This window comes from Erythranthe guttata, chromosome 11 (genome assembly GCF_056151865.1).
Source record: "Erythranthe guttata isolate IM_541 chromosome 11, IM_541, whole genome shotgun sequence".
In the NCBI taxonomy this organism is placed as follows: domain Eukaryota; kingdom Viridiplantae; phylum Streptophyta; class Magnoliopsida; order Lamiales; family Phrymaceae; genus Erythranthe; species Erythranthe guttata.
In genome coordinates this window covers 11,394,155-11,455,102 of record NC_142543.1, presented here as the reverse complement: position 1 = coordinate 11,455,102, position 60,948 = coordinate 11,394,155, and the positions used below count along the sequence as shown (strand labels likewise).

The following is a 60,948-nucleotide window of genomic DNA, read 5'->3' as shown; positions in this document are numbered from 1 at the left end:
ATGCCCTAAGTATGAACTATAGTCTACTACCCTAGAACAGTGTTATGAATCAAGTGCAAACAAGATTTAGAAAAATGATTTATTGATTTATATGATGAGTTACAATACTTGATTGTTTTTGTATATTATTTGTGATGTTATGTGGCACTTTTGAGAGAAAGGTTTTGTATTAAGTGATTAGAGTAAAGTAATGTCTTGCGTGATCATTTTCATAATTCGTGATATGAGTGGTATTGATATGCTATGAATGACATGGTTATATGATTATGTGATTATAATATGGTTAAAGTTGAAGAATTCCCTTCTTGGTGATACTATGTGATATTAAATGTTTGTGTGTACTTATGAAATGAAATGTGAAACAAAAGTGTTATGTTCTATATGATTATGTGTTCAATGGTTTGATTAAAGATGTGAAGTATGATTGTTGTGGTACTTGTTCCTTTTGTGCTTGTTTATGTGAAAGTAAACATAGATTGATCATGTAAGCTTCATGCGATTCATTAGTAAGTCTAAGATTCATAAATCACGCTATTTCAAAGTTAAAAACGTTTGGAAATTGGTTGTGGATCTAGGTTAATAAGTATGGGATACGGGAGGCTGGTATTCCGTTAGTGGTTGATAGGTGGGGGCCACATAGGGACCTGCCCCCATAGGGACTGATTCACATAGGAATCGGGATTATAAACCACTAATTTTGCTATAGTAAAGTTATAGATCACAAGATCCAAAATACATGGTTTATTATCGAACTCCATGATTGTTTTTCCAAACGGGCCCAATGTTTTCTGATAAAAAGTTTAAAAAAGTCTAGAGTCTCATTTTCATGCATATAGCATATTAAAGTAACGAAAAGAAGGGTGTTAAGTACCCGACTTTTGAAAGAATATGAAAGGATGTTAAGTATCCTTAAAAGGTTTAAAGAAAATGTAAAGGTAAGGTATAGTAAGTGTAGGTTTGAATGATCGTAAGTTTATTATGTGTTCGTGTATGCGTGTATATATATATATATATATATATATATATATATATATATATATATATATATATATATATATATATATATATATGGGTATATATATAAAAATTATGTGTAATCAAAACCTTGTTATTACTTCCGGATTCTTACTGGGTCTTTTTAAAGGCTCGTATAGAAGTTATCTTTGTGTAGGTAACTCATGATCCGAATCCGAGGAGCAAAGTAAGTTGAACCAAGTTCGGGGAAAGCCGAGGGATCGAGCCGTATGGAATTTATGTGGATTTTAATAAACTTTCGTTTTACCACATGTGTGGCACCCCTCTCTCGATTACTCTTGATTATTTCGACGATGTGTTGGACTAGCCCGGGTCCTAATAATATTCGATCTCCTACTTCATCCCAATGGATTGGAGAGCGGCATTTTCTTACGTATAATGCTTCTTAAGGTGCCATGTCGATCCAAGATTGGCAGCTATTGTTGTACGAGAATTCGATGAGAGGTAGACGGCTTTCCCAATTTCCACCCAAATCCATTATACATGCTCGAAGCATATATTCGAGGGATTTGATTGTCCTTTCCGATTGTCTGTCGGTTTAGGGATCATATGCCGTGCTAAAGGATAGACGGGTTCCCATCGTTTCGTGCAATCTCTTCCAAAATTTGGAAATGAATTGAGGATCTCGGTCGGAGATGATTGATATCGGAACTCCATGGAGTTGAACGATTTCTCTGATATAGAATTCGGCCAACTTTTCGAGACTAAAAGTGGTCTTGACCACTAAGAAGTGTGCGAACTTAGTTAGGCGATCGCCTATTACCCATATCGAATCGGATCCCTTAAGAGTGTTCGGGAAACCTTGGACAAAGTGCATTGTTACTCTTTCCCATTTCCATTCGGGAATAAGGTTGGATTGTAGAAGTCCACCGGGCCTTTGATGTACCATTTTGATTTGTTGACAAATTAGGCATTCGGATACGTATTTAGCTATATCCTTTTTCATGCCTGGCCACCAATCCAACTTCTTCAAGTCTTGATACATTTTGGTTTCACCCGGATGGCAAGAGTAGGGGGGATTTGTGAGCTTCATCGAGAATTAATTCCTTTATCTCTTTGCTTGCCGGAATGCAAATTCTCCCTTGAAATTTCAAGAGTTTGCCGTCGGTCACCGAGAAGTTTGGATTTTGACCGGTTGCTAAGCCTTATTGGATCTTTATTAGTTAATCATCATGGTCTTGAGCGGACTTGATAGTTGATTCGAGCGGCGGTTTAATGATCAAGGCGGACATGGATTTTCGGCTAAGAGCGTCTGCGACAATGTTGGCTTTACATGGATGGTAAAAAATTTCGCAATCATAGTCCTTGACTAATTCAAGCCATCTTCTTTGCCTCATATTGAGCTCTTTTTGAGTGAAGAAGTACTTGAGACTTTTGTGGTCGGTTAAGATCGAACATTTTTCGCCGTAGAGGTAATGTCTCCAAATTTTGAGGGCGAACACAACTGCCACGAGTTCCAAGTCGTGCGTCAGGTAATTCTTCTTGTAATTTTTTGAATTGTATAGAGACGTAGGAAATTATTACGTTCCCACTTTGCATTAGGACGGCTCCGAGCCCGTGCTTGGAGGCGTCACTATAGACCACGTAGTTTCCGGTTTTATCAGGTAGAGCGAGAATTGGTGCCGAGGTTAATCGTTTCTTGAGTTCTTGGAAACTAGACTCGCATTCAGGAGTCCATCGATACTTGATTTCCTTTCGGGTCAAACAAGAGAGTGGAGCGGCTATCTTGGAAAAGTTCGGAACGAACCGTCGGTAGTAGCCTGCAAGGCCGAGGAAAATTCGGATTTTTCCAACATTCCGAGGGATTGACCAATTACAAACGGCTTCAATTTTGCTTGGATCGATGGCTATGCCTTCCTTGGAAATTACGTGACCAAGAAAGTGGACTTGTCTTAACCAAAACTCACATTTGGAAAACTTCGCATTTAGTTGGTTCACTCGGAGAGTTTGGAACACCATTTCCAAATGATTGCGATGTTCTTCATCATTTCTTGAATACAGTAATATATCGTGGATGAATACGATCACAAATTGATCGAGATATTTGCGGAAGATTCGATTCATGAGATCCATGAAAGCGGCCGGGCGTTGATTAGACCAAATGACATCACTACAAATTCGTAATGGCCATAACGAGTTCGAAACGCGGTCTTCGGAATATCTTCCTTCTTGATCTTCAATTGATGATATCCGGAATGGAGGTCGATTTTGGAATAGACCGTGGAGCCTTGAAATTGGTCGAAAAGGTCGTCAATTCTTGGCAAAGGATATTTGTTTTTTTTACAGTGACCTTGTTGAGTTCTCGGTAATCGATACACATTTGGAGGGTTCCGTCTTTCTTTCTCACGAAGAGTACCGGAGCACCCTATGGGGAAAAACTAGGGCGGACGAATTCTTGTCGATAAGATCTTGAATTTGGTCCTTGAGTTCCTTTAGCTCTAATGTCGCCATGGGATAAGGTGCCTTCGAGATAGGAGCGGAACCGGGGATCAAACTAATTTCAAATTCGATTTCACAATCGGGCGGAAGACCGGGGAGATCTTCGGGAAAGACATCGGGAAATTCACAAACGGTTGGCACTTTGGAAATGTCGGCTTTATCTTCGTTGAGAGTTTCCACTATGTCGACCAAATGGCATAGATGTCCATTTTGAATAAGTTTGCTCGCTTTGATGGCGGAAATGATAGGAATCGACGGATTGTGCAAGCTTCGGAATTTGAGAAAACTTCCATTCGGTAAGGATAAACGGTCTTGTGAGCGCAATTAATTTGGGCGTCGAATTTCGATAACCTATCCATTCCGAGAATTATTTTGAAATGTTTAGTGGGTAGAATGATTAGATCAGATGCTCGGGTTTGGTTATGAATCTGAATAGGGCAATATTTGATGATGAAATTGGATTTAAGTTCATCACCGGAAGGAATGAGTATGACAAACAAGGCATCGGCTTGACTACGGACTAGGCGGAGTTCGGCAACAAGGGTACTTGAGATGAATGAGTGAGGGCATACACAGAATCGATGAGGGCATACACGGAATTATTATAGACATTAACGATACCTGCGATCATTGATGGGTCAGCTTCGGCTTGGTCTCTAGTCATGGCGAATACTCGTCCTGGCACTTGTCTCGGGGCGATTGGGCAGTCTCGGACCATGTGTCCAGGCTTCTTGCATCGAAAACAATGGTTGGTTCTGGCAACACAATCGCCTGAGTGCTCTTGATTGCATTTAGGGCAAAAGGGTTTGTTGCTCGGAGTCGCGGTTACTCGGTTGATCGGTTGCTTTCCTTTGGCGTTGTTGAGGTTCGGTTTCTTTCCATCTCATCTTGTTCGGCTTCTAAGGCTTTATCTACTAGTCCTCGGAAAGTAGAAGCAGAGGTTAGTCGAACGTCGCGCTTGATTATCGGGTTGAGGCCCCTTAGGTAGTGATTCATCTTCTCGGTGTCGTCTTTGGATATGAAAGGTGCGTAGAGGCTTCCTTGCTCGAAACGTCGAGTGAATTCGGCAACGGTTAGGTTTCCTTGTTTGAGTTAGAGCAATTCCGTAAGCTTCTGTGCTCGGACATTCTTGGAAAAGTACTTTTCGAAGAAAAGAACTTTGAAAGCTTCCCAAGTGGTATTTGCTTGATCGATCCCACTCTTTGCGCCTTCCCACCAATTTCGGGCTTCGTTTTTCAACAAGAATAGTGCGCAATGGATTCGGTCGTTGTCGTTCATCACCATGTATTCGAAGATGACCTCAAGGGATTTGATCCAATCTTCGGCAACAGTTGGATTAGGGCCGCCGTGGAATTTGGTAGGATGCATTTTCAAGAATCGCTCATAGGTGGCTTGTGGGGCTGTATTTCTTGGTGGGGGAGGTGGTGAAGGACGTGGAGGAGGGTTTCGGTTTTGAAGGTTAACAAGGCGGTTGATTTGTTCATTTTGTTCTCGGACGAGGGCGCTGAGGTCTTGGATGGTACGAGATTGATTGTGAGGATCGTTAGCGGCATTTTGAGCTCGAGTTCTTGCTCCTGACATTTAATACTTAAACATACACAAACAATTCACATTAGCCCTAAAGAATTCACATAAAACATATACCTGCTCGAGTGCTCAGTTGGAGCCGTGCTTTGAGAATCGTGAAGATCCTTATGTCGTATGGAGATTTTCGGGATCGTTGCTCTGATACCACCCAAGGTGTGACACCCCTCTCTCGATTATTCTTTATAATATTTAATCTCAACGGAAGACTTTTTTAAAATGATTATTGTGGATATATAAATTTACATAAAAAAATTTCTTCTTAAATAAGAGGGAGAGATCTCACCCGATACTAAACCCTAATAGATCAATTAACCTAAATGCATACTACATACAAGACTAGAAGAATACTAGGTATAATGGATCTAATGCAAATTCGGACGGATTCAGTGTAGAAACTTTAAAAATTAATTCCTCTTAAAATACTCATGCAACTAATCCCAACATAATACCATACCATCTACCATGGGTCTAAATCACTCATTTAAAACAGTTTTGAATGATTCTTGACCATTTGAGAGAAATATATAAAATGCCATAGTCACTCAATTTAAAATCCAGAACAGGGGAGGAGTTTTGTAAATTCATAATAAATTCCTCACTGACCCAAAACTACCCAATTTTACCCCATGGCGGAAACATAAGCTTAAAACGTTTTTCAAGTGGAAACAAGGCATTTGAGTGGGTAAAACTCCAGTTGTAACAGAAAACACTCGAATGACCCTGTTTCAGTGCAGTAGTGAGAAATAAATCATAACTAATTGAATACCTACCCAAATCATGCAAAAAATCTATCACAATGATGAGAACAGAGAGATGCAGAGACTCCTAAAATTTTATGATTTTCTAAACAGAGCACCTATATGAAAACAATTTTCAAACATCGAGAGAAAACACGAAGAAGTTACTAGCCGAAAAGCGTGCATGCATATAGATAGTAAAAATTCGCTTTCGGTTACAAGATACTACGGATTACCGATTAAATATCCAAAATGGGGTAATCCTAATTACTATTACACATATTGTCTTTTAATAATTTCCACCGATCGGAGGAAGCAAACGGTAGAAAATACCTAAAACCGTATCAAAAGTTTTTACAAGCATATTATACAAATAAAACCACATAACTAAGTTAAGAGCCAACACAATCCACAACCCCTCCATACGATCTCCTTCCGATTCCCAAGCTCGATTCCCATCTTCACTCTTCGGGCTCCAAATCGGGTATACCTACAAACATACAACACCTATATGAGTCTTTGAGGACTCAATGAAAATCTTGAAGTATTATCGAATACACATAGCACATAGAGCATACATATATATACATACATATATCTTATACATAGACATGCAACATAAATTAAAACAATCATATACTTCCCTTTTTCGTCGGATTTCTTCATCACATAATTGTCACACGCATAGAGTGAGATAAATTCCCACTTTTATAACCCTATGATCCCAAGACCATAGAGTGAGAATATCCCACCTTTATAACCCTATGCCATGACACGTATTGAGGATTATAGAATGAGAATCTCCCACCTTTATAACCCTACGATCCCAAGACCATAGAGTGAGATTTTCCCATCTATATCCTCAACACCATAATAAAACATGCATGATAAGAAAAATCATCGGGAATCCCTTTGGAAGAATCAATCTAAGTTCCCGGTAAATAACCTCATATTTTTACGAATCCGTGTATCTACGTGGAATCAAACCACCCATAGGCCCTACGGTACCGACTCATCGTACCCCGGATATTTACCGTAACCTCGAAAGACCTTCCAACATATTTTTACCTTTTAAAAATTCATGACACTAATGCACCCACACATGCACTCTTCTACTAACCCTTCTCTCATCCTCACACCCAATGATCAACACATAAACAAGCAAGAGCACATAGAAAATTACACATAGAGTTTCACAAAATCATTTAGCCATAAAAACATAATCCATAATCAAATACAAGAAATAACCAAAATTTTAACATGCAAAGACAATCTATAATCAAAATTTCATTAAATCTAACATTTTACAAGAATAAAGTTTAAGACTTTCATCTTTTCATTTTATTCAAGTAAATTCACTAGATCTACACATGCAAGAGTATTTTAAATCAAGTTAGCACAAATTCTTAGTTCCTTCATCATTTTTCATAGAAAACACTAGATCTTAACATGCAAGACTTTAGATCAACCATCAATCACTAGATCTTAACATGCAAGACCTTAGATCAACAATCAATCACTAAATCTTAACATGCAAGGCCTTAAAACAACAACCAACACAAGATCAACACATGCAAGATACCAAATAAATCAAACAAGCAATTTTAAGCAACTTTACCTCAAAAATTCGAAAGTTCCATAGTTTAGCCAAAAATCAATTTCTTTTCACAAATCAACAATCAAACACTAGATTAACACATGCAAGCTACTAATTAAGCCAAATAAGCAATTTAAGCATTTTTCCCCTAAAAATATGAAAGTTTCATAGCTAGGCCAAAAATTCATTTTCTTTTCACAAATCAACAATCAAACACTAGATTAACACATGCAATACACTAATTAAGCCAAATAAGCAATTTAAGCTATTTTCCCCAAATTTTCGAAAAAGCATAAAACTTCAAGAACAAAGTTATCTTTTCAAAATACTAACATTCAATCATCATCTAAGCCATATAATCACATAATATGCAAGAATAAACAATTAAATGACATAAAATCGAAAATACTAGTGGTGTTGCATGTTTGAGCAAGAATTCAAGAATTCTCACCTCTACTCTTTAGGGGAAGGATTTGTTAGCTCTTTTCTCTCTAATACAAGAAGAGATTAAGAGTTAGATTATGTTTTAAGAAAATAAGAACAAGAACAAGAAGAACTTGGATGAAGAAGAGCTTAGCTCTTTCGAAAAAAATGAAGAAAGAAGAGGAAGAAGAAAGCTTACTCCTAAGTTTGGCCGAAAATTCTCCTTTTGTTGAAATAGAAGAAGACCTTAAACTTATAGACAGTGAGATTAGAGCTTGAGAGTGTATTTTGATCTTGGGCATTGGAGGTATTTATAGAGTTTTTGGAGAGTTCAAAGCCAATGGAGAAGAAAGGGAAATACATCTTTTTGCGGGGGTGATTTTGCAATTTTTGAAAATAGTTGTGGTGGTGGTTCTTGGGTGGTTCAAGCTTGAGAAGGTGGTGGCTATGGTTGTGGTGTTGTGGATGCCGAAATGAAGAAGAAAAGCGGAAGAAGAAAGACCTTTGGTCTACTTAAAGTGGAGTGTGGGAGTGAAAAAGTAAGCCTAGTCTAGATAGTAGGGAGACTAGCTTTATGTATTTATTTTAATGCTCAAAGTACAACCACACTAATGCATGTCTATTCCTAATTAATATGCAAATTTTTAAATCATGTGTCTGGGTGTATTGATGTCCAGAAATTTAAAAAAAAAAAAGAGGGGAGGATTTTCTAATTTTCTACACTAATTAAAAATCCTCAAATGCATGAGAAAATTTTATTTTCTAAAATTTTGTGCATGCATAAATATGATGAAATGCTCTTGAAATTCATATGCAAGAATAAAATCCTAGTTCATGAAAAATAATTTATTTCGACATAATATCTCAAAATATTTCCTAAGCACATAATTCACGTAATCACATAATTCACATAATCATATATTTCACATAATCGCATAATTCACATAATCATATATTTAATATAATCACATAATTTACGTAATCACAAATCATGCAAGAATTATTATAAATTCTAATTTCACAAATTTGCACATAGAGGTGGTAAAATAAAATAACATTATTTTACCGAAAATGCAGGGTGTTACATGAGGGGTATAAGTCTAGGGTTTGGGGGCCGAGTTAGATTTGAATTGTGTATTCACAATTCGAGTTGTTGGCTAAAAGTTCAATCAATGGTATTTACGTTTTATTTTATGTTATTGTGTTCTAATAAAAAAAAATTAATAATACGGTATTGTTGTGATTCACGCTCTGATTTCCCAGCCTTTCTGACTCGAGCTTAACCCGTTGGGTGCACTTCGTCGCCTAGTCTCTCGAGCTTTCAATCTTGGGGGTTTCCTGGACTAAAGTTCGATACATGGGTCAGAGAGACAACACAGTGGTATCGAGCCTTGCACAAGTCACGATTATACCCGTTTGAAAAAAATGGAAAAAGAAAAAGTTGTGATGAAAATCACCAAAAAAATTGTTGTTGTCAAGTTTTTCAATTTCAGAATCAGAACTTACTTTTCGTCCACATTTCAGAATCAGAACTTACTTTTCGTCCACATTTCAGAATCAGAACTTACTTCTCGCCAGTTCGTCGCAGGAAGCTTCAACCAGGGTTTCGACTCGGATTTTTCATAAGCTTTTTCTTTACATTTAGTTTATGATTTCTCATGTTCTTCATTTGGATGCTATGTTTGTAATGAACTGAACATTTTCTTTTACGGAAATGAAACCTTGTATATATTGATTTTGATTTTCAAATATGTGATCAATTTGTCGTTCTTTGATTATGTTTATGTTTTCCTGTATTAAATGCCTTCGATTGTTTGGCCAACAGTTGAATTGATTCTAAATGGGAATGAACTCGAGAGAGGATTTCTCGTTTCATTTTAGAAAAACATAGCTGGGGTTGTGGAAACGGAGACGTGAGGCAGCTTGGGTAGCCCTTAAGGACTTCACCTAAATGCTCTCTTAATATCAGGTTCTAAACGGAGACGTCGAACCTGTGGGTAGACTCTAACTACACTGGAGACGGGGGTTAGGGTACTTTAGTGTCTGTGTTAGCGAACATAGAATTGACAATAGATTCGGATTTGTAGATCTTTATCGATAGTACACTGGTGGATTTAACCCTAGAAGCCATCACAGGGCGGAATTCCTCGCTTGTCCTGGCGGACCGTTGTTTTTATTAGTTTCCTTTTAGCTTATTTCATCCTCCATTGTTCGTATGTCTAGATAAAGTTTAGGATAGTATAGTTACGGTACTTGGTAGATTTAGGAACTTAATTCCCTGTGGATCGATATCTGGAATTCACTATTCTACAAAACGCAATATTGTACACTTGCGGTAATTTATACATAGGTTTTACGAGTATCAGTTGGACCGAGCCCAACAGCTTAAGTTCGTTAGTTCTTCGCTCGCTCCTTTCTCTCAATTCAATGATCGGAAAATTGTAACGATTACATTTTCGGAATCATTAAAATTTCCTCGTCATTACGAGTGCCAAACCTCGATTTCCAACTTTCTAAAAGTGGAAACCCTAATTCAGTGCACTTTCTAAATTTGGAAACTTCCCGATTTAGAAAGCTCACTAAGATGTTCGCCTATTCTTTTCCTTTTCTTATTCTCATTCATAATTCAAAATTACGAATGTTGGACTCAATCATATTGACTTCCAATCATGCAAAGATAAAACACTTTTATCTCTGACCGTTTATTTAAAGATCTCGAGTGCACGTGCAGTGTGACCCTCGTTGGTTCACGTGTAAGCTAGCCATGGGTCCACAACCCTTTGTGGTCAAAACTCGTCCCTTAGAGTTACGATTAAGATGAAACTCGTTTCACCTTAACCACCCAACGAATCAAGATTGGCGTCTAGCAACTACGCATCATGATTCCCTAGATACAAATGAAGTGCCTGTAAGAATCTTTTGATATAGTTAACGTACAGTACGATCCCTTTGATTCATATGTCCCGATTGAACTAGAGGCATTGGTTCATCGAGACCTCCTTAGTAGTTCAATGACTGTGCGATTGTTCTAATTGTTGTTATCGGTACGTGCATGAATTAGAGAATCGAATTCTCTAATCATTACTTAGTCAGCTCTGGCCAGAGACTTGGAGATTGCAAACTATGAGAACACACATGACATCCAAGACTATTCTAGCGATCGAATCCTCGACTACAATGCACAGGACTTCCCACTATATTTCGGACTGCACGAACACTGGCCCTTGGTGCGGTCCTCGGTGGAACTCAGGGATAGGTCACTATACATCTGGTCCTCTAGTGAAGTCACGGTGATGTCTAGGTCATAAGGACTAATGGTGTACAACTATACCATAGATATCTCTACTCGATTATTGAGGACCACTTAGAGATTTCTAGGGTGAGGGAGTTCAGTGAACTCGTCAACTTACGAGCACCCACTAATGCATGTTGATATCACCATACCGTTTACTGATGAGATGCAGTACACATTCACTAAGTGCTAGTCTCTTAATGGGAAAGGCCGATATCCTCATTGGTGGCGTAACCCTTCGACTAGGAACACCTGTAACAGTTATAATACTAAAGTAAATATCTCACGATCCTAAAGATCAATTACTAGTACTTGTAATAACTGTAATGATTATGTCTATGTTTGTGACAAAGGGACAAATATATAGAATGCCAAGGTGGTTTTTATCATTAATACGAAAAAGTTTTATTTATTACAAGAATAAATGGAAAGACCACAGCCACATGTTGGCTTGTTGGTCGCCTACTCTAACACTTCTCCCGCTTCGATGGTATTCTTTTTGACTTAGGCCTTCCTCTACGAACGTGGTGGTCTGGGGGCCCAAGAATCGGCATGTTATTGTCAATCGTAGGCTGCACAAACGGCACAACAGGGTGCGAATAAGTCTCCCGGTACGACTCATTGCGGTAATATTTGTCAACATATTTATAGCCCTCGTTAGAATTATTGAACAGCACACAAGCAGCGTGAGCACATGGCAATCCAGTGATGTGCCACATCCTGCACGAACACACTCTTTCTTTTATATCAACAACTACAGTTGGGTCGCATAGAACCTCGAACATATGATCCGACGACTTCCTCGCTACCCATACTCTACCTTCTTGAACCAACTAATCCACCTGCTCATGGACTTTGGAGCTAAGCTCCGTTGTCATCGCCGCCCCTTCCTCAGCCCTTATGATAATATTTATCATGACTTCACCCCTGATATAATCAATAAAATTTGTGATGGTAGATCACGAGCACCCTTGATCTTCGAGCTCCACGACTCAGCAGCATTTGAGGTCATCTCATTATGCCGATCTCCGACAAAATACGAACATGTCCAGTTAGCAAAAGGTAAGTCAGCAATGAAACTATCTACCTTTGCGCCTCCATATTCTTTCAACTCATTCAACTTCTGATGGAACTCAATCTTCGTTGGTGCATATGCACAAGCATTGAATTTAGCAACAATGCCCTTTTGAAAACTAGTCGGGCAGCCTCTACACGTGTGCAGCAGGTTGCTCTGCAAGTGGACAAGGCACAATGTGTGTCCTTCACACCGCGCAAAATTCCATGGTTACGATCCGATAAGAATGTCAGCACACGATCTGTTCCAATAGCAGTTTTTAAATGTCGTAGAAAATACACCCAGTTGTCATCAGTCTCCTCGTTCACTATTCCAAAAGCTACTGGAAACAAACCTGAGGAATTTGAAAATTACAGTTAGTACTATAGTCATATATAGTCATGTTAAAACAAAAAAAATGGGTTGTACCATTTTCACTGTCTTTCCCCAAGGCACTTAGACGGATTCACTTGTGTTTCCCAGACAAAAAGGTCCCATCAAGAGTGAACATAGGGCGACATGCCTTAAACCCCGACAAACTCCCTTCAAAAGAAAAAAAACACCTTTTAAACTTCATTGATACTGGATCGACATCAAAATGGTACATGCTGCCCGGATTGCTACGCCCATGCTCTTCAAAATACAAGGGCAAGTAAGAGTACGACGTCGTAGCATCACCAAACACATGATGCTTCCCCGCAGCAAGTGCCTTCCAAGCAACAAAATAGCTAATGTCAATGTCGTAGTACAATTTGACATTGAGCACGACATCATTCGGGGCCATTTTAGGTTTGATTCTAACTGCATTCATAATCAAACCCGAAATTAAATCAAATGTCAATCTATTTTTGCTCGATGAACCAAATGAAGCTCCGCACGTATGATGTTTTTCAAATGTCCTAATATAAAAGAATCTGTTTGCTTTCTGTACCGAGGCATGAATTCTCCACATACACTTCTTGATCACCATGTATTTGCACTCTGCCGTAATCCTTGTAGGTTCATTCTTCACATAGTTACATTCAAATCCAACTTCAACTGCGTATTTCCGCAATGCATCCGGAAATCAACAGCCCTGTTGCGAAATCCTTGCCCTACTTCCCTTATAAGATTTCTCCAATTGGCACTCAACAACTGTGTGTTATCAAATGCCAGCGCATTCGGACGAACACCCATGTCGTTACTCAGATAATTACCCATCGAATTGAGTGAGGTAGTTTGTGGTACCCTCGCCAACACTAATGCATTAACGTTGTCCTTCCGCTTCACAGTTATCTCAACACGGTAAGGCCTAGTTGTCGAACCAAAGATTTCATATACATTACCTCATCATTGTCACCCACCATGCCCTCGCCATAACCATCAACATTGTATGTCATCGAAACATCCCTCGCATTCAAGTTGCACCACTTCTCTGTCACAAATCCAACAAGGTCCTCATACGCAAAATCAGCTCAGCATATCTTCACCCCAAACGACCCTCCGTACTTCAAGACAACCATCATGTTGGAAGACATAATGTGCACCGCTGAAAAAAAAAATTGGCGAATATGACTACTCTGACCTACAATATTCATTGCAACTGCCTAATATAGTAACAAACAAACAAATATGACTACTCTGTAAGTTAAACCTCATTATAACTGAGAATTTTTAAAATTCAATTGTATAAAATTAAGAACCTCACAAAACAAAAACCACAACAAAACAAAATATGTAATCACATACATCCCAGTGCAATGTAACTACTCTGTAAATTGATATAAAGCTGAAATCAGATACAACACATACAAGACGAACCCATAACAATCGGATCGGAACGAAACAACAATAACAACTGCGAATCAAAAACATTATAATCCATAATCTTAATTACAAAAAAAACACTTCCCATTCATGGCTCACCTTTTTCCATGCAACTTTTCTTCAACACCAAGCACAGAGCGGTATATAGATCACGACTAGGCACTTCAATCTCGCCCAAAAATATACTTGATTGTCTCTGGTGAAATCACGCTGAAATCACACTTGAAGATTATGTACAGAATATCACGTACCTCTACAAAAAAGGAAACGGTTATATAAATTTATTATTATTAAATATTTGATTTATTTTAAAAACTGTTGTTAAGGGTAATTATGTATTATCCTATCTTAATAAGGGGGTCTTACTAATTAAGATTGGGATATGGGTGTTGGAAAAAGTCTAAAAAGTCAAATGAGTTTTTTACATAATATTTTCCATTTTAGGGGATTGCATATTTTCTATTCTAGAGGAGGGGGGGGGGGGGGGGGGGGGGGGGGGGGGTTTGGTGGTTTATTAATGAAAACCTGTTTCTTCTCCAACATCTTCAACTAACCGTTTCTCCCTTTTTCAACTAGAGGTAATATCCTAGAGGTCCCTAGTTGAAAACATAATTAGATGTAGAATACAACCTTAATATTTTTTTATGAACTAAATCCTTTAAAAATAAATATGAGTCACATCCTCAATTTTTCTTTTATCCTTAATTTACCCTTAACCTAAATCCATAAATTCCAAAGTCACGTTTATCTCAGATTTATTTTTCTTTTTTCTTCTCTCGCAATCTCGCCCTCTCTCTCTCTCGCAATTCGCTCTCCCTCTCTCTCTCGCAATTCGCTCTCTTTCTCTGTCTCTCGTTGTGTATTTCTCTCTCTCTCTCTCTCTCTCTCTCTCTCTCTCTCTCTCTCTCTCTCTCTCTCTCTCTCTCTCTCTCTCTCTCTCTCTCTCTCTCTCTCTCTCTCTCTCTCTCTCTCTCTCTCTCTCTCTCTCTCTCTCTCTCTCTCTCTCTCTCTCTCTCTCTCTCTCTCTCTCTCTCTCTCTCTCTCTCTCTCTCAATCTTTATCTCTCTATTTTTCGATATCGCTATATCTCTCTATCTCTTTCGTTCTCCACCACTCTAATCCACTATTGAGGGGGGCGGTGGTTATGGCGGTGGAGACGGCGGCAATAAGCGGATGGTTGTAGAGGTAATGAGACGGCAACTATGGTGGTGTAAAGTCAGATCTATGGTGGAAGGCGCGACGATGGTGTTGGGCATGGGTGATGGCGGCGCTCGATGATGGTGGTGATGGTGGATGATGGTGGTGGAGGAGCGGATCTAGGGTTTGGTGGGGGAATTTAAAAAAATTCGATTGGATGTCTATGGGTGTCTATGGGTCTGGTGGCTAAGGTCTGTAGGAGGAGTTAGGGTTTCTGGTTTCTGTAGATGTCTATGACCGAAAAAATTAAAAAAAATCATAATTTTCAATTTATGTAGAAAAGAAGGGGAAAAAAATAAGTTTTTTATATAATGAAAAAATACGGAAAAAAAAAACGTGTTCCACGTATAAATTAAAAAAAATGCTAGATGCAAACTTAAAAATGTTAAATAATACCATAGTTCATCATAGCATATTTACAATTTGGTGTAATTTCGAATTTGTGAGTGGAGGGGCATTTTTTGGAATGAATTTTAATAAAGAATGTGAAGCAAATTTTAGTTAGACTTGTCATTTATTTCTAATAAAATTTGTTACTAAAGACTTATATCTTAAGACCCCTTTCAACTAACCATATTCTCCCTTTTGGCAGATCATAACATAAAAGCACTAAGGAAATTAATAATACATGAAAGAAAAACAATATTACGACCAGAGAAACAGCATAAGTAAAAACTAAAAACACATGATCAAATCATTTACTCCATGTGCCTGAAACCGCATAAGTAAAAACACATAATCAAATCATTTTTACTCCGTATGCCTTCGCAGATCCAATATATCAATAATTGATATTAAGCATCGGGATTATATAGGATTAATGAATTATGAGACGCACGTCGAAATGTACAAAAGGATTGTATTAAAAAAAGGGGAAATTGGCTAGACACCCATTATTTGAAACTTATATAGGTGGAAGTCCATTTCATAAGATGAATATAGGTGTAGGTCCTTTAGTCAATAAAAATAATGTAAATTAATTTAAATTATTAGTATATAGACCTAAATACCCTTAATTAATATTAATATGCAATAATTATTTATGTAAAATAAGGGAACAAATCCCCCATATCACTCTCATCTTTCTCTCACTTATCTCTCCTCACGATTTCATGTATTTTATCTTTCCTCTCTCTTTCTCTCTCCTCTTATTTTTCTGACCTCTTCTTTCTCTCTCTTCTCTTCAAATCTCACCATGTCATTTCTTTCTTTCTTTTTTCTTTGGATTTTTCGAAAAAAAAATTTTATTGTTTTTTTATTGATTGTGTTGTTATATTATTTTAGTAAATAACAAACCCTACCCCAAATAATGCAAACATTAAAACAACAAATATAAATTTGATATTAGTATTAGTTTGAGAAAAATAATATTACAGAATGCAAATATAAAAAGCAAATATTTTCATTTGCAATTTGAACTTGGAATTTACAAGGTGAGTGTAAACACATGAAATCCTTTTATCAACAAACATAGAGTGAAACTGCAAAGTGCAATACATGGAAAACAAAACGAGGTTCGCACGATGATGTGAAGCGGTGTTTCTTTTCTGTAACGGTTAGTGGTTCTTGGGTTTTGACTGCAGTTGGAGTTGATTTTGTTTCCTTCCTTTTGGATGATGTTGAACGGCCATTTAGAGATATCTCCTTTTTTTTGGCTTGGTTGTCTAAAAAGCAAACAAGGAAAGATAATTCATAACGAAGGAATTAACTAAAGAGTGTTATTGCAAATATCAAACATCAATAATTTATGCAAGTGCATACAAGACTTGCAAAATATAAACTGCAAACAAAAAGCATCATATGTAAGTAACACGAAAATTAGCAAAAAAAAAAAACGGTACTTGAAAATAGCAAAGATCATATGCAACTGCAAACAAAGTAAACTGCAAACAAAACGGTACTTAATAAGAAATGTACGCTTTGAATTCCAAGATGCAAACTCATAACAAAAAACAACAACAATACTAAGTACGAAATCATAACAACAAAACTACTAAGTGCAAACTCATAATAAACAAACATTGATTGAAACTACCACTAACGAAACTCCTCAAATAAGCTATGTGCAACTTTAAAATGCAGCCCATGGTTGGTTATTGTAATTTCAATTTACATTTTTTTTTGTTTTTTTTAGTTTATACAAACACAAGCCTGTCTTATGTTCAAAATAGGCTGCCATATGCAATATTAACCCAACTACGTCCGAATCAAAATTTTCAGTAAATGAGTTTTTTGCAAATGAAAAACGAATAAATGGGTTCTTCAAAGTACCAAAAAATAAAAAATCAAAAATTTTATTATTTGAACAAAACCGGTAAAATTTGGAAATCCAAAACGAACATATTGAAATTCAAATTGCACACTCATAACAGATAAATGTAAATAGCAAAGTCAGAACACATAATTAGGTTCTTCAAACGTATTGTTTTAGAATAAACATAACCATAGTCGTAACATACACAAACCCCTCAATTTACCTGATTTCGGGGATTGGAAATCATCGTCATCCTTTGCTGTTAAGGGGGAAAAAACGGTTTCTCAAATTATTATTGAAATATTTGAAATAAATAGCAAACAAACTAAATACAAAAGGATCATTGATTACCACTTAATCGTGTTTTGGCCATCGTATGAACTCCAAACAACAAACCCTAACACCAGCCGTTGATCCCGAGCAACAAACAATTTGTAAACTGCAAACAAAACGAAGTCAAAGTGGGCAACAATAATTTGTAAACTGCAAACAAAACGAAGTAAAACTGCAAACGACAAACACCCAAAACGACCTGGTACCCAAAATGACTTGGTAAAACGACCAAAACCCAAAAATTGAACAGCAAATTGAACAGCAAATCGAAAACTGCAAACGACCAAACCGAAACTGCAAACGACCAAGAACCCAAAAATCGAAAACTTCAAACTGCAGCAAATCGAAAACTGCAAACAACCAAAACACCCAAAACTGCAAACGACCAAGAACCCAAAAATTGAACAGCAAATTGAACAGCAAATCGAAAACTGCAAACGACCAAATCGAAAACTGCGAACGACCAAGAACCCAAAAATCGAAAACTGCAAACAACCAAGAACCAAGAACTGCAGCAAACCCAAAACTGCAAACGACCGAGAACCCAAAAATTGAACAGCAAATCGAACCAAAGACAAAATGCAAACGACCTGGTAAAACTGCAAACGACCAAACACCCAAAACCTCTTGAAGGATTCAAAATTCGTGGTGAGTTTTTCGATTTGAAGAATAAGGGGAGAAATCGAATTCAAGATTTTTGCAATTGGAATTTCGGATTTGCAGTATAATAGGGAGAGAAATGGGGGATTTGATTTTGAAGATATATTTTACCGTATATTACTAGAGATATTGATAGGGGTACTTTTGACAAATTATAAATACAAAAAATTGCTGGAAATTAGAGTTTATTAGATGGATTTTAACACATATAATCTCTTATAGGAGGACCTATAGCAAATTGCCCCTTAAAAAAAATACTCGTATTGAAAACTAATCAGATTTCGTATGCAAAATTTTGAATTTCAATTGTTACCATTTTAATATGGGGCTCATTACAGATAAGCCTAGGTATTTATTCATAAAGAGATTCAGATAAAAAACTTTTTTACCAATAAGTTCACACATGGTCCAGATTTTTGTAAAGGACTAAAATAATCCCTCATACTTTAATATGCTCCAATTTCATCATTAACTTAATTTAACCTCAATTTGACCCCAAATTTCACAAATTATTCAATTTTAACCCAGAGCTTTTTTTTTCAAAAAAAAAAATTCAAAAAAAAAAACATTTTTCCCGCCGGATTCCGGCGTTGACTTTTCAAAAAAAAATCGTTTATTTATTTCTGTAACTTTTTTTTTGTTTAAACAGCAACATTGTTGTGATTGACAGTAATATTAACTATATTACTGTTAAACACAGTAAAATTAACAAAACTACAGTTTAACACAGTAATATTGCTATATTAATCTCTAGCACAGTAATATTAACACAACAAAACTCATTATTATTGTGTAATAGAATAATATTACTATGTTGACTGTTCAACAAATGTAAACATAATAAAAAGCCAAAAGAATTAATATTACTGTGAGTGACAGTAATATTACTATAACAACAGTAATATTACTATAACAACATTAATATTACCGTCAACCACAGTAATATTACAATAATAGACAGTAATATTATTACTTTACTCCGTGAATAACTCAAACAAACAAAAAAAATCCAAACAAAATAATAATATTGATTTGGTTGACAGCAATATTACTATAACAACAGTAATATTACCGTCAACCACAGTAATATTAATGTGTTTACAGTAATATTACAATAATGGACAGTAATATTATTACGTTACTCCGTGAATAACTCAAACAAAACAAAAAACTCAAAAAAATAATAATATTGATGTTGTTTACAGTAATATTATTGTGTTTACACTTATTTTACTGTCAACGACAGTAATATAATTACGTTGACTTGTCAACAAATCAAACAAATAAAAAAATAACAAAAAATAAAAAATAATAATATTACGTTAATTTACTGTCAACGACAGAACAATTACATAAATGTATTGTCAACAGCAGTACAATTACGTTAATTTACTGTCATAGACAGTATAATTACATTAATTTACTATCAGTGACAGCACAATTACGGTCAACGTTTAGCGGCGGGCGTAAAAAAACAAACAAAACAAAAAAAAACAAAAAAAAACTTAAAAAACAGTAAAAAAAAGTCAACGCCGGAAACAGGCGAAAAAATCCGGAAGAAAAGAAAAGAAAAAAAAAAAAAAAAAAGTCAACGCTGGAGACCGGCAAAAAAATCTGAAAGAACGAAAAAAAATTGGAAAGTTAACGCCGGAATCCGGCGGCAAAAAAATTGTTTTTTTTTTTTGTTGAAAACAAAAATTGGGTCAAAATTGAATATTTTGTGAAATTTGGGGTCAAATTGAGGTTAAATTAAGTTAAGGATGAAATTGGAGCATATTAAAGTATGCTCCAATTTTGAAAAGTCAATGCCGGAGACCGGCGTTGACCGCCGGGTAACGCCGGAATCCGGTGGAAATTTTTTTTTTTTAAAAAGTCAAAACTGCATTTTTGTGGTGACAATTGAATTTTTGTGGACAAAATTGATTAAATTAGGGTTACAATTAAGAATTGGGTATAAAGGGTTGAGGGTAATATTGGCATATACTTTATTTATAATAAATGTTAAATGGATGGGATTATTGGTAAACCTAGAATAATAAAGATATTTGGTGGGAGACTTATGCACAAAAACCCCTAGCAAAAATACAATGTCATAGACACTATAAATAGCAACTTGTTTCTTATTCTTCATCACGACGACGACTGCTGCAAACACCTCTAAATTAGACTTCTGTTCTTGTCATTTTTAGATTTTTTTCTACCAAAACGATATAAATTATATAAATTTCAAAAAATAAAAAAAGCTCTGAAACTACAAATAATTTCAGCCACAAACAATTATTTTCCCCTTCACATCTGGTATTACATTTCATCGGTATAGAACAATACTGCAGTTATAGAAACACCAAATCATACAAACCTCTCAATCAGAAGGCCTGTACTGAAAGTAAACGATTTCAATCAAATAAAAGTAAATGGGAATAGTAAGTTAGAAATTCATAAGCACGAAGAAACTATCGAGTAGCTGTGACAGAGCCAGCAATAAAGTAGCATTTAAAATTAGAACCAAAGTATTTACTTGCGAACACAATACCAAAAGAACCAAAAATACTCCAGCAGTTAGTGTTCCTACTATAAACAAAGCCCAGACAGCCATTACTAATCATTAATCTATCCAAGATCTTTCATAACTCTGCCCATACTGACAAAGTGTAGCCGGCCAGAGTTCAAGACAGCGAATAAATAAAGCTAAACCAGATCAGCCACGTTCATTGGCATTTCATCGATTTGTGTACTGTAGTATTGCTCGATATCTCTTAAGATTTTGATGTCATCACTTTTAACAAAACTTATGGCAACACCCTTCCTCCCAAACCGGCCGGATCTTCCAATACGATGGATGTAAAGCTCTCTGTTGTTTGGAAGATCATAATTAATCACCAAAGATACCTGTTGAACATCCAGTCCCCTAGCCCATACATCTGTTGTTATAAGAAGTCTGGTCTGGCCAGAGCGAAATTCTCCCATAATTGCATCTCGCTCCTTTTGTGGCATATCTCCATGCATAGAAGAGACGGTGAAGTTATTCTTACGCATTTGTGCTGCCAGCCAATCCACCTGTCACATACAAAGGGAAGACAGAATCAGTGACGGTAATTGCTATGACTATCATCAATTATTCGAGCACCATAACCCAAAACCCACCTTCAAATGCTAGTAACAAAAGTTATTTTACAGCTTATTTCTTTTAATTCACCAAGTAATAAAGCAGTCCGTCTTCTCCTAATACGGGACATATTCTAAGGTCCTACATGTTTTATTCATATTCTTTAAGTGCAATCTCAATCTACAGTATACTGCATAACTAGTATTACTCCCTGATTAATTTTAGTACATGCGCTGAAATAACGCGCTAAAAAATAATTGAGACCTAGATATCGGAAACCTCAAATTATTGGAAACTATTCGCTTTATTACCAAATCAAAAAGGAAATAAAAATGAGCAATAGAATGAGTATCTAAACTGCACATATAACACCTGAAGCTCACAAGTAATCACTGTCATGTCAGGAAAGATTAAGTTACAGCAGCACATTCAGGATCCTATCAAGAAAGGTTTACCAAATTATTTACCTTCAGCATGTTCAAAAAAGGAAACTATAGAATTACCCTTAACCAGGAAATATTAATAAGATATTGCACGGTTAAAATGTGCTTTAGCAAAGAGGATTGAACATCATCATACTCGATAACCATTAGAAATTGTAAAAACTACGCATCAAAGAATGGAAGCAAGTCAATGAAAGAGTACCATTAGAAATTGTAACAATTACGCATCAAAGAATGTAGAAGCAAGTCAATGAAAGATTACCTTCTGCTTCGTGTTACAGAAGACAACAGCTTGGGTAATTGTGAGGATATCGTATAAATCGCATAAAGTGTCAAATTTCCATTCTTCTCTTTCTACGGCAACAAAAAATTGCCTGATGCCCTGTCATAAAAAAAAAAGATAAAAATCAGTAAACATGGACCAGAACAAAAGATCTGATGCAAAATCCATATCTGAACACTCATGACACTGCCCATGAGAGAAGGTTTTACGATACTTTCTATAACTAACACCTATACTGCAAACGCTACTTAATTAAAGAATGCTATTTACTTATAGGTGTCCCTAAATAGGCTGACAAGATAGTGCATAGTTGCCCATTACACCCATGCTTGCTTCCCGCAACTACTACAATACAATATTAAATAACTATCAAAAATGAAGATAGGCAGAAGAGTACCTCAAGGGTCAGTTCATCACGCTTTACAAGTATCCGAACAGGATCAGTCATGAATTTGCTTGTCATCTCCAATATTTCATTTGGAAGGGTGGCAGAGACCAGGACAACCTACAATAACAAGGCTTTTATTAATTTTAAATGGACAGAACAAGTGTTTTCTTCCTAGTTGAAAATACATCAGAAAATTCAGAAAACAAATCATATGTATTCAGATAAACCATGACATAATTCATACTCATGGCTCCCAACTGCAAAAATAGTATGCTCATAGTGCCTTGAAGTGCATTTTTAAGTAATAGATTTCTCACAACACACACACACACACACACACACACACATATAATATATATATATATATATATATATATATATATATATATATATATATATAGAGAGAGAGAGAGAGAGAGAGAGAGAGAGAGAGAGAGAGATCACCTGAATCTCTGGCGGAAGATATCTGTAAACATCATAAATCTGATCCTTAAACCCTCTGCTCAGCATTTCATCAGACTCATCCTAACAATTTTAAAAGAAATACAGAAATTGTTATAAGCAGAACAACATAATTAAGGTACAAGATGATAATAAAATGACTGGTGCATATATCAAAGCACCATGCACACAAAACTACTCCTAAGAGTCCAAGTGCATCAAATGAGAGAAGAAAATGAAACTCACCAGAATTAATAATTTGATTGATCTAGTTCGTAAAGTTCTCCTCTTGATCATGTCACAAACTCTGCCTGGAGTACCCGATACCACATGAACTCCATGTTCTAATTTTCTTATATCCTCACCCACACTTTTGCCTCCAATACAAGCATGAGATTGTATATTTATATAGTCACCAATTGCCGATATTACTTTCTCTGTCTGAGCAGCCAGCTCTCTTGTAGGTGACAGTATCAAGGCTTGGACCCTAAGTTTAAGATAGATACAAGCAAAGAAAGTATTTCAAAATCAGAATGGGATTTTACGCCGTTTTCCATCGGCTATAGAACTCAAATAACATGCCAAAAGCAATCAAATGATAAGCATAAATGTTGAACGGAAAAAAAAGATACTAATTTGTGATGACTAATAAACTGATTACTAAAATCTAAGCAAATGAGAGTAGTCGGCGTTATCAATGCTCCAAGTGATAGGTAATAGTTAAGCTGAACATATGACTCAACTTGCAAGAGCTCAGTTGTTTCATTTGGCATATAAAAATCCATAATAGTTGGAAGTTTTATTAATATTTGGATGAGGTACCACAGTAAAATTCAGCAATCATAGTGGAAGGGGTTAACTGATTATCTTGACAATTCTTAAAGATGTAAATACAAGTGAAAAACAACTATCTCAAATTCTCAATGACATAGCTATCAAGGGGTGAGGCTGGTTGTAATTGTTGATTCGTATAGTTATGTAAGGAATGTATTCCTAACATCATTAACTGAGTGTGAGCGTTCTTTCCAGACACAATTTTTTTGCTCTTTTCAATGCTAAATATTATGAATTAAATAAATTTAAGATGCACAAATAGAGTTGCATTAAACTAATAAAAAAATAAAAAAAAAAAAGGAGGGGGAAATAAAACCATACTCTGAGGACTTGGTATCGGCAATCTGGCAAACAGCAAGAGCAATCATGGAAGTCTTGCCCGTACCAGACTGCGCCTGAGCAATAACGTCACGGCCAGAGATAATGGGGAGGACAGCGCGCTGCTGAATTGCGGAAGGCTTCTCGAACCCATAGTTGTAGATTTCTCTGAGGAGGCCGTCCTTTATTCCCATCTCGTCGAAGCTCATGATTCGCTCCACGCCTTTCGAAGTCTCAAATACGAGCTTAGCGTCGTCCTCCTCCTCCATAGCTCGCCGCCCTCCTCCTCTCTCAATGCTCGCCGCCGCCATGTTGCTGGCTTAACTTAGAGTCGTCCGAGGCGAGAAAATATCACACGGAAACAAGAGGGTAAAAGAATAAAGCCCTAGGTTGCGAGTTCGAATGTATTTTATATTGAAGTTGCGGGCAAATATACGCTTTACAAGTCCCACCCTTATTATAAGATTACAAAGTAGCAAGGACAAAGGACACTCGTGCGCCATAATTACGGATGGAAATCCGCAAGGGTTTGTCGGGCCATGGACCCAGAAGCCACCCGTTTGGATAAATTATAGGGATTTTTATGCAAAAGTCCCCAACCAAGCATGTTTATTATTCTAGGTTTAGGGGACATATCTCATTTACCAATAAGCCCATCCCTTTAATATTTATTATAACTAAAGGAAACATTCATGTATATCCCAATATTACCCTCAACCATTTATACCCAATTCTTAATTGTAATCCAAATTAATCAATTTTGTCCATAAAAGTTCAATTTTGACCACAAAAATTCAATTTTGACTTTTTTTTGGAGTATAATTTAATATGCTCCAATTTCATCCTTAACTTAATTTAATCTCAATTTGACCCCAAATTTCACAAATTATTAAATTTTGACCCAAAAATTTTTTTTTTCAAAAAATATTTTTTTTTTCAAAAACTTTTTTTTTGCCGCCGGATTCCGGCGTTGACCGGCGGTCAACGCCGGTCTCCGGCGTTGACTTTTTTAAATTTTTTTTTTTTTTTTTTTTTTTTTTTTTCTTTCTTCCGGATTTTTTCGCCGGTTTCCAGCGTTGACCGGCGGTCAACGCCGGTCTCCGGCGTTGACTTTTTTTTTTTTTTTTTTTTTTTTTTTTTTTTGCTTTTTTTTTTTTTTTTCTTTTCTTTTCTTCCGGATTTTTTCGCCGGTTTCCGGCGGTCTCTTTTTTTAGTGTTTTTTTAAGTTTTTTGTTTTGTTTTGTTTGGTTTGTTTTGTTTTTCCACGTCCGCCGCTAAACGTTGACCGTAATTGTGCTGTCACTGACAGTAAATTAACGTAATTATACTGTCAATGATAGTTAATTAACGTAATTGTACTGCCGTTGACATTACATTTATGTAATTGTGTTGCCGTTGACAGTAAATTAATGCAATATTATATTTTTTTATTTATTATTATTTTTTTTTATTTTTTTTTGATTTGTTGACAAGTCAACGTAATTATATTACTGTCGTTGACAGTAAAATAACTGTAAACACAATAATATTACTGTCAACAACATCAATATTATTATTTTTTTGTGGTGTTTGTATTAATATTACTGTCTATTATTGTAATATTACTGTAAACACAATAATATTACTGTGGTTGACGGTAATATTACTGTTTGTTATAGTAATATTCCTGTCAACCACATCAATATTATTCTTTTGTTTGGATATTTTGTTTGTTTGAGTTATTCACGGAGTAACGTAATAATATTACTGTCTACTATTGTAATATTACTGTTGCTATAGTAATATTACTGTTGCTATAGTAATATTACTGTCACTCACAGTAATATTAATTCTTTTGGTTTTTTTTATTTTGTTTACATTTGTTGAACGGACAACATAGTAATATTACTTTATTATACAATAATAATGAATTTTGTTGTGTTAATATTAATGTGCTAGAGATTAATATAGCAATATCACTGTGTTAAACTATAGTTTAGTTATTTTTACTGTGTTTAACAGTAATATAGTTAATATTACTGTCATTCAAAGCAATATTGTTGTTTAAACGGAAAAAAAAGTTACAGAAAAAAAATTAAAAAAAAATAAAATAAAAAAAATAAAAAAAAGTCAACGCCGGAGACCGGTGTTTACCGCCGGTCAACGCCGGAATCCGGAAAAAAAATCCGGAAGAAAAAAACAAAAAAAAAAAAAAAAAAAAAAAAAAAAATTAAAAGTCAACGCCGGAATCCGGAAAAAAAAAATCCGGAAGAAAAAAAAAAAAAAAAAACAAAAAAAAAATTAAAAGTCAACGCCGGAATCCGGAAAAAAAAATCCGGAAGAAAAAAAAAAAAAAAAAAAAAAAAAAAAAAAAAAGTCAATGCCGGAGACCGGCGTTGACCGCCGGTCAACGCCGGAATCCGGCGGAAAAAAAAAGTTTTTGAAAAAAAAAAATTTGTGAAAAAAAAAAAGTTTTGGGTCAAAATTGAATAATTTGTGAAATTTGGGGTCAAATTGAAGTTAAATTAAGTTAAGGATGAAATTGGAGCATATAAAAGTAAGAGGGGTTATTTTAGTCCTTTACATAAATCTGGACCATGTGTGGACTTATTGGTAAAGGAGAATATTGTCTGAATCTCTTTATGAATAAGTTCCCACTGATGGGCTTATTTGTAATATGCCCTAAATTATATGGGTCTTATTAGAAACGACTCGTATAAATATATTATATTTAATAGTTAATCTATATATATACAAATTAATTTAGGATTTCATTCATCAAACTTCTTATAAATATATATTATTTAATAATTAATCTATATATATACAAATTAATTTAGGATTTCATTCATCAAACTTTCAACTTTTATTGTGTCTATTCTCATTTGCCAAATTTTCACCGTTTATTTTTTTTGAATCTTGTTTCTCGTAAGTAATATCTAACTTGTCGACCAACGCTTGCCGTTTTGCCCTTTAAACTTTTTTTATTGTAAAAGTTAAATATAATTAATTATATAATTATATTATTCACTTTATATCACTTGTACAAGTTTTTTAAAATATTGTATTTTAATTTTGAGATTTTTTATTAAAATATACAAGCAAAAGATTATGGAAGTTAATTTTTCTTTTCTAACTTAACGGGTCTAGTGGGTCTGGCGGGTCAGAACCTTTTAATGTGGGTATGGTTGGGGCGGGTCCGGGCTAATTTAAAACGGTTTGGGTTTTATATTATTTTTGCGGGTCGGTTCTTGGGTTTAGATAAACCTGCCCCATAACCGACCCGTTACCATCCCTAGCCATAATTTTGATGGGTAGCAAACTTTAATGGTTTGCGCAAGCACTTTTTTTACCATTATTCCAATATCAAAAGTAAAACTCTCCCAAACTCTTTCAAGCTTTTAAAATTCTTCCTCAGATCTCGACCGAGACAACAACAGATTGGAGGTAATTTCTACAATTTTATGATTGTTTCGTTTCGTAGATTACGACTATGGAAAAAAAATTAAAAGTAACGCGTCCGGTAGATCTCGTGTGATTCTACGCGAGCGCAGTGGAGTTAATCATGTAGAACCATGCGAGTACATGAATGTTTTTTTTTTAAATTGAATAAATGCGTAGTATTTGATTGGAAAAAAAAATTAAAAATTGAGCTCGTGTGTTTCTAAGCAAACAGGGGACTGAGTTCGCGTAAAACCACGCGAGCTCGTTTGACCCAGTTCGCCTACAAGCACACGAGCTCAATTTTTTTTAATATTTTTTTCTTTTTTTCCTGAAAACTTTATGCGACACCAATACACGCGACATTTGCAATAAGTATCCCCAAAACTGCAAGTGTCCCGATATGTAGTATTTTGGGACACTTATCTGTGTCTCGATAGAGGTTTTTTGTTGTAGTGGATGTTGACGATGGGATGGTGGCTAATGAGGTTGATGGCGGCGGTGATGATGAGGAGATGGTTGATGATGGTGAGCCGGCACGTAGAGGTGGTCATGGCGTAAATTTTTCATTTTTGGATGATTCGCCATATTTGGAGGGTTCGTGCGAGGGAGGGCCGAAAATTTTGGAATTTATGCGTTGGTCCAAGTCGCAAATAGTGATATATCCAATATGTAAGTTTGTTTTTAATACGTGTTTTGTATATTTTTACAATATGTATTTTCGCTATCTGATATATGCAATTCAATTTAGAAACGTCGTGCTACTGGTGTTGGGGGTCAGGCACGTGTACGCAGCGAAAAACAAAAAAATATATTTTATTTATATAAACTAGTTTATATAAATAAACACGTGCACATTAAATAACAATTAATTGCGTACCTTTTCGCTTCCAATTACCGACAAACATGCTCGCATTTATAATTAATTTAAATAACATAAATTAAATCATCATAGCATGCTCGCAAAATTAAATCAAATAATAAACATGCTCAACGAATGATTCACATAAACACATAATCGAACATATAGATTCATGTGATTCAATAATCAATTAACATACATTAATCTCAATTAATATAAATTAATTAATATATATATATTAATTAGGGAAAATTATACTTTACTCTTGAAGCGTGAATCGAACGAAGAAACAAGAAAATGGCTATCTGCTCTTCCCACTCCAACTAATCCAACCTCTTTTCTGATCCGAAATTACAGGTCTGCTCCGACTTTAATATGTAAATGGTTATTGACTCGATGCACAGTACATTTTGGCAGATTGTAGATCCATAAGTACAACGAAGAAGAACAAAGGGGAAAGGAAGATGCCGATGCGGCGGCGACTGGCGGCGGCGCAGCGGCTGGTGGCGGAGGTAGGGTTTCGGCTGCAAAGTGGACGGCCGATGGAGGGAGAGAGGCTAGGGTTTCAAGCTTGTTTTTAGTCATTTTTGTGTGTCTTTCACAAGACATATAAATCTTATTTATATGCTCCTTGTGAAAACCCTAACAGGCCTTAAGTTGGGCTAGACCCAACAGCTTAAGTCCACTCTCTTTCTCGGCTCGTTTCTAACAAACGAATGCTCGTAAAGATATAACAATTATATTTTGACAACGACCACAAATTCTCGTCGATACGAGTACCACTTTGCAATTTACCAATTTCCGAAAATGGAAACCTAATTTAGGACTTGCCAAATTGGAAAACTTCCCAAAATAGAAAGTTTACTAAATTTCTGTTGGATTCTTTTCCTCTACTTATTCTCATCCGTAATTAACAATTACGAATGTTGGACTCAATTACATTGACTTCCAATTACACTAAGATTAACTAATTAATCTTTGCTCGTTGCATTAAGGATCTCAAGTACACGAGCAGTGTGACCCTCGATGGTTCAGGTGTAAGCTAGCCGTGGGCCCACAACACATTGTGGTTTAAACTAGTCCCTAGAGTTATAATTAAGATGAATCTATTTCAACTTTAACTACCCAACGAATCAAGATTGGCGTCTAGAAACTACGCGTCATGATTCCCTAGATACAAATGAAGTGCCTACAAGAACCGTGTGATATAGTTAATGTACAGTACGATCCCTTCGATACTATATCCCGATTGAACTAGAGGCATTGGTTCGTCGAGACCTCTTTATGAGTTCAATACCTATGTGGACGTTCTTGATTATATAATTCATTTTTGTTTGACTTAGAGAAACATATTTCTCTAATCATGACACTTTCAGTTGTGGCCACAGACTTCATGGATTATTAATCGCAAGAACACACAGGATATCCATGACTTATCAAGCGATCGAATCCCCTACTACAATGCACATACCTCCCACTAGATTTTGGACTGCACAAACACTGGCCCTTGGAGTGGTCCTCAATGGAACTCAGGGACATGTCACGATACAGCTGGTCCCTCTAATGAAGTCACCGTGATGTCTAGGTCTTAAGGATTAATGGTGTACAACTATATCATAGAAACCTCTACTCGATTATTGGGAACCACTTAGAGATCTCTAGATTGAGGGAGTTCAGTGAACTCATCAACTTATGAGCACCCACTTATGTATGCCGATGTTACAACACCGTTGACTGATGAGACGCAGTACACATACACTAAGTGCTAGTCTCGAATGGGAAATGCCGATATCCTCATTAGTGGCATAACCCGTTGACTAGGAACTATGTTTAACAGTTACTATACTTAAATAAATAATCTCACGATTCTACTAGATGTATTTACAGTAATTAAGTAACTGCAAGGACTACATCTATGCTTATGCAAGGGACGAAGATATAGAATGCAAAGGGGTTTTTTATCATTAATACGAAATAGATTATTTACGAGTAGCGTGAGAAAACACAACAATTAGTTGGCTCTTCGGTCACCTACTCTAACAACTGGACGGGTCGAGTCCAGAAATAAATCACTAGAGACCTATCTCAGTCTGCAGGATGACACGATGATTAGCAGGTTGGAGGCAACCGGGCTTACCACTTACGACATTGTTGGCTCCCCAATATGACAATTCGTGGAGATAGTGGAGCCGTACATGCCAGACCGTGTGTTGCGGCAATTTTGTAGAGTCCAGACGATTTCGTTTCATAGTACCAAATTTGCCAACGATATAGTTCGTCTCATATTTCCGATCGTGTAAGGACAGACTGGGCCTGATACGGCAAAACGATTTATGGCAATCCAACCACAGTTGATTGGTTGATGATGCCCCATGCTCAGTATCTCCATCTCGTACCCGGGAGGGGTCGTGGGGGGCCGATGACTAAGGGTAGGGGATCGAGGGGTAGACAGTAGGATGGTTATGTAATATTATGACTATGGTTTACGAACTATGTTATTTTCCATTTTCATTGGTTCTGTATTAGGATGATGGCACTTGAGTTTTGCAGTTTTATTATGTTGAAAAATTACTCGGTTTTCTATTTTAATTGTGTTGAAATATTACTTGGTTTTGTATTTTAATTATGTTCAAACCACACAATGACTTGGTTTTGCCGGCGGCCGTCCGTAAGATAGCGGCGGCGCGAGCTTATGGTTTCTTATCCGCGCCGCCATCAGGGTTCCCCCCACCTATTATCGTTGGGTTGTTTAGCCATTAAAGTTTCCGCCGCCTTAAGGTTTCCACCACCATATCTCAATTTCATACATTTCATCTTCGACGACGAATAAGGAAGACTCGTGTGGCTTCGTCATTCGTGATGTTTGACGACACAATTCGTCAGATGAGAGCTATAGGATGCGGCGGCCCACGGTGGATTTGGTAAAGGTGATGACGGTGGGTCTGTGAAGAAGAAGCCAATTGGGTTTAATGAACCTTTTGGAAAATTAAACCACCAGTGGTTTCTGTAAATTTCAATTTGACCCCATATTTTGGTTATTCCTGATTTTGGATGGGGTCAATTTGTAATTAAGGAAAATCTGATTAGGGCCCCCTAATACTTCCGAAAAGTACATTTCAGTCCCTAGTTTAAAAGTTTTTCTCAAAATTGTGATATGTTTTCACCCTAAAATTAAGTATCATAAATTCTGATTCAGTCCTTCAAGTTTTGAGATTTTCTTTGGTTTCGGGACAAAGGTCATTTTTTTAAAGAAAGAAGACTTGATTTAAGTTTTTATAAGGATTTTGGGGAATTTAAATTTTCAATTATTTTGAGCGATTGAACTAGTATGTGAATTCTTTTAAATTCACTTAAGGTTTTGTTTGGTCAATAAAGTGAAATTCATTTGGAATTTCAAATTCGGTTTTCTATGGCTTAATGGAAAAGGTAAATATTCTATAATTTAGGAAACAAAAGTATTAAAAGTTTTACAAAATAAGTAAATGAAGAGTCTTTGATTACAATCGGTCAAATAAAAACTAGGGGTTTTTGTGCATATGTCCCCAACCAAACATCTTTATTATTCTAGGTTTAGGGGTTATATCTCTTTCACCAATAAGCCCACCCCTTTAATATTTATTATAAATAAATGAAACATTCATATATATGACAATATTACCCCCAATCCTTTATACACAATTCTTAATTGTAACCCCAATTTAATCAATTTCGTCCACAAAAATCCAATTTTGATTTTTTTTTTTTTATTTTTTTTTGTCGCCGGATTCTGCCATTGACTTTTCGATTAATTTTTTTTTCTTCCGGATTTTTTCGCCGGTTTCCGGCGTTGACTTTTCTTTTTTGTTTTTTTTTTTTGTTTTTTCTGGTCTGTTTTTTTCCCGCCGCCGGATTCCGACGTTGACTTTTTTTAGTGTTTTTTTAATTTTTTTTTTTTTATTATTTTTTTATTTTTTTTACATACGCCGCTAAACGTTGACCGCAATTGTGCTGTCAATGACAGTAAATTAACGTAATTATACTGTCAATGATAGTTAATTAAGGTAGTTGTACTGTCGTTGACAATACATTTATGTAATACATTAATGTAATTGTCCTGCCGTTGACTAACGTCATATTATTATTTTTTATTTTTTGTTCTTTTTTTTTTGTCAGATTTGTTGACAAGTCAACGTAATTAAATTACTGTCGTTGACAGTAAAATAACTGTAAACACAATATATTATTGTCAACAACATAAATATTATTATTTTTTTGGGTTTTTTATTTTGTTTGAGTTATTCACGGAGTAACGTAATAAATATTACTGTCTATTATTGTAATATTATTGTCGTTGACGGTAATATTACTGTTGTTACAGTAATATTATTGTCACTCACAGTAATATTAATTCTTTTGGCTTTTTACTATGTTTATATTTGTTGAACGATCAACATAGTAATATTACTCTATTACACAATAATAATGAGTTTTGTTGTGCTAATATTACTCTGCTAGCTTATTTGTAATGACCCCTAATTTGAAAGAAAGATTGAATTATTTTTCTGAATTTTAAAATTTTGAAAAATTTCTCTATTAATGTATTCACTTATAAATACTCCTAATCCAATCTTCACAACTTTCATTTTATTTAGTTTATGTCTCAAGTTCTTAATCGTTTTATTTTTGTTTTTCTAAAATTGTTTAGTGTATAAATTCAATTCTTTTTTTTTTTTTGTAATTTTCAATTTAAAGTTAATCTCAAGTTTTTTCAAGTTTCAATTTAAGTTTTTTTTCTTTTTTTCTTGTAATTAAAAAAAAAGTAAAAAATTGAAAACCGGTTTGGACCCGCCCCGTGGCCCGGACCCGGACCCGCCTCCCCACGGGTCGGTTTCGGGTCACCTAAAATTCGGACCCGGGCCCGGACCCGACCCGCCCCGTGGCCGTGTTTAATTTGTAGTTGTAGTCATCAGTGGTCATATATAGTCGTGTATAGTCATATATAAGATGTGTAGGTTTTCTTTTTAATGTACAATGATGTTGATGGATTTTTTCATATATAATACTCGTCTTTTTTTATATAATTTGATAGATATGACTATATTACACTATTTAATCGAAAATATACAATTTAAAGGTTCAAAATGTGAAAAACAGTAGTATGAAGCAAGAATATGACTATAGTCGATTATAGTCATATTCGAAACAGTAAACTTTGAGGAAGAAGAAATTCAGAAAAAAAAAAATATATTTCATTTTTGTAAAGAAATAAACTTATTGAAAGAAAACAAAAAAATTAAATGCACTAGTTGGAAATGTTGAATGCATAAATGCCCCCGCCTAGGAGCTACTGTTGGTTTTCATAGTTTTGGTTTTTGCATAAATGTAAAATGCCCCCGCCTAGGGACTTTTGTGCAATTTTCGGAATTGGTGCAAAGAGGCAGCTGATTGGGAGCGGCACTTCTGTGTATTTACACTTTCACCCCGACTAGGGACTATTATGTAATGCGTGGAATTGGTGCAAAGAGACAGCTGTTTGGGAGCGGCACTTCTGTGTATTTGCACTTTCACCCCGCCGGGGGCCTTACAACAATTTTCGAGATTTAATCTTTTTAGGCTTAGGTAGTGTTTGCAAAAGCTTTTAAAAATAGATTATGAGTTTTTTCTCTCATATAATCTGTTTCTAGGTGTTTGCAAAACCAAAATTTGCTTTTACTTCTCTTAAAATAAGCTGGTTAAGCTATAATTTTAAAAGCACTCATGTACCTGCTTTTTCTATTTAAATTGATTTTTCAGATTTTTTGCAAACACCCCCAACTTTTAGAATTGAACACTTAATATTAACTTAATTCACAATCACTAACTTATGCTTTTAAATAAGCTTTTGCAAACACCAGCCCTATTTTCAAGCCTTTTTGTAATAGTTTGTAAATGACTTTGATTGTCCCATTTTTTATTACTGTTCGTGTGTAAGGGTACTCTTTTCCTTGTGAGGGCCCACAAGATTTTTAACGAGGCCCCCTTATACTTTCATAAGTATTTAATGGAATAAAAACTTTTTTAGCCAAAAAACAATTAAAAAAAAATTGCTATGTTTTTTTTTGAACATTCTTTGAAAGTATTTAATGGACTCCTAAATAAATTGCTTTTTATTTTGCTTTATTTTTTGTTCAATTCCGTGCATCGCACTGGTCAAGTTACTAGTTAAAAAAAAGGGGTTTTTATGCAAAGGTCCCCAACCAAACATGTTTATTATTCTAGGTTTAGGGGACATATTTCTTTCACCAATAAGCTCATCCCTTTAATATTTATTATAACCAGAGGAAACATTCATGTATATCCCAATATTACCCTCAATTTTGACCACAAAAAATCAATTTTGACTTTTTTTTGGAGCATAATTTAATATGCTCCAATTTCATCCTTAACTTAATTTAATCTCAATTTGACCCCAAATTTCACAAATTACTCAATTTTGACCCAAAACTTTTTTTTTTCAAAAAAAAATATTTTGGCGCCGGATTTCGGCGTTGACTTTTCAAAAAAAAATTTCTTTCTTGCGGATTTTTTCGCCGGTTTCCGGCGTTGACTTTTTTTTTTTTGTTTTTTGCTTTTTTTACTTTTCTTTTCTTCCGGATTTTTTCGCCGGTTTCCGGCGGTCTACGGCGTTAACTTTTTTTAGTGTTTTTTTAAGGTTTTTTTTTGTTTGGTTTGTTTTGTTTTTCCACGTCCGCCGCTAAACGTTGACCGTAATTGTGCTGTCACTGACAGTAAATTAACGCAATTATACTGTCAATGATAGTTAATTAACGTAGTTGTATTGCCGTTGACATTACATTTATGTAATTGTGCTGCCAATGAAAGTAAATTAATGTAATATTATTATTTTTTATTTTTTATTATTTTTTTTATTTTGTTTGATTTGTTGACAAGTCAACGTAATTATATTATTGTCGTTGACAGTAAAATAACTGTAAACACAATAATATTACTGTCAACAACATCAATATTATTATTTTTTTTTGTTTTTGTTTTGTTTGAGTTATTCACGGAGTAACGTAATAATATTACTGTCTATTATTGTAATATTACTGTAAACACAATAATATTACTGTGGTTGACGGTAATATTACTGTTGTTATAGTAATATTGATGTCAACCACATCAATATTGTTATTTTGTTTGGATTTTTTGTTTGTTTGAGTTATTCACGGAGTAACGTAACAATATTACTGTCTATTATTGTAATATTAATGTGGTTGACGGTAATATTACTGTTGTTATAGTAATATTACTGTCACTCACAGTAATATTAATTCTTTTGTTTTTTTTAATTATGTTTACATTTGTTGAACGGTCAACATAGTAATATTACTTTTATTACACAATAATAATGAGTTTTGTTGTGTTAATATTAATGTGCTAGAGATTAATATAGCAATCACAACAATATTGCTGTTTAAACGGAAGAAAAAAAAAAGTTGAAAAGTCAACGCCGGAATCCGGCGGGGAAAAAAAGTTTTGGGTCAAAATATAATAATTTGTGAAATTTGGGGTCAAATTGAAGTTAAATTAAGTTAAGGATGAAATAGGAGCATATTAAAGTATGAGGGGTTATTTTACTCCTTTACAAAAATCTGGAGCATGTGTGGACTTATTGGTAAAGGAGATTTTTGTCTGGATCTCTTTATTAATAAGTACCCATTGATGAGCTTATTTGTAATATGCGCTAAAAAAAAAAGTTGCTAGTTTTTAAAAAATGGGCTAGTGGCAAAATGACCCATCACATGGGACTTAAATGGGGATAATTACACTTTTGGTCCCTCATGTTTGGCCCGATTTCACTTTTGGTCCCCCTTGTTTCAAAGTGAACAAAGTTCACCTCCAAGTCTCAATTTTAAACACTTTTGGTCCCTGCCGTTAAATTTCCGTTAGCAACTAACGGAAAACACTATTTTGGGGTGAAAATTGAAATTTTAAATTTTTTTGGGGCTGAAAAATAATTACAAATTAAAAATAGACTACTTATAAATTTTAATAATAATAAAAAAAAAAAGAAATTAACCAAACAAATTATTTTTTATTATACTTAATATTATTATAATTATACTATTTATAATTAAATTTTTAATAATAAAAAAATTAACTAAACAAATTATTTTTAATCATACTTAATATTATTTTTAATTATACTACTTATGATAAAAAAAAACTAATAACAAAAAAATTAACTAACTAAACAAATTATTTTTTATTATACTTAATATTATTATAATTATACAACTTATAATTAAATTTATAATGATAATTTTTTTTTTTGCCAAAAAGATTTTATTTTTCCACTATGATAAAACGTTTTGGGGCCTCGTTGGTAGTAAAAACTCCGAAGCGACCCTATCGATTCTTTTGTTTTTAATAATAAAAAAGAAATTAATTAAATAAATGCTTGTGAATTATACTTAATATAGTTTTAATTATACTACTTGTGATTATTTTTTTAATAATAAAAAAAGTAATTAATAAAATTTCATTATACTTAATATTATTAAAAATTTAATTATAAGTAATCTTTTTTCAATTTATAATTATTTTTCAGCCCAAAAAAAATTTAAAATTTCAATTTTCACCCCAAAATAGTGTTTTCCGTTAGTTGCTAACGGAAATTTAACGGCAGGGACCAAAAGTGAAATCGGACCAAACATGAGGGACCAAAATTGTAATTATCCCGACTTAAATGCCTTTTGGTCCAAAAAAAAAAAACAGTCTATCAGTTAAACTCATCCCCATGTCTTTAGTCTAAAATACCCTCCATAATAGAATTCCTATCAATTCCACCCATTATGCTCTAACTTCCTTAATATTACACATTGACCCCGGATTTAAACAAATATATCACATTAACCCCAATTTTTTTTTTTTCAGAAAATAAATTTTTTTCTGAAATGTTTTTTTTCTGGCCAGATTCCGGCGTTGACTTATTATTTTTTTTTTTGAAAACTTTTTTTTTCATGAAATTTTTTTCCGGGCGGTCAACCACCGTTGACCGCCGGTCGCCGGCGTTGACTTTTTTTTTAAATTTTTTTTTTCTTCGAAAAAAAATATTTTAATTATTATTACTGTCTTGGCTACTAAATTACTGTCTCAGACAGTAATATTACTGTTTGTGACATTAATATTATGAATATTATTTTCCCGAACAGTAATATTATTAATATTATTGTCTAAGACAGTTCAATTACTGTTGGAGACAGTAATTTAGCATCCAAGGCAGTAATATTAATTAAAATAATTATTTTAAGAAAAAAAAGGTCAATTAACAGTTAACTTACTGTCTCCGACAGTTAAATAACTGCTGGAAACAGTAATTTAACAACGAATACAGTAATATTACTTAAAAATATTCTTTTTAAGAATAAAAAAGTCAATTAACAGTTAAATTACTGTCTCCGACAGTTTAATAACTGCTGGATATAGTAATTTAGCAGCCAAGATAGTAATATTAATTAAAATATTTTTGAAGAAAAAAAAAAGTCAATTAACAGTTAAATTACTGTTTCCGACAGTTAAATAACTGCCGGATATAGTAATTTAGCAGCCAAGATAGTAATATTAATTAAAATATTTTTTTTAAGAAAAAACAAAATTATTATGTAAAAAAAAAAAAAAAGTCAACGCCGGAGACCCGGCGGTTAACGGCAGTTGACCGGCCGGAAAAAAATTTCAGGAAAAAAAAAAGTCAACGCCGGTCAACGGCGGCCACCAGCGGTCTCCGGTGGTGGCGGGTCAAAATTGGGGTCAAAATTGAAATTAGGGTTAAAATTGGTTAATTGATGAAATTGGGCTAAATTGGGGTGTAAATCATGAAATTGGAGTTGAATTGGGTTTCAATGAATCGGGGGTAATTTTGGTATATATAAAATGATTTTCGTTATTTTCAAATAAGTTTGAATGAGCTGGATTTATTTGAAAGACAAAAAAGTTGGATGTCCCTCTTTTGATTAAGTGCCCTTGTCATGGGCGTATTTGCCATTTACCCTTTAAAAATTAAGATTTTTCTTAAAAAAAATTACCAAACACCTTTTGACAAGTTATAAGTTTTTAAACATCTTATAAGATGTTTTTAAGAGCTTATAAACTTAACCAAATATGCTTTAATTTGAGTCATTTGACTCATATAGGGGTCTAAATAGTAATAGAATTTCCGATCCGAAAATATCCAATTTTGGAACCATATTTTTCATTCCAAATTCGAAGTTCCGATTTCCAAATTTTCCGATTTTTTTTGGATCGGAATTGAAATGTTATATAAAATTACCGGAAATTCCGATTTTCGATCCGATTTTGGTTTATTTCTATGGTTTTTCAAAATATTGTATATAATTTTATGATACATTTTGTAATCCTATAATATAACTTATGTTATATTTTATATAAAAATATAAATAGAAGGGTCAAGTAAATTAAAACCTTAGAAAAGTATTAATTGGTATCAAAAACTTTATGTTGCATTTTTCTTTATAAGAAAGTATATGTTTCAATTTGTTGTTCCTACATGTGTTTTTGTTTATTGCATTTTGTCGAACTATCTTTTGATTTTTGTTACAATTTCATGCAAAAATTCAAAGAAGATGGAAGAATATTGTGAAAATTTCCACTGTATCCGAATTTGGAACAATAAATTATAAACTAATGTAATTTCTGAAATTTCCAAAATTCCGCCGGTTACGAGGCATTCTGAAATTGGAATGAATTTTTTTTGCATTCCGATATTTTTGGAACAAAAATTGGAACCCATTTTTTACTTCCGAAAAAAATGAAATTTTCCGGAAAAGTCATTTCCGATCAATTCCGTCCGATTTCCACACCTAGACTAATCTTATTTTGACAACCAAAAGAGGTATAAGAACTAGAGTAAATTACGAAACCCACCCAAACTTAGGCTAAATAATGAAAATCACCCCACCTATTCGTAATTAACAAAAAACCTCTGAGGTTTGTTCCCGTCTTACACCAACCTCTTACAGTGTGACTTTTCACGGATTTTTTATTTTTATTCCAAGGAATAGAATTTACACAATTTCCAATATTTTATTTTATTTCTCACCTATTTAACAAAAGGTATAATAGATTATTAATATTTTTTGTTAAAAAAACTTGATCAACAATTAATCAGAGGGGGTTTTTGGTAATTACAAATAGGTGGGGGTGTTTTCATTATTTAGCCTAAGTTCAGGGGTTTTTTCATTATTTACCTAAGAACTAAAAACTTAAACCTGTGATTAATTTAGATTGAGCCAACGACAGCTGTGAAGCTGAGTTAACAAAATTCAAATTTCAGAGCGTGAATCAGTTATCTGTTATTCTGCATCCGTCAATTTTCAGAGCGTAAACCAGTTCTCTGTTATTGTGTTCTTCCCTCTCTGAGTTTAGGGATTAGGTTTTCGTCAATTTTGCGATTTGAAAAGAGATTGAGAGGCTGGGTTAGCAAAATTCAAATTTCAGAGCGTGAATCAGTTATCTGTAAGTCTGCATCCGTCAATTTTCAGAGCGTAAACCATTTCCCTGTTATTGTGTTCTTCCCTCTCTGAGTTTAGGGATTAGGTTTTCGTCAATTTTGCGATTTGAAAAGAGATTGAGGAGGTGGGTTAACAAAATTCAAATTTCTGAGCGTAAATCAGTTCTGTTAGTCTGCATCCGTCAATTTTCAAAGTGTAAACCAGTTCCCTGTTACTGTGTTCTTCCGTCTCTGAATTTAGGGATTAGGTTTTCGTTAATTTTGCGATTTGAAAAGAGATTGAGAAGGTGGGTTAACAAAATTCAAATTTCTGAGCGTAAATCAGTTATCTGTTAGTCTGCATCCGTCAATTTTCAAAGCGTAAACCAGTTCCCTCTTATTGTGTTCTTCCCTCTCTAAATTTAGGGATAAGGTTTTCGTCAATTTTGCGATTTGAAAAGAGATTGTATTTGTTTGAAGCAGAGAAACATGGCAAAATCCTACGAGCGATCCAGAACTACTATAAATGATTTAGGAGATGATATTTTGGAGAATATCATGGAGCGCTTGCCGTTCAAATCCTTCATGTCGGCGGCCGATGTTAGCAGGCGCTGGAAGAAAGTATGCACATGCATTCTTTCGTATCCTAGATTCTCCTCTGCCGTGTCTTTTAATCCCATCCTTGAGGTAATTCTAATTTTCCCTATTTCGTTGTTCTGTTGCTCTTGGATTTTTGTTTCTATCTTGCATCTGCAACTTACAATATTAACACCTAATTTATTAATTTTCTTTGAAATTGTGATTTTGTTGGTTGTTAGGGTTTTAAGGTTTAGGTCTTTGTTTCTTGGCTGTATGCAGCAAAATTATAATGTCATTTTATATTGGTAGGGAGCTGTGGATGAAGTTGTCGACAAGATTTTGTCGAAACCGATCTCCCCTCAGTTTGTACTGGTCTCTGTTTGTCCCTGTTTTAATTTGAAAGATGTTCTTCGACTAGTATGGTTTCTTGTTTTCCTTACACATATATATGGATGTTAGGTTGTGTATTACTTTCTATGATTGGATGATTATTCTGTGCAGATACAAGATAAATTGGGTTCCGATATCCCTATAATTCTCAATGTGGTTGAGGGACTCATTGGCAGGGATGCTCTGACAAATGATTTTAACGAGGTAATTTCTTATGTTAGTAAATGAACTATCATAATCAAATGTCGTTTTCTTTTATGATTCTGTACTTGTTCAATATCTTATGTTAGTAAATGAAATAATCAAATGTCGTTTTCTTGTATGAGTCTGTACTTGTTCCTTGATCTAGTACGGTGAAAAATCTCAGTTGTTTTTACTACTTGAAAGGAAGTATACTTCCTATAATGTCGTAAATCATTCCTATAACCACTGATGAAGAAATGTTGAACATTTAGTGAAAGCAAAATAAAGAAAAATACTGTTTATAATCAGTAGAGCTTATATTTATTTTGTTCTTTGGGATTTGCTTCTCAACGACATTTTATTTCATTTTGTATTTGTTCTTAAACTAATAGCTTATGCTAGTAGTGTCAGAAACATTAACTAAGAAAAGAATATCATTTTCTACATTACCAAAAGACTTATTTCGTATCTTCTTGGGACGAGTAATAATCAGCGAGTACATACTTATGCTGTTGTTAGTCTTTTTCTTAGATTCGCTACTTGTTCCGTGTTCTAGTGGTGAAATATGACCTCATTAAGATATTTAATTAACCAGCTTGATATTTAATTAGACGGTAAATGCGTTTTTTCCGAGTTTGTGAATACTATGTGATACGTCTGAGTTATTGGTCTAGGTACAATGGCAAGCACTCAAGGAAGTGTCTGGGGGCATTATGTTAACAGTTGGGCGCTTGCCGGGACTGAAGGCCCGTGTAATTCCTTTACTTCGACGAAAGGTAAACGTAAATTACATTGCTTTCTAGGGCAAAATAGGTTTTTGTGGCAAATGGATTTCATTTCAATGTCTGAATGGAATGTAGTGGATAAACTGCCCATTTGCTGTTATTACAAACTTTTTTGTGTTGTATATTGTAGAGATGAGAAAGTAATTTCGTTTTATGCTATTGATCAATTGATAGTTGAATAATTTTTTTCTCTATTATTGAAATACTGACCCTTTGGCATTGGCATGGCAGTTTCAGGGAGATCAAAGCCTTCTTCTTGATCAATTTGTTACGGATATCAGAGAAGCAACACTCGCTGATTCAGATTGTACATCACCTGCTGGAATCATATTGTTTGCTGTGAGTTACATAATCTTGTCATTTTTTCTTTTCTTTTAGTATTCCGAACAATTGTTTTGGGGCTTCTGTCTTCTTCGACTTCTGAGTCGAATTCCTTGAACTTTTTCCTAGTTTTGGAATCTCTCTTCCTGTATCGGTTTAGCAAAAACTACTCTCTTGTTATTATGTGGTTGGGTTAAAAGTTTGCAGAAAGTTCGTATTTCGTCCGTTATTGTCCCAAAATAAAAGTAGGCACTCTTAACTGTGCATTGACCATTGGCATTTGTGATGCATGTATTTAGGAGCTGCCATTTTTGGTTATTTCTAAGGTTTTTAGATACTAGTTACATATTTCCGTCGGTTTATTTGTTCTTGTCGCTTCGTATATTTGAACTGATTGGTGTGGTAGGACGGGAGAAGGGACATCGAACCTGTTCTTCAAAAAATCGGTAAGTAAACTATGTCTAGACATTGTTCTTTTGGAAACATGTGGAATGAAGTCCAACAAAGGAGTAACAAAAAAAAATATTTTTTTTTCTGTTTTTATATAAATCGAGATGTATTTTAACTTGTTTTTTTTTTGTTATTTTTACTTAGGATGTGCTTTTCCTGAGGATACTGTCGTTGTGGGAGATGGAAGTAGTCGAGAACTAATGTGTGGGAGTTATAACTGGCCGAAAAACTCCCCATATACTCCAGTTGCAATAGCCTTAGTATTGACTAAGGATACGAGCCAACCATTAGGTATGAGCAAAATTTTCGAAACTGTCTCAATCCTTTTCCGTTTCCAAGATTAATAGTGTTTTGTATTTGTACTTGTGTACAGATTTTGGTCAGACACAATTTAGGGTTATGGTATCAACTGCCACGTCACCAGTTGGTACGATGAAAAAGAGCAGCTGCGTTGTTTTCGGCGGATTTGTATTCTGCTCAAAGTATCGTGCGCAATCGAGTGACAATTCCACCTTTTTAACTTCTTTCCCAGAGGTTGGTTTCGGTGGAATCTACTGTTCGAAGGAAGTAGGCAATGGCATATTGCATTATTGCAGTTGCGTTTATCTTCTCATCTTCAGTCCATTAAAATAGGAATATAGTGATAGTTATACTCTGTACATTTGGTGGTTATATACGTAATGACGGTAGCTATGGACTAATATTCTGTGTAAATTTGGAGATTTGAGAAACGGATATGACCGTAGCAATGGACTTATATTCTGTGTAAATTTGGAGATTTGAGAAACGGATTTGACCGTAGCTATGGACTTATACTGTGCAATAACAGGAAAATATTGAATAGCTTTTATTACAATTTCTTTTTGTGTTGTACATAGGGCTCGGAATCGGGCCATGCGAGCCGAGCTTTGGTCGGCTTAATCTCACGTACCATATGGCCTCGTTACTATAGGCTAACGCTCACATAACATCGGGCCTCATTAGTATAAGCCCAAGCTCGGCTCATGTATTTTTTCGGGTTTCGGGTTTATATCGGGCCCCGTTACTATATAACTGTAATGAGTAAAAAAAATTATAAAAATAAGCGATAAACAAGATTTTCCTCCATTGAAATCAATCCAAAAAAAATCTTAGACGATCTTTGCAAGTTATTGGAAAAACTTGAAAATAAGACTGAAAGAGGTTAAAAAAAAAGATTAGTAACTCTTATTATTGGAAACATTTTATATTCTCAAAATGCGGTGGTATGTTGCATTCGATCCATATTTAACTCATTGTCAACGCCACTACTTAATTTCTTTTATTTTGACTTTTTTTCTTTTCACAATCAAATAATCTTATACGGTCGTAACTTGTATGTTGAGTCATAGCATTAAATAATAAATATATTATATATTTTATTATTAAGCTAACTGGTCGGGCCTTATTCGGGTTGAGCCATATAGGCTCAAACTCGGCTCATAAATAAATCGAGTATAGTAAAATAGCTCAAACTCGGTCCGGCTCACTAAAAAGTAGGCTCGGCTCAAATATAATCCGGGCGAGCCATCGGGCTTTGGTTAGGCCCGACTCAATTGCCGGTCCTATTTGTAGATTGTAGAGATAATAAGAGGTTTTAGCACTCGCTACCCCTATGTAATCTCTAATTGCTACAAAAACCCTCATGTTAAAAATATTAGCAAGAACACCCCTACGAAACTAAGTCAAAGCCAAAAAGACCCTTCCGAGGTGATCGTGCAATACACTTGCCATTTATGCGACTAGGGGTGTGTTTTTTACATGAAAAAACCAAAATACCCTTTAAATTCAAAATTCAAAAATTACAGATTCGCCCTATAATTTTATAAGCCCCAAGAGGAAGTGTTTAAAATTTTCAACTCAGTCCCTCATATTTTCTGAAAAGCCCTCTTCAACATCAAGATGAGGGTTTTCCTTTCCGTCGAGCCTCTCCAGCGATGGCCTCAAAGGGTCCCCACGTAATTGGTAAGGAATTCGGAAACCATCTCGCAGTTTGATTCGCGGATTTTCGGAATCGCCGCCGCCGGATAATTAATCGGGAAGTGACGATGACAACTTTTTTTTTTATCTTTTATTTTCCTTTTTTTTTCCTCTTCTCATATATTATTTATGTATTTTTTTTAATTGAAATATTATGAAAAATCCAGTAGGGGTAGTTTTGTCATTTCAATTAAGTCAAAACCCAAATCCCACAAAAGGAACGGTGGGCTAAATAAATCATAACATAGGGGGATCGTTGCTAAATTTTTTAACATGAGGGCTTTTCCGACAATTAGAGATTACACAGGGGTCTGTGCTAATAGATCGAGATAATAAAGGGGTGTGCACGAGTCGGTACGGCTCGGTTTTTGCAATAAACCAAACATGTACCGATAATATCGGTTTTTCATATTTTAAGAACCGAAGAAGTTGGGTTTTTTCGGTTCGGTGTTAATCGGTTTTTCGATTGTCGGTTAACGGTTTCGGTATCAATTCAGTTTATTTTTGGTTTCGGTTTCATCTATAGGTTCGGCATGAAACCGTTATTTGATTAACAGTGAGTTTGGACTTTCTTTACATTTGTTTGAGAAAATTAACAAATAACAACCCAAAATTAACTAATAAAAAACATGTCACAACCCAAAATTAACTAATAAAAAACATGTCACATGGATGCGTTCGAAGGATAGAGGCGCTCTAGGGGAAGACGGTAAATATTTATACTATATATCAAAACAACGTCATTTTGTATAATCGGTTCAGTTCGGGTAATCGGTTCGGTAATTTTTTAATTCTCCATGCACAAACCGATATTTTCGGTTTTTCAAATTTTTTTTACCGTATATGCGGTTTTAAGTCGCGACGGTGCATATCGGCTCGGTTTTTTTGGTTTTCAATTACTCGGTTTTTTTGGTAAATATTTATACTATATATCAAATCGACGTTGTTTTGTATAAATCGGTTATGTTCGGGTAATAGGTTCGGTAATTTTTTTATTCTCCATACACAAACCAATATTTTCATTTTTTCAAAAAAAAATTACCATATGTGCATTTATAAGTCGGGACGGTGCATATCGGCTCGGTTTTTTCGGTTTTCGGTTTTTCTGTTTGACCATTTTTTTGCCCACCCCTAATAAAATAAGGGCACTTTACAAATAAGCCCATCAGTGGGTACTTATTCATAAAGAGTTCCAGACAATAAACTCTTTTACAAAAAAATCCACACATGGTCCAGAGGTTTGTAAAAGACTAAAATAGCCCCTCATACTTTAATATGCTCCAATTTCATTCTTTAGTCTAATTAAACCTCAATTTGACCCTAAATTTCAAAAATTATTCACTTTTGACCCAAAACACATTTTTATGGACAATTTCGTCCGTCACTGCCGTTGAGTTTTTTTTTCTTCCTGATTTTTCTGCAACCGGTTTCCGGCGTTGACTTTTTTGATTTGTTTTCTTTAACATCTTTTTACCCCCCGTTTAAACAACAATATTGTTGTGGTTGACAGTACTATTAACTATATTACTGTTAAACACAGTAAAATTAACTATACTACAGTTTAACAGATTAATATTGCTATATTAATCTCTAGCACAGTAATATTAACATAACAAAAGTTATTATTATTGTGTAATATAGTAATATTAATATGTTGACCGTTCAACAAAGGTAAACATAATAAAAAGCCAAAAACATTAATGTTACTCTGAGTGACAATAATATTACTATAACAACAGTAATATTACCGTTCAACCACAGTAATATTATTGTGTTTACAGTAATATTAGAATAATAGACAGTAATAGTATTATGTTACTCCGTGAATAACTCAAACAAAACAAAAAAACCCAAAAAAATAATAATATTGACGTTGTTGACAGTAATATTTTTACAGTTATTTTACTGTCAACGACAGTAATATAATTACGTTGACTTGTCAACAAATCAAACAAAATAAAAAAATAATAATAATAATATTGTCTTTGACTCTAATATAATTGAACTGTCAACGGCAGTACAATTACATAAATAAATTGTCAACGGCAGTACAATTACGTTAATGTATTGTCAGTGAAAATATAATTATGTTAATTTACTGTCAATGACAGTATAATTACCGTTAATGACATCACAATTACGGTCAACGTTTAGCGGTGGGCGGAAAAAGAAAAAAAAACACTAAAAAAAGTCAACACCAGAGTCCGGCGGCGGAAAAAAAGACTTAAAAAAAAATTGAAAAGTCAATGCCGGAAACCGGCGGCAAAAAAATAATTTCTAAATTTAAAAGAAAAAGAAGTCAAAATTGATTAAATTTGGGTTACAATTAAGAATTGGGTATGAAAGGTTGGGGGTAATTTTTTGTCATATACATGAATTTTTCCTTTATTTATAATAAATATTAAATGGATGGGCTTATAGGCGAAAGAGATATAATACCTAAACCTAGAATAATAAAGATGGTTAGTTAGGGACTTATGCACAAAAACCCCTAAAATAATTTTGTTCTATGCTATTGATTAATCAATAGTTGAATAGTTTTTTGCTCTATCATTGAAATAATGACCTTTGGCCAGGCCCGACCCTAGGCTATAGGCAACGTAGGCATATGCCTAGGGCCCCCAACTTATTAGTATTATAATTAGGGCCCCCAAAAGTATGTTTTACTATAATTAGGACCCCAAATAGAAACTAAAATTTATATTTACTTATATAAATAAAAAATATTAATATATAGCCTGGATTTTGTATATAAAAAAATATTTATAATTTTAATACGCGTATTTAAACTATAATAAAAATATCTAAAAGTATTTAATTTATATTAAAAAATAATATAAATGGCCCCAAATTTGTTTTTTTGCTTAGGGCCCCATATGGGCTTGAGCCTGCCCCGCCTTTGGCAATTAGCGTTGCAGTTTCAGGGAGACAACTATTCGAAGGAAGTAGGCAATGGTATATATGGACAGGGCCGGCCCTAGGTTATTGGGGGCCCTAGGCGAAACAAAAAAACGGGGCCCTTTAATTATCAAAAAATATTATTTTAAATTTATTTTTCGTGCTTTAATAGATGAAAATCTATTAATTAAATCTTCATATTCTAGTTCTTCTAACAATTCTTTTTCAATAGATAAAATAGCCAATCCACTTAATATTTCTTGGAACATAGTTGAACGTAAATATGTTTTTATTAATTTTAATTTTGAAAAACTTCTTTCGGCCGAAGCAACGGTTATAGGTATAGTAAATATTATTCAATAACTAATACACGTATTTGGATAAGAATCAATTACTTTGATATGATTAAGTATATCAATGGGTTTTTCTATTTCACTAGGTATGGCTTTTGTTAACACTTTTAGTTCATAATATAAATCAAAACCATCGATATCGGACATTGAGTTGTGTTTTAAGAAAGCTTCAAGACTAATACAACTTTCTTTCAAAGTGTTGTCATCTAAAGACTTCAAAGCTTTTATACTTAATAAAAATCCAAAAGTATTTTGATAAAATTTAAATTGGTCGAATCTAACTTTAATTGAAGAAATAGCTTGATCTACAATATATAAGAAATACTCTATTCCAAATGACTACTCGGGTGATAATATAGGATGATTATTTTGGTTTTCATCAAATTTTCTTTTTCTACGAATCACGCGTTTTTCGCAAAATATTGGTTCAATTCCCATTTTCAAGGCAATTGTTTTGGTAATATTAATAGCAGTTTCAAACCCATTGACTCTAAAATCCTCTAAAAATGATACGAGACCTTCCAATTGTTCTATGGCATAATCAATGTGCACATCTTTAGATTGTAAATTTTTTCTAACACAATTAACAACATATCGTAACTCAAACCAAATATTCATGCCAAGTAAAATTTCAAAATTCTCAATTTCATAAGTGGCTAAGCTTCTAGCTTCACTATTTATTTTAAGATCTAAACTAGTTTCTCCCAATTCAATTAAAGCATCTCTTATTTCGATTGGTTGACTTTGAATGGCTCTTACACTTTCAATGTGACATTCGCACCGTGTTTGTGACAATGGTTTAAGCGTTAATTTCTTTACATTGTCCGTTAATATTTTCCATCTCTTTGTAGAACTAGAAAATATAGTATATATACGTTGTACGACTCCAAAGAAAGATACAGCTCTAGGACAAGAATTAGCTGTTGGGGATCGTGCATGTATACGCAGCGGAATTTAAATTTTTTAGATCGAACTAGTTTCGATTACATGCATAAACTAATCACATAGTCAACGTACCTTAACGCTTCCGCTATACATATGGTAATTATCGATTTTATTAAAAACATGTAAAACCGAAAAATAAGAAACATGCTTGTTCATCATATTACAAAATCGAAACACGTAATCACATATTACTCATGCTCGTAAATTAAAAATCATACAAACATGTTCGAATCGAATTACGAAAGTTCCGATTTAATTACCTCTTGTAGCGTGAGATTTCGACGAATCGAAATTCAAACTCAAACACGTACAAGCTGCTTTATACCACTCCTAGGGGCTGCAGGAACACCACCAAACGGCAGCTGGTCCGACGTCGAGACCACGGCGGGGCGTGGCAGTCAGCGGCGGCGGCGCGTGGGCGGGGCAGCAGCGCGTGCGGCGGTGCAGCGGCGGTGTGGCGATTCCTTCGGGGCAGCAGCTCCTCTCCAATTAGGTTTCACCTCGAATAAACGGATCTCCCCCTACTGTAGCACTAGATACAAAGGGGTTAGATAACAAGGGAAACACGAGAGAGAAAGAAGAGGGAAAACCCGGCGGTTTCCGGCGGCGGACGGCGCCGGTGCGGCGGGGCAACAGCGGCCGAGAGACTTGGGCGGCTAGGGTTTGACGGCTAGGGTTTTTGGAGTCAAAATATGATCTAAAACTCTTGTTTGAGGTCTATTTATACTTAGGGTTCTCAACCCTTGTGGGCTTAAGTCATTGGGCTTGACCCACTGATGCATTAAGTCCATTCCCTCGTCGGCCTCGTTTCTAACAAACGATCGTTCACAAAATTATAACAAAATTATATTTGTGACGAGCTCAAAGTCCTCGTCGATACGAGTGCCTCTTCAAAATTTCCAATTTCCAAAATTGGAAAGTTCCACTTCAGTGGATCTGCTAAATCGGGAAACTTCCCAATTTAGAAAGTTCACTAATTTCCGCATGTCTTTTTCTCTACGTTTATTCCGACTCGTAATCCACAATCACGAATCTTGGACTCAATCATATTGACCTCCAACTTCGCAAAGATTAACATATTAACCTATGCTCATTGTTATCAAAGATCGGTATTACACGAGAAGTGTGACCCTCAATGGTTCAGGTGTATGCTAGCCGTGGGCTCACAACTCTTTGTGATTCGAACAACACATTGTTCTTATACGAATTCCTCCCAATAGTCCCGATTAGAGTAAAACTCATTTTACCTAATCCCCGATCAAATCGGTGCCCAACGAATCAAGATTGGCGCCTAGCAACTACGCATCATGATTCCCTAGATACAAGTGAAGTGCCTGCAAGAACCTTATGATATAGTTAGCGTACAGTACGATCCCTTCGCAGCACATGTCCCTATTGAACTAGAGGCACTGGTTCACCGAGATCTCTTATAAAGTTCAATAACCGTGCGAACGTTCTAGGTATTATAAATCCGTTCGTGTGCGACTTAAGGAAACACATTTCCCTAATCACCCCACTATCAACTCTGGCCTGCGATTCCTTGGATTATAAACCGTCAGAACACACAAGACATCCATGACTACTCAAGCGCTCGAATCCCCTACTACAATGCACAGACTTCACACTAGATTTCGGATTGCACGAACGTTGGCCCTTGGAGTGGTCCGCTGTGGGACTCAGGGACAGGTCACGATACAATCGGTCCTCTAGTGAAGTCACGGTGATGTCTGGGTCTTAAGGACTAATGGTGTACAACTATATCTTAGAAACCTATTACTTGATGAATGAGAACCACTTATAGATTTCTAGGGCGAGGGAGTTCAGTGAACTCATCTAGTATGAGCACCCACTCAAGTATGCCGATGTCACAACACCGAGGACTGATGAGACGCAATACACATACACTAAGTGCTAGTCTCAAAAGGGAAAGGCCGGTATCCTCATTATTGGCGTAACCCATCGACTAGGAACAAGGTTTAACAGTTACATTACATTGCTGAGTTATCTCACGATTCTACTAGACCAACTCACAGTAATAGAGTAACTCGTTAGGACTATATCTATGCTGCTTGTATGGGATAAGAGATATAGAATGCCAAATGAAATATTTTATTATTACGAACGAAAAACGATTGTTTTATTACAAGGTAAAAGAGAAAGACCACATCCGCAAGTTGGCTTGTTGGTCACCTACTCCAACATTAGCTATGTCACAAATTACTAAATTAAGACTGTGGCTACCACAAGGAGTATTACATGCTCTAGGATTTATATTTAACAATCTTCTTTGAACACCTTGTTCTTTACCTTTCATGTTTGTACATTTATCATATGCTTGCCCTCTCAATATTTATATCAAGTCCAAGATCTTTTATTATATTTAAAAGTACATCAAAAATACCTTTTCCCGTTGTATCATCTATTTTAAAAAAGTCTACAAAATATTCTTCTGTTTTAATTGGAGTAGTAGATATATTCACACTTCTTTAAATAAGAGACATTTGTTCTTGATGATTAGTATCCGGAGTACAATCAAGTATAACAAAAAAATTCTTAGCCATTTTAATTCTTTTAATAATATTTTTTCTTAATTCACAAGCTAACATTTGCACCAATTCATTTTGTATATTATGCCCAAGATAATGAGTATGTATTTCCCCATCTTTAATACGCCTAAGATGTTCTTGCATTATAGGATCAAATTCAGCAATCATTCCGATTAGACTTAAAAAAATTCCATTGTTATCATCATAAATTTTTTCATCTGTCCCACGAAAAGCCAAATATTTTTAGCGAAAGTTTTAACAACCGCAATAATTCTCTTTAATACTTGTTTCCAATGTTCCTTTTCTTTCTTTATGTTTTCTTGTATACTATGATCAATTGTCTTATTATTTCTTAATCTTGCTTCTAAATTCATCCAATCATTCATATTATTAATATGTTCACTCGACGTCTCATGAGTTTTTAAATAGTACCAAGGTTCTTCCAATCATTAACTCCGACATTATAGATTTTACTTGAAGTATTTTTAATGCTAAATAACTTGCAACAAAAACAAAATACTCTATCTATACTTTCTGAATATACAAGACATCGTCTATCACATTTCTCTTTATTAGGTAAATTTCGAATATAACTTGAAACAGAGAAATGTCTACCATCACGATCTTTAGGATAATCTATATTAGTAATTCTAATAGGACCTCTTTCCACTAGCAAATCTCTTAATTTTGCATTCATATTAATCCAATTAGCCGGATCAAATTTATCAACATACTTTTCACTTTCTTCAATTTCACTGAGATCACTAGCATTATTATTAACAAAATTTTCATTTTTTTCTTGCACATGAATTTCACTCTTATCAACAGTAGGATTATTGTTTTCAATACCAATTGGATTTTCATGCTGATCATCAACAGTATTATTGTTTTGAGCATTAATCAGGTCATCACTTTGAACATTAATAGAAATTACATTTCTAGCATTTTTATTATGTTTACCAAATTATTTTGCTATAACTCCTCTTTGAACTGCATTATCTTTTTCTATTTTTTCTTGTTTTTTTTTTCGTTTTTCACATCCAGATAAATATGTTCTACCACTCGATATAATGGATCAAAAATTGATTAGCAATGACAAGAAACGATAGAACCTGGCGATATAGCAAGTTGAATGCCAAATAATCGAAACTAGGCAATCACCAAATAATTATCTACATTAAACAAAAACTAAAAAAAAAAAAAATAGCAATTTATTGAAAAAAATAGCAATTCATTGAAAAAAATTAGCAATTTATTGTACCTAATGTTTTTAGAAGAAAAAAAGAGAAACTAAACATAAAAATAAAATAACCACAAATGAACGCGTATGATGAGAAGAGAGAGAGAGAGAGAGAGAGAGAGAGAGAGAGAGAGAGAGAGAGAGAGAGAGAGAGTCAAAAGGCAAAAAACATGGGATATGGAGAGATATTGAAAAGAGTATAAATAAGAACTAGATACCATGTAAACGTTATGTTCATTGATTATTCTCTTTATTATTTGGGAATAAGTTCAAATGAACGTTGTATTTATACATTAAATGGAATGGGGCGCCTCATTTTTTACCTTATCAAAGCAGTCGTATTTCATTAATTGAAAAATAAATATTCATTAATATGTTAATATATATATATATATATATATATATATATATATATATATATATATATATATAAATATATATAATAGATAATTACTAGGTGCACCCCCCGGAAGTTGGGGCCCTAGGCAAAGGCTCAACTTGCCTATATAGGTGGGCCGGTCCTGTATAGGGAGAATCCCCTCATTATTTATTTTAATAGAACATCAGAACTAAACCCACTTTGTTATTTGCAATTAGACCCCCCTAACTTCTCAAAATCTCATTCTACCCTTAGATTATTTCAATTCCCCACCTCTTTTACCACTACATATATATCGTTCTATTTTCTACCTATTTTATTTTTAATAAATTTATTTTTTAATAAATTTATTTTTTAATAAATTCATTTTTAATTAAAAAAATTAAATTCATTTTTTTTACAATAATCAACTACAATTTTTTCAAAAACATTTTTTCTTTATTCACTAAAGTTATTATCAACTAAAAATTACAGTAATCAACTACAAATAATATTATCAACTAAAATTTTTTATTAGATAATCGACTATATTTTATTAGAAAATCAACTATAATTTTAACATACACACAATTGAAAACAACTATTTACTATAACAAAAATGACTATAGAAAGATAATCGAAATCAACTACAAAAATCATCGAAATCAACTACAAAATCACCGAAACCAACTACAAATTATCGAAAAACAACTACGAATTCGCCATCTTGTACTATGCGCGACTAAACCCGTGGATAAGGATCTCCGTTGATTACTCTTAAAAGAGCCGCCGCCAAACCCTAGCAAAATTCCACTATCTAACATAGAACGAACCACCGCCGCGTCATCGATGCCGCTCGCACCGTTTCCATCTTGCACTGTGCGGGATCGATGACAAACCCTAGTAACAACCGTGGTCTACCCTAGCATGCAAAAACAACCTCCTCCTCGCCGATATCGATACTCTAACCGTCAAACCCTAGCCGTCGTGTCTCTCGCTGTAGAAGAAAGGGGGAAGAGAGAGAACTATAGAGAGAGCGAGAACCACGAACCCTAGCCATCGTGTCTCTCGTTGTAGAAGAAGGGGGCAGAGAGAGCAAGACGCTGCCGAAAAACCACCATTGTGGAAGGGAAAAGAGAGAGAGAGAGAGAGATAGAGAGAGAGAGAGAGAGAGAGAGAGAGAGAGAGAGAGAGAGAGAGAGAGAGAGAGAGAGAGAGAGAGAGAGAGAGAGAGAGAGAGAGAGAGAGAGAGAATAAGAAGAGATCTGTAAAATCACGATGCATTTTGATGTAGAGTTTTTGGTGGAGTAAAAGGGGCATAATGGGTATATCACTATAATTTGGATTTATGATTAATATGAATTGTAAATTACGAGGACCCCGCGGAGGTATAACCAAATAACTTACACACCCATGTTGGATCAGTAATTTTAAATACCCCCCTCAACTATTGATCCATCTAATAGTTACACTCTTATGGAGCTATTGTTGGGAATCAGGCACGTGTACGCAGCGGAAAATAATTTTTTTACATGAAATAAACAATTTAATTCACATAATCACATGCTCGATTCGTATTAAACAATTAATTGCGTACCTTAGCGCTTCCAGCGATAATTAAAAAACAACAACGCGCGTATAATTAATTCGATGATAAATCACATAGCATGCTCGCAGTAAATCATGAATTTCATAGAAACGATTACATATAGCAATTCAAGAAAAACATACTGCGAATACAAACATATAGTTTAATGTAATTAACTTAATACCTAATTAAAATCAGATCCGAAAAATACCTCTTGAAGCGTGAGGCAAGCAATCGGATCGAAGCAAACTGCCACGGAAATCAATCCGTACAGTTGGGAGCACCGGCGGCGACCAACGCGCGGGCAGGGGCGGCGCGTGTGGATCACGCGCTATCTTCGGGCGGCGCTGAAGGCGCGTGCGGCGTCTGCTCGGCGGATGCTTCTCGACGATTGGACTCCGTGGTCTTCCTCCTCTCGGATTTCACCTCGTATACCGAAATCTACTAACTACGTGGCACTAGACACGCAAAGTCAGAATAAACGGAAGAAAATTCTTAGAGAATTGTGAAGTTAGTGGGAGTGTTGAATCAAGAAAGGTAAAACTTGAGGAAATTAGGGTGGATATTTTACCATCTTATTTCCCTCAAGATAAATTTACTCTTCAACCTACACAACAGGTTGAAACAAATGATTTGCCACTCCATTCACCACTCCATGAAGATGTCATCATTGGCAATACTGTAGAACCACCACAACCGGTAGCTTTGAGGAAATCTCAAAGGGAAAGGAAATCTGCTATATCCGATGATTATGTGGTGTATCTACAAGAATCTGATTTTGAAATTGGTATTCAAAATGATCCAGCTTCATATTCACAAGCCATGAAAAGTAAAGATTCTAGTAAATGGATTGATGCTATAAATGAAGAGTTGAAATCAATGGACTATAATGGTGTCTGGGATCTTGTTGAATTGCCTAAGAATAGTAAGAAAGTCGGATGTAGATGGGTCTTCAAGACCAAACGTGACTCTAAGGGCAATATTGAATGATTTAAAACTAAACTAGTGGCCAAAGGTTTCACTAAAAAAAAGGCATTGATTATAGAGAGACTTTCTCTCCAGTATCTAAGAAAGACTCTCTTAGAATCGTTATGGCTCTTGTAGCTCATTATGATTTGGAGTTGCACCAAACGGACGTAAAAACCGCTTTTCTGAATGGCGATTTAGTTGAAGATATCTATATGGACCAGGCTGAAGGATTTGCAAAACAAGGAAATGAACACTTGGCTTGTAAATTAAATAAGTACATATATGGACTTAAACAAGCTTCTATACAATGGTATATAAAATTCCATTATACCATTACTTCCTTTGGATTTAAGGAAAATACTGTTGATCAGTGTATATATCTAAAGGTCAGTGGGAGCAAGTTTATCTTTTTAGCTTGTATGTGGGTGATATTTTACTAGCAAGTAGTGATCTTGGTTTACTTCACGAAACCAAGAATTATCTTTCAAAAAATTTGAAGATGGTTGATATGGGTGAGGCAATTTATGTTATTGGGATAGAGATCTTTAGAGATCGATCTCGAGGATTGTTAGGACTGTCTGAGAAAGGATATATATTTATCAATCGAGTTCTTGAAAGATGTAATATGCAGCTTTGTTCAGCCATTAATGCTCTTATCACGAAAGGTGATAAATTAAATGAAAAAGGAGAAAATGAAATTGATTCCATATATAAGCATCAGCAGTTGGAAGTCTAATGTATGCACATAATTGTAATAGACCAGATATTCGTTATGCGGTGGGAGTACTTGATAGATATCAAAGTAATACGGGAATATAAAATTGGAAAGTGATAAGTGTTCGTTTTGCACGATTTTTGCTTATCAAATCTTCGAGTTTTGGTCTTCGTTCGTCCGAGTTTCGGCTTTATTTGTATATATTATTGCGTTTCTTGTTTTATTTCCTTTTTTAGGTTTTGTTAGCTTTCGTTGCCAAGTCGAAGCCATTTGGAAGCGAAACCGATTTTTGAAGCCGAGAAAGTGGTCATTAAGACCCAGATCGCGATCCAGGAAAGCCGGATCGCGATCTGGATGCAAATTCCAGTAGCAAACAATATTCAGACCCAGATCGCGATCCGCACTTCCTGGATCGCGATCTGGGAGGCGGTTCACGTTTTTTTTGAGAAGCCAGATCGCGATCTGACTTTATTGGATCGCGATCTGGCACGATTTTCGAGGGCATATATTTTATAAAGCAAGCTTCTTGAGGAAGCTTTGCAATTTACTATAAATAGAAGCAAGCCCTCATTCTTCGTTCTACTTCGACTTTTTACGGTTTTCGACGGTTCTTCGCGGGAATCATCAACGGGGGTTCCGACTTGGGTTTTTCTTACGCAATTTCTTTACGTTTTGTTCTTCATTTCCTTTGTACATTCTTTTGATACTATGTTTGTTATGAACTAAGAACATTTTCTTCTAGGGTAATGAAGCCTTGTATATATTGATTTCGATCGTTATTTCTGCTATCTAATTGTCGTGTTTTGATTTCGTTTATGTTTTCCTGTATTAAATGCTTCTGATTGTGTTGATCAGCTCTCAGATTGATATTAAATAGGAATGAACTCGAGAGAGGATTTCTTGTTTGACGTTAGGAAAACATAGCTCGGGGTGTGGAAACGGAGACGTGATGCACTTCGGGTAGCCCTTAAGGACTTGACCTTAATGCTCTCTTAATAGCAGGTTCTGAACGGAGACGTCGGACCTGTGGGTAGACTCTAACTACACTGGAGACGGGGGTTAGAGTACATTAGCGTCTGGGTTAACGAATAGGAACGTGATTTTAGATAGCGGATTTATCGATCGTTGTTGATTATACATAGGTGGATTTGGCCCTAGAAGTCCCCTTTAAATCGAAGTCCCCCGCGTTGAGTTTTCGTTACTTTATTTACGTACTTTCCATATTTGCATGTTTACGATCTTGCATGCTTATAAATTAGGGTTTATCACCAATCCACTTATTTACGATCGGCTAGATAATATAACGATAATATAATTACACTACTCAGCATTTGAATCTACAAGGTCCCTGTGGATCGATATCCGGAACCACTGTTCTGCAAAATGCGATACCGTACACTTGCGGTAATTTATACGTGAGGAAAACGCGTATCAAGTTTTTGGCGCCGTTGCCGGGGACCAATTTGATTTTATCTTTGTTGATAGTGTTACCAATTATCTGATTATTACTTTAGCCATTTACTTGTTTTATTTTCGATTTTTACCTTGATTTTAACCACTCACTTTGTTTATGCCCAGGCGTCGAAATTTGGAAATCATACCTTACGATCCCGAGATTGAAAGAACATTACGTAGACTAAGGGCCACGCGCAACCAACAAAGTGAACCAATGGCCGAAGATCAAGGAAATCCAGAGCACCTGGCTTTTGAGTACGATCGAGAGCCAGGACGAGATCACGAGCAGCCAAGACCGAACCTGCCACCCGAGCGAACAATGCGAGAGTACCGAACTCCAGCTGTGAATGAGAACTATTCGGGAATCAGGAAACCGACGATAGCCGCAAACAACTTCGAGCTGAAAACGGGACTAATCAACATGGTCATGGCGAACCAATTCTCCGGAGCAGCTACTGCAGATCCAAATCTCCATCTTGCCAATTTCTTGGAGATTTGTGACACGATCAAAGTAAACGGTGTTTCTGATGATGCCATCCGGTTGAAGCTATTCTCATTTTCTGTCAGAGATAAAGCGAAGAGTTGGCTTCTGAGTCTTAATCCAGGATCACTCACCTGTTGGGAAGAATTATCACAAGCCTTTCTGGCACGATTCTTTCCACCCTCGAAGACCGCACAACTACGAAGAGATGTAGGCAACTTCAGACAGATGAGCCAAGAGCCGATGCACGAGGCTTGGGAGAGATTCAAGGACTTATTACGACAATGCCCTCAACACGGATTCAACCCGTGGGATCAAATGGAGTTATTCTACAATGGGCTCGACCAACCTGCCCGATCTCTAGTCGATGCTGCCGCAGGTGGATCATTGCAAAACAAGACTCCCACAGACGCTCGAGACATTGTCGAGCGAATGTGTGAGAATGCTTACCATTGGCCGTCCGAACGAAGTGGTATACAAAAGGTGGCCGGAGTCCACCAACTCGATCCTTTAGCCGCAGTTTCAGCACAATTAGCGACCCTATCAAATCAGGTCGCCCAATTATCAGTTCGAGGGCCACAAACCGAACGAGTAGCAGCAGCAAGTACTTCGCAATCCACAAACGACGATTGGGAGCAGGCACACTTTATGAACCACCGATTCAACAATTTTCGGGGAACCAACAATCAAAACCAAAACCCTACTCATTACCACCCGGGAATTCGGAATCACGAGAACTTCTCCTACGCCAATCCGAAGAATGCTCTACAACCACCTCCCGATTTCAACCATCAAAGAGAGCAACGAGGGCCAACGTATGACGAGCGTCTTCACCGACAAGAACAGGAAATGGAGGGCCTGAAATCAACAATGAAGAACATGGAGAAGCAAATAGGGCAAATAGCCCAATCCATGTCCACAATGGCCAAGGGTGGATTTCCGAGCAATACCGAAGTCAATCCAAAGGAAAGCTGTCAAGCCATAACCACCCGAAGTGGTTTGCAAATGACCGATCCTCCTTATCCGACAGACGAATCACCAAAGCCAGCTGTACAACCGACCCCGGTCGAGCCGGAAATCACCATTTCAGGGAGTAGTACAAAAGAGGCTAGTAAGCCCAATAACATTTCTTTTCCTGATAATCCCCCTCTTTTGGTAACTCCTATTCCTTTTCCAGAAAGACAGAAGAAGAAGAAGTTCAAGGATCAATTGAAGAAGTTCATTGAAAAGATCAAGCAGATTCGAATCAACATCCCTTTTGCAGAAGCCTTGGAGGTAATGCCAAACTACACCAAGTTCATGAGGGAAGTCCTATCCAAGAAAATTCGAATCGAAGAAGACACACCAGTGACACTCACGGCAACTTGCAGTGCCATTCTTCAGTCGAATCTACCACCAAAAATGAAAGATCCAGGGAGTTACACTATTCCTTGTATTATTGGCAATTCTACTTTCGATAAAGCTTTATGTGATTTAGGGGCAAGTATTAATTTGATGCCTATGTCTGTGTTTCTAAAACTGGGCTTAGGAAATTTGAACCGCACTCGCATGACTTTACAGCTAGCTGATCGTTCATTGAAATATCCCGATGGGATTGTAGAAGATGTGCTAGTTAAAGTAGATAAATTCATTTTGCCTGTTGATTTTGTGGTACTTGAAATGCCTGAAGATGATGAAGCACCAATCATTTTAGGTCGTCCATTCTTAGCCACTGGTAAGGCGATGATTGATATGGAATTAGGATCTTTAATGCTTAGGGTAAATGGGGAAGAAGTTGTTTTTAATTTGACAAATGCATTTAAACACTCTGAGCATGTTGAGCATTGCAGTAGAATAGACGTGATCGAGGACTGTGTTTCCTCCTTTTTTGATTTGTATGAATTATGTGATTCTGTTGAGCACTGCATTGTTAACTCTATTGATTTGCATTCTGCCTCCCCTGAAACTCCTATTGAAAATGATGTGCTTGATTGTGTGTTGTTTCTTGAGTGTGCCGAGACTTTGGGCGTAGACGAGGTAGGAATCGTCCCCGAGATACCAGTTAGTGTGAATACGGCCCCCGTACTAGAATTGAAGCAATTACCGGATTATCTTTGTTATGCTTTTCTTGGAGCAGACAAGACTTATCCGGTAATTATTTCTTCTAGTTTGAGCGAGGCCGAAACAAACACACTGCTGGAGGTCCTTAGAGAATATAGGTCAGCTATAGGTTGGTCTATTGAGGATATTAAGGGAATTAGCCCGTCTATTGTTCAACACAAAATTCTAATGGAAGACGTCTATAAACCGAGAGTCCAACCTCAGAGGCGGTTAAACCCGTCAATGAAAGAGGTAGTCAAAAAAGAAGTCTTGAAATTGTTAGGCGCTGGTATGATTTATGCAATTTCTGACAGTCCGTGGGTCAGTCCGGTGCAGGTTGTGCCAAAAAGGGGTGGGATGACGGTTATTGTGAATGATAAAAATGAACTTATTCCGTCTAGAACAGTCACTGGGTGGCGTGTATGCTTCGATTACCGATTATTGAATGCAGCCACTAGAAAAGACCATTTCCCCCTTCCCTTTATCGATCAAATGCTAGACAGGCTAGGAGGTTTCGAGTATTACTGTTTTCTTGATGGTTATTCGGGGTACAATCAAATTTCAATCGCCCCGGAAGACCAAGAGAAAACTACTTTTACTTGCCCCTACGGTACTTTTGCATTTCGTAGGATGCCT

General features: G+C 35.4%; 3 protein-coding genes across 5 annotated transcripts in view; 2 read left to right on the top strand and 1 right to left on the bottom strand.

Annotated features, from left to right (window-relative positions):
• Positions 1-20,795: 20,795 nt before the first annotated feature.
• LOC105962838 (eukaryotic initiation factor 4A-3) lies at positions 20,796-24,704 on the bottom strand. The gene is made up of 6 exons (XM_012987178.2): positions 24,231-24,704; positions 23,322-23,562; positions 23,079-23,159; positions 22,644-22,751; positions 22,226-22,345; positions 20,796-21,471 (listed from the first exon to the last, which is right to left on the bottom strand). Exons 1-6 carry the CDS (start codon positions 24,536-24,538, stop codon positions 21,103-21,105), a joined length of 1,227 nt encoding a protein of 408 aa, XP_012842632.1. The 5' UTR covers positions 24,539-24,704; the 3' UTR covers positions 20,796-21,102.
• A 15,027-nt stretch (positions 24,705-39,731) lies between these two features.
• On the top strand, positions 39,732-43,543 carry LOC105962806 (F-box/LRR-repeat protein At5g63520). 3 transcript variants are annotated; one of them, XM_012987137.2, is made up of 9 exons: positions 39,732-40,005; positions 40,463-40,666; positions 40,868-40,975; positions 41,060-41,152; positions 41,806-41,907; positions 42,148-42,255; positions 42,644-42,683; positions 42,832-42,978; positions 43,061-43,543. In XM_012987137.2, the coding sequence occupies exons 2-9, from the start codon at positions 40,469-40,471 to the stop codon at positions 43,318-43,320; spliced, it is 1,056 nt and encodes a 351-aa protein (XP_012842591.1). In that variant the 5' UTR covers positions 39,732-40,005; positions 40,463-40,468; the 3' UTR covers positions 43,321-43,543. The 3 variants fall into 3 exon arrangements, with proteins under 3 accessions (XP_012842591.1, XP_012842623.1, XP_088681711.1); XM_088825585.1 differs by lacking the exon at positions 39,732-40,005 and adding an exon at positions 40,197-40,287; XM_012987169.2 differs by lacking the exon at positions 40,868-40,975 and having other exon boundaries at positions 39,845-40,005.
• Positions 43,544-55,704: 12,161 nt separating this feature from the next.
• The window catches only part of LOC105963074 (uncharacterized), a 7,488-nt gene continuing 2,244 nt past the window's right edge, over positions 55,705-60,948 (top strand). Inside the window, exons 1-2 of the mRNA XM_088825902.1 lie at positions 55,705-55,892; positions 57,876-60,948. The exon at positions 57,876-60,948 is cut by the window's right edge and continues 2,244 nt beyond it. Of these exons, the coding sequence (XP_088682028.1) occupies positions 55,705-55,892; positions 57,876-60,948 (3,261 nt within the window). The remainder of the gene's footprint in view (positions 55,893-57,875) is intronic.

Bases quoted from the DNA above. Each gene is read 5' to 3' on its own strand.
- LOC105962806 (XM_012987137.2), top strand. From the start codon at position 40,469: ATGGCAAAATCCTACGAGCGATCCAGAACTACTATAAATGATTTAGGA. The intron at 40,976-41,059 runs GTATGGTTTCTT...TATTCTGTGCAG, and splicing joins TGAAAGATGTTCTTCGACTA to ATACAAGATAAATTGGGTTC. The intron at 42,979-43,060 runs GTATGAGCAAAA...ACTTGTGTACAG, and splicing joins GGATACGAGCCAACCATTAG to ATTTTGGTCAGACACAATTT.
- LOC105962838 (XM_012987178.2), bottom strand. From the start codon at position 24,538: ATGGCGGCGGCGAGCATTGAGAGAGGAGGAGGGCGGCGAGCTATGGAG. The intron at 23,160-23,321 runs GTGAGTTTCATT...TAAAATTGTTAG, and splicing joins CAATCAAATTATTAATTCTG to GATGAGTCTGATGAAATGCT. The intron at 21,472-22,225 runs GTAATCTTTCAT...TGTATGTGACAG, and splicing joins TCTGTAACACGAAGCAGAAG to GTGGATTGGCTGGCAGCACA.